The 71,494-nt window shown below is 43.1% G+C and overlaps 4 protein-coding genes across 6 annotated transcripts in view; 2 read left to right on the top strand and 2 right to left on the bottom strand.

Annotated features, from left to right (window-relative positions):
* Nucleotides 1–9,205, top strand: part of ero1b (endoplasmic reticulum oxidoreductase 1 beta) — a 21,962-nt gene extending 12,757 nt beyond the window's left edge. Inside the window, exons 6-16 of the mRNA XM_083971454.1 lie at nt 1,137–1,210; nt 1,979–2,099; nt 2,413–2,459; nt 2,965–2,976; nt 3,060–3,086; nt 3,708–3,800; nt 5,320–5,566; nt 5,673–5,742; nt 7,174–7,260; nt 7,349–7,482; nt 8,929–9,205. Coding sequence (XP_083827580.1) covers nt 1,137–1,210; nt 1,979–2,099; nt 2,413–2,459; nt 2,965–2,976; nt 3,060–3,086; nt 3,708–3,800; nt 5,320–5,566; nt 5,673–5,742; nt 7,174–7,260; nt 7,349–7,482; nt 8,929–8,989 — 973 coding nt within the window. The 3' untranslated portion in view covers nt 8,990–9,205. The remainder of the gene's footprint in view (nt 1–1,136; nt 1,211–1,978; nt 2,100–2,412; nt 2,460–2,964; nt 2,977–3,059; nt 3,087–3,707; nt 3,801–5,319; nt 5,567–5,672; nt 5,743–7,173; nt 7,261–7,348; nt 7,483–8,928) is intronic.
* Nucleotides 9,206–15,661: 6,456 nt separating this feature from the next.
* gpr137bb (G protein-coupled receptor 137Bb) lies at nt 15,662–22,531 on the bottom strand (the record flags this gene model as incomplete). The annotated part of the gene is made up of 7 exons (XM_083977066.1): nt 15,662–15,809; nt 16,474–16,595; nt 17,489–17,617; nt 17,709–17,858; nt 18,767–18,989; nt 19,436–19,485; nt 22,106–22,531. 7 exons carry the CDS (start codon nt 22,529–22,531, stop codon nt 15,662–15,664), a joined length of 1,248 nt encoding a protein of 415 aa, XP_083833192.1.
* Nucleotides 22,532–28,457: 5,926 nt separating this feature from the next.
* Nucleotides 28,458–66,475, top strand: LOC310989805 (nidogen-1-like; the record flags this gene model as incomplete). The annotated part of the gene is made up of 20 exons (XM_083976954.1): nt 28,458–28,667; nt 40,100–40,402; nt 41,434–41,663; nt 42,115–42,770; nt 42,880–43,020; nt 43,120–43,371; nt 43,493–43,693; nt 43,776–44,009; nt 45,454–45,591; nt 46,792–46,920; nt 48,710–48,856; nt 51,289–51,417; nt 56,087–56,335; nt 57,321–57,496; nt 58,969–59,095; nt 60,367–60,538; nt 61,133–61,290; nt 62,302–62,425; nt 63,524–63,636; nt 66,321–66,475. 20 exons carry the CDS (start codon nt 28,458–28,460, stop codon nt 66,473–66,475), a joined length of 4,044 nt encoding a protein of 1,347 aa, XP_083833080.1.
* Nucleotides 66,476–70,881: 4,406 nt separating this feature from the next.
* tbce (tubulin folding cofactor E) overlaps nt 70,882–71,494 on the bottom strand; it is a 15,561-nt gene continuing 14,948 nt past the window's right edge. For all 3 annotated transcript variants that reach the window (XM_083970703.1, XM_083970704.1, XM_083970705.1), the window contains exons 17-18: nt 71,053–71,151; nt 70,882–70,966 (exon numbers count right to left, since the gene is read on the bottom strand). In XM_083970703.1, the coding sequence (XP_083826829.1) occupies nt 71,056–71,151 (96 nt within the window). In that variant the 3' untranslated portion in view covers nt 70,882–70,966; nt 71,053–71,055. The remainder of the gene's footprint in view (nt 70,967–71,052; nt 71,152–71,494) is intronic.

The following is a 71,494-nucleotide window of genomic DNA, read 5'->3' as shown; positions in this document are numbered from 1 at the left end:
AAAAGCTCATGCTTACATCATGCATGTAAAGAGTTATAATAAAACATTTCAAAATGCATGTGCAACTCGGTTAAATAAAAGTCTGTCGGTCCAGTCTTATGTTTTGTCATTGTAGTTTTCTTAAAATCTCGTCTCGTTCTCGTGAGCTGAGTGCATCGTCACACCCCTAATCCCTTTGCAAAATCTACAGTAAAACAAAACTGTCAAATTACATCATGAGACTAAAACTAAAACTGATTTCCACAGACTAAATTTGAACTAAAACAAAACAAAAATAAAAGACTAAAATGTGACTTTAACTAAGACTAAAATGAAATTAAAAATTCTTGTCAAAATTAACACTGGTGTTTAACTACTACTAACAGTAGATGTTAAATCTTCAGTTGTTTTCACACTGTTTGTCATAACAGAAAAGCTCATGAACCTAAAGGCTGCAGCAAAGAACAGTTCACTTTGTAGATTTAAACTAATTTATGACATGTATTTTGTTTCATTGCTTTAGAAAAACAGTTGATTGAGGTCATGTAAATCCATCAGTCAGAGCTGATTCCATCTATATTTACTGTAACATGTAGGAAACATGCGGCTCTTTCAGTCATATGGAAATAAAAGAGCACTGACTTTGTATTTTTCATTTTTTTTGTATTTCTACTGTTTGTAAACTGCATTTTCACATCTATGAATGACCAGCAGCTCTGATGCTGATGTTTCATTCTCTGCAGTAACTTTCAGCTGCTTTACTTTCGACATTTTGTTAATTTTTCTCCTCTTTTTTTGTAAAGTATCATTCTGCAAAGCTGCTCTGAGATAGGTCGATAATTTTTTGTAGAGTTTGCAAAAAAAGAAACAAAATTCCTGTATTTACTGAACCCAACAAAAGCAAAATGTAGAGAGGATTAAAGGAAACTGCAGCACAAAAGTAAATGACACATGTGAAGTGATTCAGTTTGTGTTGTTGCATCAGTCGTCTGTGTTTTTATGACTAAATGTGTTGTTTGTGTTTAGTTGCACTGTCGGATGTTGAGCAAGAAATTAACTGATGTGCGTTAACAGTTTTTTTAAAGTGTTGACAAACGATTGTAAACAACAAACCAACTGTAACGTATCTGTGTCTAATTGTCGACTTCCTGTCTCAGCTACCAGAGCAAAGAGGCGTTCGCTGATTGGGCGAGACACGACGACGCTCAGGATCATTTCTGTGAGCTGGATGGTGAGGATCCAACCGCTTTAATTCAAAAGAGTTAAAGGGATAGTTCAACATTTTTGGCAAATTGGCCCATTGCCATAATCCCTATAGTCATAGCAGTAGGTTCGTTACCTTTAATTGTCGGTGCAAGCTATTTTTAGAACGGCGGAGCAGAGCCGTGAGCTGCTCAGAGCTACGCTACAGAGGCTCATGGGATTTCTTGGTTTCCCATCATCATCAAACTCATCAAATACACAATCCAACAACTCCACAACGCTCTGGTGGACAAGTTGTGACCTGCACATTCACCACGCTATGAGATAATAACACAACGTTACCAGACAGAGTTGTTGTAGAGGGAAATTCATACAAAACCACTGATGAGCGTTGCCTTCAGGGACAGTTTTTCATCAAGCAGTCTCTGTATTTCCCTCTAAAACAACTCTGTGTGGTAACGTTGTGTTATTATCTCATAGCGTGGTGAATGTGCAGGTCACAACTTGTCCACCAGAGCGTTGTGGAGTTGTTGGATTGTGTATTTGATGAGTTTGATGAGGGAAAAACAAGAAATCCCATGAGCCTCCGTAGCGTAGCTCTGAGCAGCTCACGGCTCTGCTCCGCCGTTCTAAAAACAGCTTGCACCGACAATTAAAGGTAACAAACCTACTGCTATGACTATAAGGACTATGGCAATGGGCCAATTTGACAAAATGTTGAACTATCCCTTTAACTAACCTCACTTATAAACATGTGGCTGTACATATCTAAACCGTGTGTGTGTGTGTGTGTCAGATGAAACGTCCCCAGATGCCGAGTACGTCGACCTGCTGCTGAACCCGGAGCGCTACACGGGTTATAAAGGACCGTCGGCCTGGAGAGTGTGGAACAGCATCTACGAGGAAAACTGCTTCAAGTGAGACACACACACACACACACACACACACACACACACACACACACACACACACACACACACACACACACACACACACACACACACACAGTCACACACAGTGTAGACACGTTGGTTATTGATTAACCAACATTTTCCATGTGTCGATCGGATTCTGTTTGACCTCCATGTTGTTTATGTGACGTTAGAAAAAGTGTTTTTTTTTGTTCCTCAACAGTGAATTGTTTCCTTTTATTCTGTTTAATGGATCAATAATCTTTGGATCTTTTTAATTATTGATTAATTGATTGACTGTGTGTGTGTGTGTGTGCAGGCCCAGATCAGTGTATCGACCTCTGAACCCTCTGGCTCCGAGCAGAGGTGAGTCAACCTCCTCTTCATCCTGTTTTTATTCACTTTTCATTCATTTAATGATGCTTCATGTGTGTTTTAGTCTTTATTTTATTCATTATATAACTGATTATTGGTAATAATCAGTCAAAGTTATTGATTGTTTAGGATTAAAATGATTAAAGTCTCTATTAAAGTCATAACAGAAAGAGAACAGAAGGTGAAGGAGGAGTGGGCTCCAGCAGGGGGCAGCGTCACCACACATCTCATTAATAAACTTTAAATCCACTCAATTAATAGAAATATAAATGCAATGATGTTGATCTTTGATAAAATATTTACATTATTGAATATAAAAGAGAGTTTTAGTTTGTAAATAAGATGTTTGAGGTGAAAGAAACAGGAAAATAGATCACTCCACATTTGTCCTATTTTAATCTTATTCATTGTGTTTATTAATAGCTCAGATCTAACAGACCTTTGTCCTCTCTCTCTCTCTCTCTCTCTCTCTCTGTCTTTCTCTCTGTCTGTTCAGGCGATGACGATGGTGAGTAAAACTTCTCCTGCGTTTATTTTTAGTTTCAGTTTCTACAGTTGAAGTTTTTGTTCTGACGTCGCTTCTCATTGCAGGTGAAGGTTTCTACACGTGGCTCGAAGGTACGGTTTTATTTTATTTATCTCTCTCTATTCTGTGTTTCCAGGTTCATTTGTTCATTGTTTTGGTTCTTTTTTCTTTTTTTTTTCCTTTGCTTTGAGTACTCAGAGGTTGAATTTTATTTTGAAATCTCTGAGTTTGTGTTTTATTCTGAAAAAAAATGTTATTTTGAAAACGATTGAATTATGTTTTATTTTGAAAACTTTGGTGTTCTCTTTTATTTTGAAAACGCTTGAATCATGTTTTATTTTGAAAACTTTGGTGTTCTCTTTTATTTTGAAAACACTGAAGTTGTGTTTTATTTTGAAAAATTGGGTTTGGTCTCATTTTGAAAACTCTGGGGTTATATTTTATTTTGAAAACTTTGGTGTTTTTCTTTTATTCTGAAAAATGGGGTTTTGTCCTATTTTGAAAACTCTGGGGTTATGTTTTATTTTGAAAACCCTGAGATTGTGTCATAGTCTGGACAGAAACTGAGATCTTTAGGGACATCGATGTTGACGCCCACGCTGGCACCTGATTGGCTCTGACACTGCGCTGCTCTTACTGTCTGATCAGTCTACTTCCTGTTTACACCGGTGGTCATGTGACGTGTGTGTGTGCGTGCGTGTGTGTGTGTGCAGGGCTGTGTCTGGAGAAGAGAGTGTTTTACCGCCTCATCTCCGGCCTCCACAGCAGCATCAACATCCACCTGTGTGCCAGTTACCTGCTGGACGGTAACCAATCAGAATCATCTATCACACCGTATCAATCGATATGTTATTATTGATCTGTTCAGATATGGACCAGTTGCACAATGTAGGGTGACGTACTTCGCTTTAAGAAGTTATGGTCGGCTCACTTCCGGCGGTCATCTTTACCATAGCGCTGCTTTATTTAGATTAGCCTACATCTAACACTTTACACCTAACTCTTTCATTCTACATTCATTTATGTTTGTACATGTTGTTAATAGTATAGTCGGTTCAGTTTGTATTTTTGTTTATATTGGTCGAAGCATTTGTGATTAGTTTAGTTTAGTTTAGTTTTTTATTTGCACATTATATAACCCGCATAAAACAATGAAAATAGTCAAATTAAACATTGTGCAGGAGAGGTAGAAGCCAAAAAAGGCTTATAAAAATACCTCTCCTATGTAAAAAAAAAAAAAAAAAAACAACAACAGTGGTGGTCTTCAGAGTAAGAAGACAACACAGAAATTCACAACATAAAAAAACAGAAAAGAAAGAAAGACAAATAAAAAAAGAAAGACAAATTAACATAGAAAAATGAAAGATACTGAATTAATAAAAAAGCAGTTTACATAATGAAAAAGGAAAAAAAAAAATTAAATTACAAATTGACAGATTCCAGAAATGCTACAAATCTTAACAAAAAAATTATCATTTAATCATTGATCGCATTTTGCCGTTAGCCGCCCAGCTAACTTAGCATACTTGCTAAATGAAAATTAGAGGCTAAATAAAATTACATACAACACTTTCATTATTTTTGTACATGTTGTTATAGTTTCAGTTAGTGTTCAGTGTGTAGGCCTATATATAGTGTTCCGATGTTTTATCATTTTTAATCATCGATCTACTAGTAGTTTGTAGCGTTAGCTTAACCTACCGCTAAGCTAACAGCTGAGAATCAGCTGATAATGAGTGAAAAGTCACGGAGATACTAAGACATGAGGAGCAAAGAGAGGCTGAAAAAAGTCCTTCTAAACTCCGTAGAGCAGTGGTTGCCCTCTTCATAAACATTACGGCTAACTAGCTAACTAGCCGAGCGGCCAACGGCAAAATGTGATCAATTATTAATGATCACAAATGCTTCGACCACTATAAAAATGCAAACGAAACCGACTATACTAGTAACAATATGTTCAAACATGAATGAAGAATGAAAGTGTTGTTTGTAATTTTATTTAGCCTCTAATTTTCATTTAGCCAGTATGCTAAGTTAGCTGGGCGGCTAATACGGCAAAATGCAATCAATGATTAAATGGTAAAAAAATGCTTTGACTACTATATATAAAAATACAAACTGAACCGACTATACGAGTAACAACATTTAAAAACATAACTATGAATGTAGTGTAAAGTGCTATATGTAGGCTACTCTAAATACAGCAGCGCTATGGTAACGATGACAACCGGAAGTGAGCGGAGCGTAACTTCTTAAAGCGGAAGTACGTCACACTACATTTTGCAACTGGTCCATAAAGTGTGTGTGTGTGTGTTTGCTCCTCAGAGAGTTGGGGTCGGCCCGTGTGGGGTCCCAACATCCAGGAGTTCCGCCAGCGCTTCGACACGGCGGAGACGAAGGGCGAGGGCACGCGGCGGCTGAAGAACCTCTACTTCCTGTACCTGATCGAGCTGCGGGCGCTCTACAAGGTGGCGCCGTACTTCGAACGCGCCTTCGTCAACCTGTACACGGGCAACTCGCAGGAGGACGGAGCCACCAAAGAACTGCTGCTGGCCGTCTTCAACGAGATCAGGTAGGAGGACGAAGAAGGAGAAACAGAAAGATCGTCCCTGGTTTCTGACCTGGACTCGGCGTCTCTTCAGTTTTACTGAGTCTTTATTGGTTGGTTTCGTCCTCAGAGCTTTCCCGATGCACTTTGACGAGAAGTCCATGTTCGCCGGACACAAGTTGGAGGCCAAGATACTGAAGGTGAAGTATCTGTTCAGTACTTCATGTCTTTACCTGGTTCCACCTGACACCTGATTCCAATCGGGGCAAACCTTTTTACTAAACTTAAAGGGATAGTTCAACATTTTGTCAAATTGGCCCATTGCTATAATCCCTATAGTCATAGCAGTAGGTTCGTTACCTTTAATTGTCGGTGCAAGCTATTTTTAGAACGGCGGAGCAGAGCCGTGAGCTGCTCAGAGCTACGCTACGGAGGCTCATGGGATTTCTTGGTTTCCCTCATCAAACTCATCAAATACACATTCCAACAACTCCAAAACGCTCTGGAGGACAAGTTGTGACCTGCACATTCACCACGCGTTCAATTTACAATTGAACCAGTCCAAGTTCAACAGAGAGTCCACAGCTGTTAGGTGTAATGTTTCTATTAGGGCTGCCCCTAAATATTTGACCAAAAAGTCATTAGTCGACCAAAATTTCATAGGTCGATTGGGTTTTTTGTCCTCCGACCAAACATTTGGAGCCGTGTCTCGTCAAATTAAGTCAAAATCAATATGACTGAATGACTATATGAAAGGCTATAGGGCTTTTAATTTGAAGGGCCAGATACAGGAAGTTGTGACACTCACTTGCTGTCAGCTTCTTCTTTTTTTTTTTTGTCAAAAGCGACTTTTTCCGATGTTGATACAAACGTTTCTGGTTTGGAGACGTCCCAAAGCACTCGCTGGCGGTCAGTCTCGCAGTCGTGTCACGGAACAGTCCCATAGATCCATTAGTTGACCAATCGCCATTAATGACGACTATTGGTCGACCAAGAAAGTCTTCGGTCGGGGGCAGCCCTAGTTTCTATTAGAGCACTGGAAAAGAGAGTAACGACAGCATTGGTCCAATGGAAGCGCCTCCTGGTGGAGGAATATGGGTTTCGCAAAAGCGCCCAAGAACTGACATCTCTGCATTGTTGGTGAATGAGCAAGTGTGGTATTTTCAATAATTTAAGGACATTTATAGATCACCCACGTTAATAGCATCATTGAGGACCCTTTACAGATAAACATTAACACATAGGCGAGTAAAAAAAAAACAGTTGTCTACATTAATGTTTCAATCTACATTTTGTAATAAACAAATTATAAGTATAACTTGATATGACCAAGACACCTAAAAAAAAAACACGGCCGTTTTCATCAATTTACAAGCAAGTGGGCAACACACATACATTGGAGTGAATGGGTTTTCTGGGCGCTTTTGCAATACCCATATCCTGCCACTCGGGGTGCAAAACCCTTAAACCCTTAAACCCTTACCACGGGAGTCAATGGTGGTGTCGTTACTCTCTTTTCCAGTGCTCTAGTTTCTATATATTCAATTAAAGGTTGCCAGATCTTTAAAAAGGTGTCGTATCTAGTTTACGACCAGACCCTGAAGGCCTCGTCTCCCTGTCGCCCCCTGCAGGAGGAGTTCCGCCTGCACTTCAAGAACATCTCCAGGATCATGGACTGCGTCGGCTGCAGCAAGTGTCGGCTGTGGGGGAAGCTGCAGGTGAGTCGCTCTGCTCTGCTCTGCTCTGGTGTTTCCTCTCCTCCTCCTCCGCCACCGTCACTCACTCACCCTGTGGTTCGGTTTTCAGACTCAGGGTCTCGGCACGGCGCTGAAGATCCTCTTCTCCGAGAAAGAGATCAAGAACCTCCCGGAGCACAGTCCGTCTAAAGGCTTCCAGCTCACCAGGCAGGAGATCGTGGGTCTGGTGAACGCCTTCGGCAGGTAACGTCCTCCGCAAAGAAGAGGTCGCTCGGTCCACCGTGGGTTTTTAAGATTCACTCGCTGACTTCCTGGTTGATTAACATAGATCAGGCCTTAAGCTCCGCCCACCTCCACCTGCTGGCTTCAGGTGAAAGAGCAGTGTGCTGTTAGCAAAGACACCATAGTCCAAAACAGTTAGCCGAGTCATTTACTGTTCAGAATGGTTAGCGTCTTCTATCATAGTATAATTAGCATCTTTCAGCTATTAGCTATTAGCAATTAGCACAGTCCTGCTGGCTCGGAAAAAGGAAACGGGAACCACAGATATTTCAATATGACAGTAAAGATATTACTTTCCTTACTGAGGAGTTGGCAACACTGGTCCAGCCAGACATTTCCTCTCTGGAGAAAGGTCTGGTGACTTCTGGAGACTTCTGTTAGCACAGTTTGATTTGATTTGATTGATTTATTTGTCAGTAGAAAAGAAATACAAAAAAAAAAAAACTGACGAGGATAACACAGAAAAGTTCAGGACTTATTTCCACTGTGGTCCTCTAAGACAATCCGAACTAGGTGATAAAGCATTAACATTGAAATAATTACTACTAAACAGTCATTTACAATACAGTTAAATACAGCTTTGAAATACACAATACACAAAACGAGGATTATGTGCATTTGCAATACACCTTAAGGAAAAAGTGCACACCTAAATTACTCGGAAGCACGTTGCAGGATGATGGAGGAAATACTCTACTGCTTTAAGCAGTCCATCCACCACCTCTTCACTGCTACTTTAAACCTGTGTTTCGAGCTGATTAATTGAATTGAAGCAGGGAGACTGTTCCACGCTAAAGCCCCTCTATAGGCAAAGGTGCTTCAACACCTCTCTTTTAGAATGGTTAGTGTAGTTAGCATATTTTAAGTAAAGGAAGCAGATTTCGGCATCTGTTCAAAATACTTCATACATGTTTTGTTTTTTTAGAATGGATAGCTTGGTTAGCATGTCTATAAAACAGTTGCCACTGTTAGCATCTTTTCAGAATGGTTAGCGTAGTTAGCATGACTATAGATCTGTAAGCAGATAGATCCCATAGTTCAAAACAGTTAGCAGACTAATTTTCTGTTCAGAAGGGCTAGCACAGTGAGCTAACCCTTCTGAACAGATGCTTACTTTACATTATATATAAAAGATGCTCACTAGCAATGGTTAGCTCACTATGCTAAACATTGCTAGTGAGCATCTTCTATATATCGTATAATTAGCATCTTTCAGAGCAGTTAGCACAGTTAGCATCTGTTTGTTTATGTTTGTTAGCTCTGTTTGTCAGTGTCCAGTTGTTCATGTCAAATGTTCAGTGATGCTCTCAACACATCTCACATTTTTCACAATAAAAGCCCCATCATTACCATAATAAGACTCTTATTGTGAAAGTTGAGGAAGTGTGTGTGTGTTTTGTCCCTCAGGTTGTCCACCAGTATCCACCAGCTGCACGACTTCCGCCACATGATGAACGAGAACAGGTAACAGGAAGTGACGCTGCCTCGCCGGGCGGGCGGAGCCGACGCTCAGAGAACTGCAATAGCCTCGTCACCGTCACCGTGGAGACGGCCTTTTTATAACGGACACCGGGATCAGCAGTGACACGAACTAAACGAACCTCCCAGTTTTCTATCCCGCAAATCTGAATCCTCCTCCTCCTTTTCTCTCCTCCTCCTCCTTCTTTTTCCTCCTCCTCTTCTCTCCTCCTCCTCCTTCCTCCTTTTCTCTTCTCTCCTCTTCCTGTTTCCTCCTCCTCTTCTCTCCTCCTCCTTTTCTCTCCTCTTCCTCCTCCTCCTCCTCCTCCTGTTTCCTCTTCCTCCTCCCCCTTTCACTCTTCCTTCCTCCTCTTCTCTCCTCCTGTTTCCTCCTCCTCTTCTTCCTATTCCTCCTCCTGCTCCCCCTCTTCTTCCTCCTCCTCTTCTTCTCTTCCTTCCTCCTCTTCTCTCCTCTTTTTCCTCCTCCTCTTCTCTTCTTTCCTCCTCTTCTCTCCTCTTTTTCCTCCTCCTCTTCTCTTCTTTCCTCCTTTTCTCTCCTCTTCTTCCTCCTCCTCCTCTTCTCTCCTCCGTCATGAATGTTAACTCCTCTGCCTCCTCTTGCCTTCATCACCTGAGCTCCTTCCGTCTGATTGGTTGCCGTGGTGAAGCTGCTGCGAGGTCATAAAGAAAGCGACCACACAGGAAGTGACAGAGACAGGAGGGGGAGGGGCTTCTTCCTGTGTTGACCCCGCCCCCTGATGACATCACATTCGGTCGAATTTTCACGGACGCTGCTTCCTGTTTCCTCCTCCTCCTCCTCCTCCTCCTCCTCCTCCTCTTCCTCAGCGTTTCCTGTTGCTCGTAGTCAGATGATCTGGACCAATCAGCTTATGTTCGTTGAATGAGGCTCGTTAGGTGTGTGTGTGTGTGTGTATGCGTGCGTGCGTGTGTGTGTGTGGATCATCAACAGTTGCAGCTATAAATTTAATTTAACTTGATTCTGATGTTAAAGGGATAGTTCACCAAAAATTCAAATTTCATTTCATTATCTACTCCCCCTCATGTGGACTAAGAGCTGGGAGAAGTTTCAGAGTTATCCGGTAGCGAACGGAGCTCACTTTTCTTTGTCCAAAAAGACACACCAAAAAACATCCAAATACCTCCATAGTGCTCGTGTGTAATGTCCCTCTTGTATTGAAGCCTCAACATGAGAAAGACGCCGGCGCAAATCGCGCGAGATTTGGACGGACCAGGAAGAGCAACACTGGGAGCTTCCGCTACAAAAAAGCTTAAAATACAGATTTATTTAATTTTTCTCGGAACAATTTCTCATGTCGGGGCTTCAATACAAGAGGGACATTACAGACGAGCACTATGAAGGTATTTGGATGTTTTTTGGTGTGTCTTTTTGGACGAAGAAAAGTGAGCCCCGCTGTAACTCAGAGAAGGCACGGAGGACTCTGAAAATTCTCCCAGCCCTTAGTCGACAGTAGAAAATGAGTGAAATTTGAATTTTGGGTGAACTATCCCTTTAAACGACCGAACTGGCGAGTTTTTCAGTTTCGGTCGAGCGAGACAAAACTTTTTTTTTTGCTGCCTCGTCTCTTAAAGCACAAAACCTTTATCTAGTTAAGTATTTAAATTCGTTGCTTCAGTGTTTTTACGTCACACTGACGAGGTCTGTCAGACGTGAAACGGTTAATCCATGTTCCTCCTCTGAAGATTTTGCTGGGACTATTTTCAGCGGTGGATGGATCATAATTAATTAATGAAATCAGTTTTTTTTAAAGTCTCAGGTGAAGATTGATCACCTGCATGTGAGCAACGTCAAACAAGCAAACGGCCAATCACAGGCAGGCAAGCGTGCTGCGACGACGTGATTGGCCAATGAGACGCCTGCCTGTCAGTCAGTCAGTCAAGGGTAAAAAGTTAATTTCAAGAAAACGACGATGATTTTATTTGTTTCTTTGTTTTTTTCAGGAAAAAAAAAAGTTTTGATTTGAGTTGGACAGCTGTGAATATTTGTGTCCAGTCGACGCCTGGTGGTCGTCATGGCAACTGCAGCTTCGCTTTAAAAAAAACAAAACTAAAAAAAACACACACAAAAACAGCGACTGGTTCATGAGGCTTTTTTTTTTTCTGGTTTGTTTGACTCAAAGTAGAAAAAGGACCAAAGAATTTTAAGTTGCCTCCATTTTATTATTGTTATGTTTTTTTTTTTTTCTTTTTGGTTGTTTTGATCCATTGATCAGCTTCAGCTCTCTATTGATCAGAGTCAGTCACAATGTCACACACACAATCTTATTTTGTAGTTTCAACATTAAAAACAGGTTAAAAATAAAAATAAACTATAAAATCACAACATTTAAGATGATTAAATGTTGATTGGATTTATATATTTTTTACCCAATTAGTTGCTAACAGGAAGTTCTGTGCAGGCCCTTTCACAGTAAAAGCCTCCCAGTGTGTCTGCTCCGGTTTCATTGGTTTCATATTGATCAATATTATTATTATTATTTTACTTTTCATGTAAAGGTTCGTACCGGCCGTTTAAAAAGAGGCGTGGCCACTGGATGCGGTTTGTTTATGTTTATTGTTCCGTTGATTCTAAAATATCTCACAACGTCTCCGTCTTTAAACTTCTGATCTGAAATCGGTTAACTCTGCTGATTCAGTGTGTGTGTGTGTGTGTGTGTGTGTGTGTTCATATAGACCAAATGATGGTGGGAGGGGTCTGACCCTCTGTGTGTGCGGAGGCATGTCATGGCTGAATATAAGTTATATATATTTAATATAAGTTTTTTCATGTGTATTATTGATAATTAAACATAAAAGAATAAGAGCAGACTTTGTCTTATTATGATGAAATAATCATTAAATGTGTTAATTGATAATGAAACTGGAATATTCTGCATTAGGATGAAACATTTTCTTCATAAATTCAGTTTTCTCTTTGGTTTCATTCAATTTCTGTGATTAAAACAGAAGTTTTAAAGTAAAATAGTGACAGAATTTAAAGTTGTGTTAGATAAATTCATTTATTTATCATTAAATACATTGATAACCTATCAATTGATACATTTGATGATTATTGTGTGTGTTTTTCAGGACCGTTCATTCACAATAGCCTTATACATATTAATATCTGTTTAAATATTAAGCAGCTGAAAAACCTAAACGTAAACTGGACCTGAAAACTAACATGGAACATCTTATTTTGAAAATCTTCTATCTGAAGTTATATGGTTTAAATTTCACTTCCTCTTTACCAGAAAATATATATATATATATATTAAAAAAACAGTTTTTATTCAGTTCTTTATGTTTGTGTTTGTGGCCTTTCTCTGCTTCCATAGAAAGAGTTCATGAATGAGGACAGTTTATTATTATTTCAGTGTCGAGTCTGTGTGAAGGACAAAGTTTGTTTTCATTTGTTTGTGAGACGGAAATTATACGAGGCACAAAGCGTGTGTGCGTGTGCGTGTGTGTGTGTGTGTGAGACACTCGTCAGCCTTAAAACTAAATGGCCACTTTAGATAAAACAAGCAAACGGATTTCTTCTCTCTTCACGTTGAGTTTGTAAAACAAGGTTTTTGTTGTTTATTTTTCGCTCTCAGATCTGCGATTATTAACTGTGTATATAGTTGCACCATGTTGATGTGTATGTTGAGTATATTTATTTGAAAAGAGGAATAAATATTTCTGGACATCATCAAGTCTGTTGCTTCATTAATTCACTTTAAATTTTTCAGTCAAAAACAAAAACATTAAGTGTTTATATTAAAGCTCCATACAGTATAAAGGTAGATGTTTGTGTTAAAGCTCCATACAGTATAAAGGTAGATGTTTGTGTTAAAGCTCCATACAGTATAAAGGTAGATGTTTGTGTTAAAGCTCCATACAGTATAAAGGTAGATGTTTGTGTTAATGCTCCATACAGTATAAAGGTAGATGTCCATGTGTAGTGTGATTATAAATCAGCTCTAGGTTCTATATTAATACTGTGAAAGTATCAAAGCCTCAGTCCACAGAGAAATGCACACAGCCTGTATTCAGAAACTGAGCCTTAAAACCAGCCGTCAGGACTTCCTGTCACTTTGTGATGTCACAACAAAGCCCTGCCCCATCACCACCTGGACAACACCATCCATCCAACAACTTTGCAGGATTTGGTTTCTCTGAGTGTTTTATTCTGAAATCTGCTCTATTTTTTTTTGTTATTGGATCAGTCAGAAAATATTCAGTTTTTTAAGTTTTCGTAACCGAGAGGGGGGGAAAAAAACACACAACACAAGTCTGTTGTCATGACAACCAGAGGAACTTGTCATTTTATTGTGAAGAGTTTTTTTTTTGCGGTGACACGTCACAAACACACGACCACAAGAAAAAGCTCGACAACTGAACAACAACAACAACAACGCGTGGTCTCAGTGAGACTCTGTACAAACAACTTACAAAACCTGATTCTGTTAGAAATATAAACTTTTTTATTTTTCTGAGCGTCGTCACGCCAACGGTCTGAACCACAACTTAATGATGGACGGAGCCTGTAAATCACTTTATGATGTTACCTGTGATTTTTAATTGTGGACAGTTGGGTGGTTTCTTGACATCCCAGAATAAAATTCAAAAAATAAAAGTAATATTTTGTAATTTGTACATTTTGATATAATTCTGGAAATGCTAAATGAGTCAACCTCGGATTATTAGAAAGACTCGGCCCAGGATTAATTGATTTTTTGATGTGAATAGTTTTGAGGCGAACAGCTGTTGGGTTATTGATATATACAGGATATTGATTAAGTTGCAGGCTGTGATGTGATTATTAGTTTTGTCTCTCACAGTCAAGAACCGTTAAAAAAAACAGACTTGAGGAGTTTTTCAAGTGTCTTTCAGGACAGGAAGTGAAACTGTTTGATCACTGGCCTCCAGAGTTTAATGTCAAATAAATAAATAAATAAAAATAAATGTAAACATCACAGTCACATCTGAATCAGCTGTGGATCCAGTTCGATGTTTATTTTTTAAATTTATTTTCAAGCAGAATAAATGAGTCAGATTTATTCGACTACTTGAGAAACACTAAGTGAAATATTCTTCGCATGATCGCCTCGTAAAGAAACATTCACCACAACATCGTTAAGTTAACTAACGTGGTTCTAATAAACATGGACGCTCGGTGCAGCAGGGTTCCCACACGGCGTCGCCATGGAAATGTTTAAATGGTTTTCTTGGCTTCTCATTGGCAGCAGCAGTGTGAACTGGCCTCGAACAACCAACCACAATGTTTCAGCGTCTAAAACGTCAACGTCTTCCAATCGTCTCTTTAGCCGCAAGCTAAATCTGCGATGTTTTTTTGTCCGATTTTGACGTCGCCAACAAACCTGTCCCTGATCAGAGGCAAATCAATAGTCGATCGGTGAAAACCAGTCACTATGTTTGAACTCTACAAAGACGTGGTCATCGACGCTCGTCCACCTGTTGCCTTCTAGCTAAATGCTAACTGGCATGAGCTCATCTCCCTCTAGGTGGCGCCACAGACGTCCTGACTAGAGGTCTTCACGGGTCCAATTTGACGGACCCGAACCCAAATGGACCCGTGAAAATTGGACCCGGAGCCAACTGGCCCCGAGCTATTATTGTAAATATGAGTTCCGAACCCGAGCGGCTCCCTAAAAAACCCGTGGACCCGAAATGCCCGAGTTGCTTTATGATTTAATACAAGTTGTCTAGCGTTAAATAAGACTTGTTTTTACTACTTTCTGTTTCTTACCTAAACGTATTCTTCTTCCGCTGCCAGCCCCCCCGGCCATACCGTGATGTAAACAGAAATAAATCCACGTCGTCATTTTCTTGTTTAGATGGTCATGTACTGTAATCCTTCTTGTTAGCCATTGCTAACGCCAATCCACGGTCATTTCCTCTTGTTTAATTAACGTTATAATTTGGGAGTTTCCATGTGCTTTGCGGAGCGTAACGTTACCACGGTAACAACACACTACGGCAACTCGATTGTTTAACTATTTTGAACCATTAACCATGACTTTCGTTAATAAACAAACTTTTTAACTGCCCCGAGTCCTGACCTAGGCTCTAACTTTTGCTTGAACTGTCACCTTTGACGTCATCATAAGAGTTGTGTAGTTGTTTTGATCACGTGACATAAGTCACTCAGGCAGCTCGCAGCCTCGCATTGGACGGAAGGGGGAGGGCAGGGGTGATTGACAGCTGTGACCGCCAATCGCCGGGTCCTCTCGGTACCGTAGGACCCGGCCTTTCACAATAAGAGCCCCGAGACAAACTCTACCGGTTCCGACCCGGCCCCGGCATCACTTCTTGTGAATGGACCCAAGACCCGAGCCGGGTCGGGTTGGAACCTCGGGTTTTCGGGTTGTCGGGTTTTTCCGAAGACCTCTAGTCCTGACATCCAGCTGCCAATCAGCGCAACTGCCAGTTTTCTAATTTTGGTTTATGATCCCGTTAAATATTCATGGATCTATCGTGGGATTTTTCTTCTGGCCTGAGGGGGGCGCTGCAGTGTCCGCCTCGGGTTTGAAAACCCGGACCGTGACCCTGTGTAGGAACCCTGGTTAACATTCCTCTGACTCAGTGATAATTATAATAAACACAATAACTGATCGGTGTCAAAGTGCAGAGTGAAGCTGTACAGTGGAGTGAGGGCTCATGGGTAATGGTGGAGCTCTCCACCGGCGGCGGCGGTTGCAGCGGCAGCGGCGGCGTTGGTGGTGGTCAGACGTTGCTCATCGCTGTTGGTGTGGACGGTGAAGCTGCTGTGGCGGCTGCCCCAGTCATAGCAGTCGGACGAGAGACTGTAGAAGAGAGAGTTTAGTTTTTTTATTTGCACATAACCTGCATAAACAATGAAAATAGTCAAATTAAACATTGTGCAGGAGAGGTAGAAGCCAAAAAAGACTTATAAAAATACCTCCCCTATGAAAAAACAACAACAACAACAGTGGTGGTCTTCAGAGTAGGAAGACAACACAGAAATTCACAACATAAAAAACAAGGAAAAAAGAAAGACAAGTTAACATAGAAAAATGAAAGATACTGAATCAATAAAAAAAAAAAAAAAACAGTTTACGTAATGAAAAAGGAAAAAAATGAATTAAATTACAAATTGACAGATCCAGAAATGCTACAAATCTTAACTAAAAAATGATTTTTTTCAGTTGTTTTTTGAACAAAGCCAGTGTGGATATTGATTTCAGTGATGTAGGTAGATTGTTCCATAAGGATGGTCCTCTGTATTTTAAAGTGCGTTGATTGCATGAAGTCCGACAAAAGGGAAGGTGGAAGTCCTTTGAGTGTCTTGTCTGATATAGATGAATATGTGAATAAATGAGAGAGAGACAGGCTAGCAGTTTCCCTCCGTTTCCAGTCTTTGTGCTAAGCTAAGCGAAGCTAAGGTGGGTAATAAGTTTGTTGTTTCACATTTCATTGAGTCAACAAGAACAATTATTATGTTCATACCTGGCCGATGCATTCTGGGGAGGGATGCTCCACGCCAGGTCGTCGTCACTGTCGTACCGACGAGGGTTGTCGAAGAAGTAACCTCTGGAGGAGAGGATGTGGTTCGGTAAACCCACGGTGCTCTGAGGACAGACGACCAGAGAAGACACGTTAAAATGTTGCTGAGGTTTTTACAGTTCAACGTCTGACATCGTCCTCATGGTGAGTAAAAATAACAGAGGTTTTTACAGTGCAGTTGTCGAGACGTTCAAAGTAATGAGCAAAAATCCGACCTCAAACATTAATCACTAACAAAAACTTCAGCAAAAACCTAAAACAGTTAAATCTCCATGTTTCTTCTTCTGTTTCACAGTGCTCATGGTGCGTTCCATTTGTTGAAACTTCAGATTTGAGACGTGTATATGGAAATCGTCCATCGTCCAATCGTGTAATTTACATTTTCATGTGGGTATGTGCGAACTACAACGCAGGCTGTGCTAACAGTGGCTAACAGTAATAATAGCTTTCATAGACGCGGCCATCTCCTTTCCCGACTTTGTAACTGGAGCGCTGATAAATCGGCTGTGACGTCATTCCCAGCTCCGACTTCCAAGGCAAATGGGTACGAGGTCATGGGGGGGCGACCCCCAATCCGAAGGACCGCCATTCTGAATGTGTTTTATTTTTTTTCTTTGGTTGGGTTTAGGCAATGTAGAAAGGAGTTGGTTAAGTTTAGTGAAAAGATCAGGTAGAGGCCAAGAAAGTCTCTGCTAATATGCAGCTCCTCCGAGAGTCAAACCCTGATCTCCCACACCGGAGACAGATACTCTAACCACTGTGCTACCATAGCTTTTGCTGTATTAGGTGCCAGGTGCCTTAATCCTTTCGATGGTGGACATTTTTTCAGGTTCGGAATGGCACTCCTTTTCAACAATAGTCAAGGGCCGGCATTCTGAAACATGAAAGTAAACGTTCGGAATGTCGGCCCCCTGGCACCCTGGACCCGAGGTCATGTGGCCCTGTCTAGAGGACTGACCCTGTCCTGAGGCGGTCGTCGGACCCTGAAGAAGAAGACGACCAGCGAGGTGGGCAGCAGCTCCCAGACAAACAGAATCACCCCGAACACGACGTAACCGGCGTCTCCCAGCGACGATCGCAGGTCGGCCTGAAGGACACACGGAGAGGGCAAAGGTCAGGAGCGAGGAAAGTTGTTTGTTTTTTTGGACATTTGTCAATCCAGTTACCAGACCCCTCACCTGGTCCGAGACGTTGTACCAGTCGTAGTCAAAGGAGTTGATGGTCTCGATGTCGGCGAGGGCGAGAACCACCAGGTTGTAGCAGGCTCGAGAGGCGTAGAGCAGCACCACCGTGACGCCGATCAGAGTCACCTGACACACCGACGTCCCCTGAACACAGAGTTGGGTTTGTTAATGATCTGTCCCAATGACGGGGTCAGTCCTATGTTCCCACAGCCCAATGACCCCACAGCCCTATGTTCCCTCAATTCTAAGATATTTTTTTTCACTGAAAATTTTGAAAATTAGGCCCTATGTTCCCACAGGTTTATGCTGCCTCATTTCTAAGATTTTTCTTATTTCTAAGAATTTTCTCAAAATGAAACTCTAAGTCAAGTCATTTTTATTTTAAAGAGATGATTCAGAGTAATTTCAACCTAGGGTCCTTTGCACCATGACCTTGAGCCAAACGCCCCCCCCCCCCCAGAAGCTTGTTTTCCCTTGCTCGAACAGTGGTCGAATTACCGCTATTAACCGAATGGCGCTAACGTTACCAAGCGGCTATCTTAAATTACCCCACTAATAATGTCCGGAATTCCTGGTGTACTTACTGTACAAACTTTCTAATGCTTCGTTTACTACTACTAACGCTATTTGTACTACTGTAGAAGTTTGTTGTTTAAATTGCATCTCATTTCGGTAAAAGGGTTCATCACTCAACCCTATGTTGGAGTAGCAGTGTTGGAAGGGGTCAGCCCTGTGTTCCCAGGGCCCTATGTTCCCAGATTTAGCTAAAAGCTACATTACATCTGTAGTCAACTGCTACTGGATAATAGGTTGGGTGTAACTGACTACCAACTTGGGGGAAATGGGGATAAAATCTGATGCAAATTGATCATAAAGGAAATGTGGGAACATAGGGCCTAATTTTGGAAAGAAAAAAAAAACTTTAGAAATGAGGGAACATAGGGCTGTGGGAACAAAGGGCTGTGGGAACATAGGCATGCTCCCGACATGACGATGGATGCATGGTCGGTCGGTCGCTCAGGGGGAAACAACGTGCAGCGGCGCAGCTTTACCTTCGACTCCAGGTAGATGTTGGCCAGCGACATCTTGGCGACCTTGTAGAGGCAGACGGACAGCGAGATGGCGCAGAGGACGAACAGGCTGTCGTTGATGGTGACCCTCACCAGGACGATGGTCTTCACGTCGGCGGTGGTTGTCTTGACCAGCAGGGCGCAGACCAGGTTCACCACCAGGAAGAGGAGACTGACGCCCAGGAAGACCAGGTACAGGGGGAGTCTAGGAGGCGAGAGGAATACCTCCATGAGAACTCTGTCATGTTGTAGTATACTATCTACACTATGTTCTTACTTCTGTAGTGCGCGAATTGTTGTGCACTTACTGGAGCTAACAATCGCAAGTTGTGATCGTTAGTTCCAGTATTCAATGGCAGTCCAAAAGAGAAGAAGACGTTGGCAACCGTATTCACAACGGTTACCAAAGTCTTCCTCTTTTTTGGACGCTACTGTTACCTATCAACACATCTACTGGCTTGTTTCAAATAGCGATAATGAATGCCTTACTGTACTTTTTTTTTTGCTTGTGTGGACCACCTGTTTAATGTGTGGTCAAGATTACACTGCTGCTGTGTCAGTCGGCTCTTCTTACTAGTGGGAAACATCGTCCACTAACTTTAACTCTTTATACAAGTTGGTTTGATTTATGGGGATCTGCTGAAGACGTACCTGTACTTGAGCAGCGCAGGCGTGTACTTTGACTTGGCCTTGAAGTAAACCTGTGAGAAAGAAACAAAGAGACACATCAGACACACAAAGAGACAGACAGGTTGTCACATCGACCCACAATCCGACCACAACACAACACTCGAAGGTGTTCAATGTCCAACTGCTCCATCTACAAACAGGGTTCACCACCGTGACTTGTCAAGGCCAGAACCTTTGGTCCAAAGCAGGACAGTCCTACATCTGACCCGGGCCGTGCGTCCTCATGGTTTTGGCGAAGCCCAAGTCTCAAGGTTTGAGTACGATCACAGTCTTGAATTATTTTGGAGAGACAGACTCTTGATTGGTTCTGGTCCCAATCGTTGCAGGTACCAACAGTTTAGATGGTGAGAAACACGTTTGGTTGAGTCACCAAGTCCAGAACCAGGACCAGGACCTTTACCAGTCTTAGCTGCACTAGTGCCAGAACCAGTCTCTTCTCCAGTGGAAACTCCACCAGCACCAGGACCAGTATAATCTCTAACTGGACTAGTATTAGTACCACTCACCGGCACCAACACAGGAAGTAGCAGAACTAGTACCCTGCAGCAGAACCAGCACTAGTACCGGTACCATAACTAGCACCAGAATCGGAACCAGTACCAGAACTAGTACCCAAACCGACAGTGGCGAAAGTTGTCTGCTACGGGCCCTAATGCAAAAAAAAAATTTGCGGGCCCTATAATAATAAGGGGGGGGGGGGGGGTTGGACTGTAGTATAGGCTACTCCAGGCGTGTGTGGCGCTATAGCGCTGCCACACATACATAAAACATAAACACTAAAGACAGAGAAGAAGATGGAAAGTCCCCCGCTGTATTCAAACTCAGACATGGGATTAAATGTTGACAGGGAGTTGTGTCAGATTAAATATCACTGATGATTAAACAGGTGTGATTCAGCCGCAGCGTCTGAGCGACCCGACGGCAGTCGGCCGCTGTTGTTACGTCCAATGTGTCGCCTGCTGCAGCGGAGTGTGTGTGTCTCAGGTTACAGGTAGGCTACAGTGGTGGGGGGCATGACATTATCGTTTTAGAAAAAATCTGTTTTGGCCGTCCAGACGGATACGCTGGGGCGGCGTTTTCAGATTTTCCCACTCTGGGACACGTTTTAAAAAATACCGTTTTCACCCCCCCCCCCCCGAAAACGCCGTCCGCCTGACGCGATGCCGATCTGATAAAGTATTTATCCAGATTCAAAAAAGCCGTTTCCATCTGGACCGGGGCCCTGAGTGAGTGACGGCGCTGTCCGCTGTCTCGGTGCTGAACGTGTCACTGCTCGTGAGAGACACAGAGAGAAAGAGTCAGGGAGAGACGGTCAGGGACGGCGCTGCGCTGCCAAACTGCCGACAACAGGAGAACTGTCACCTGGCTATGCCCGCGCGCATGTTCATAATCCAGAATAACGTTAATGAATTACAGTAATGATGTAAAAGCCAAGATGATTTAATACAGTAGCCTATACCACCAATTGATACTTTATTTTATGTTTTATTATTTATTTATTTTTTTTTACCGTTCACCGCGGGCCTTTTTTGGCCACGGGCCCTAATGCAACGGCATTACTTGCATTAATGGTACTTTCGCCACTGCAAACCGACACCAGAACCAGAACCCATACCAGAACTGGTACCAAAACCAGTACCATTACCAAAGTGGGTACCAGAACAAGTACCAGAACCAGCACAAGAACCAACACCAGTACCAGTTTCAGTCCCACGACCAGGACCAGTACTACAAGTCAAAGCTTCTGGTAGATGGATCTAGTATCGGTACTAGTCAGTAGTTCACCAGGACCAGTACCAGTACCAGTACCAGGACCAGGACCAGCCTCTGTTTCACCATCAGCAGCACCAGGTCTGGCACCAGCACCAGTCAAAGCTCAGTCAAAAAGAACCTGGTGCTGGTACCAGTTCTGAACTGGTCCAACTCTGTTGCCTTTTCTTTCCCACTGGTAACGAGCCAATCAGAGCTCAGAGCTCCGAGCTCCGCCTCCAGGCCGGAGCTGCTCCTGTCTTTGGAGCCGACTTTAGAAGGACACAGTCCTTCTAAAGGCGGATGCTCTAACCACTGGACTACCAAAGCATTCGCTGCAATGTGTGTACCCAGTGCCTTAAACCTTTTAATGGCGGACTTTTTTCAGGTTCGGAATGGCACCCCTTTTCCATAAATAATTAAAGCAGAAGTAAGCGATATTTTTGTGTTAATATAAGTCTTAAATAGTTATATCTTCCGACAGCAATCACTTACATAGAGTGTTTGGACCGAAACACGGGTCTGTCAGTCACTCTGAGCCGAGGAAAAAACTTTTCTTGTATCCTACAAGCTTTATCCCATGAGGAGAGAGAACGGCATGAAGGGCTGTGTGTGCAGCCAAGGGATGCACGAGTGGCCGTTATAGTGACTTTCACAGGTAAAACAGGTCGGAAAAACGCGAGTTGCGGGTTGCCTGGAACGCTACAAAGTCGTAAGTCGTGACTTCAGGCCGTAACTTACGGTTTCAAAAGCCTGCCTGGAACGCAGCATTAGCCAAAACGACCGGATCGCTTACTTCTGCTTTAAGGGCCGGCATTCCGACACATGAAAGTAAACGTTTCGGTATGGCGGCCCTGGAACCAGTGGCCCCGCCCCCCTCACCTGGGCACAATAGAGGTTCATGAGGCTGAGGGTGAAGAACTGCAGGCAGACGGGGAAGCAGTAGAGCAGCCAGAAGGCGAAGGGTCTGAGGGCGTTGGCGGTGACACAGTCCCTGAAGTAGAAGGAGAAGAGCAGCGCCCGGAGCGCCGCCCACAGCAGGCACAGGAACAGGAACGCCGTCTGGTAGCTGAACCTCTTGTGCCGGTAGCGCAGCACGAGCCACAGCTGGGCGTAGATGAAGGCGAACAGCAGCGAGTAGAAGATGGTGTAGGCGATGGTCAGGCCCAGCTTCACGTAGGGGGGGATGGCCGGCGTGATGGTGGGAGGGGAAGGGGGGAGGAGGAGGAGGTGGGAGTCGTTACCGGCATGATGCTGCTGCTGCTGCTGCTGCTGAGCCGGGCTTCCCTCCATCGCCTCCCCATTCATCCCCCCTGTGAGGGAGGAGGGAAGGAAGACAGAGGAGAAGAATAAGAAGAGGAATAAGAGGAACAAGAAGAAGAAGCGTGTCTGAGCTCGTTACGCGGGTCCTTCACGTCCATCAGAGCTTCTTCCAGACCAGACACACCGTCTGAGCAGCAGCAGGAGGAGGAGGAGGAGAGGGAGAGGGAGAGGCACCGGTGCCTAGTGCAGCTCTATTGGTGGCTGCTGGTCACATGACCCCGATCCCCGGCAGCTGATTGGCTGAGCAGGAGGAGGAGGAGAAGGAGGAAGGGAGGAGGGGTTGATGATGCTGCTGCAGAGAGGAGAGGAGAGAGAGGAGGAGGAGGAGGAGGAGGGATGGATCTGGAAGGAGAGAGAGGTGAACTGGGAGCTGTGGAGCTTTTTTTTTTTTTCTTTTTTTTTGATTTTATATATTTGCACAGTTAAAAATTACACAAGTAAAAGTAACAATTTAACAATTTAAAGTGCAGGAAGAGGTGAAAACTCAAAGAGCTTATCAGGTGCCTCCACCTATAGTTAACAATAAAATATAATATCAAACGAAAGAAAACAAAATATACAGTACAAATGAGCAATCAGAAATATATAGATGATAGAAATAAATGAAATTTTACAAGGAAATTACACAAAAAGAATAATGATCGAAATATATGAATAACAATTAAGAGTACAATTTTTAAAAAATTAAGAAACAAAGAAACAAAATACAATGACTGAAGAACAAACCAAATAAAACAAACAAAAAATAATTTCAAGGAGATCACACAAGAAGATAAAATATGTGTCTTGTCAGTACATCCATTACTTATGCCAGAGCAGTTCCATTTACAAAACAAAAATTAAATGGTGTTTTGCTAAGTGGGAATATGTATTCCATAGTTTGACCTACAGTCGTTCAATGAATCAATGAATCAAATTTTATATATATAGCACCTTTCAAAGCTAATAAATGCCGTTCAAAGTGCTTTACATTTTGATTGAAAAACTATATATAAGAGGTGAAACAAGAAGAATGTCATGGAGACTAATGCACAAATATTAAAAACAATAAGAAAATATAGCAATAGTAAAAAAAACAAAAACAATATTTAACAACACTAAAATGCAGGATAGAAATATAGGACAAAATATAAAAAACACTCAAAAGAAAGATAACAATAAGAGAAAAGAAAGTAATAAATAGAAGCATGTAAAACTGTAAAATAGAATAAAATAACTAGTTCTCTCATTAAACCTGATATTGACCTTTAGACGCTTCGATTAGTTTTTTTTTTTTTTTTTTTTTTTTGCAGTGTAGTAAAAATAGTACAAAGTAACGCACACTGGATGAGTTTATTCTGTCATTGATAAACTTATGAATGAATGAATGAGTCGGTGAATAAATGGATGAATGACGCCTTTAAATAAAGAAAGTGAAAGTAAACAAAGATAGTTAAGAGATTAGATAAGAGTGGATGAAGTGGTGAACAGATGAACAGGTGACCTGCAGGTCAGGGAGATGAGTGACACACGGTTCCACCTTAAATATTCTTTAAGGCGGTACTGAAGCATTTTAAATACAGAGCTTCAGAGTTGAGCTCGTTAAGTGGAAGGTGATTATCGCCCCTCGTATCAGTGCAGCTATTATACAGACCCCTAAACCCCCCCCATTCCCACCCCCCACACCTCCTCCTCCTCCTCCTCCTCTCTGCAGCGCCTCTTTGCCGTTACATAAGAGGAGGTGTTAGATAACAGAGGATGCTGAGCTACTCGTCTCCTCTCACCATGCTGACGACACACGCACACACACACACACACACACACACTCCTGCAGCTCCATTTTTATCTCCATGCTCCCTCCTGCTGTGACGATGACGTTGATGTGAACAAAGACGTTTGATCCGGTCGTTTTTTTTTTTAACTCTGTGTCTTTTAAACAGTCACACATTATATTTCATATGATACAGTGACGACAGTTTGAAATGAATAAGAAACACACGAATAAATAAATAGATAAATAAATAATGTTTTAATAAAGTTGGATATTTGAAATGAATGAATAAATGTCTAATAATCGTATCTAAATTCAGCTGCACAGTTACAGTCGGTGTTCACTAGGTGGCGCTGCTCTCCTGCTTTAGAAACACTGATGATGAACAACTTCCACGGAAGCTTTTACTGGTTCACAATTTGGACTAAATAGTTTCCTGTTTAATCAGGGAGTTAGTTTTTAGTTTTAATTATTGATGATACATTAGATAGATAGGTACTTTAATAATCTTTCACAGGAAATTATGGTCGACTCGCCACAGCAGCATTCACATGTCATTCATTGCAACAATAAAAAACAAGAAACAGATAAAGAATTGCAGACCTAAATATAAAATTAAGCTGTAAACACCCAATAACTAATAAACCTACAAATATAAATGCAAAAATACATATAAATAAATATAAATAAATAAATACATCAGAGGTGTTGTCTCAAATTTGTCAACAAATCTTCCTGGGGTCCAGCACATTAAAATGGAAAACAAACATTTTTAACGTAAAAAGATTATAGGCTACACAGAAGTTGCAAAGACAGAAAGAAGAAACTGCTAGTTTGCAAGCACATAGGCTACAGGCCACATTATAATTATTGACTGCACTGGTGTCAGAGCACCAAACCTATTCACATATGATTACAAGCTATAAATGGAGGTTAAGTAAAACAACTTGAGCTTCACTAACTTATTTGGCGATATAAAGTTGATTCTATCTTACACTTAAAGCAGAAGTAAGTGATATATTTGTGTTAATATAAGTCTTAAATAGTTATATCTTCCGACAGCAATCACTTACATAGAGTGTTTGGACTGAAACACGGGTCTCTCAGTCCCTCTGCTCTGCTCTGAGCCGAAGAGAAAACATTTATCGTATCCTACAGTTTTTATCCAATGAGGAGAGAGAACGGCATGCAGGGCTGTGTGTGCAGCCAAGGAACGCCGTGAATGTGGTGACGTAGGGACGAGGACTGTTATGGTGCGTTCAAGGAAACTCGTATTTTTCCGACCGTGAAGTGGTACCAGTTCGATCTGGTACAAGTTCACCGGTCGGAAGTTACGAGTGGCCGTTACAGTGACTTTCACCGGTAAAACAGGTCGGAAAAACACGAGTGGGTTGCCTGGAACGCTACAAAGTCGTAAGTTGTGACTTGAAGCTGTAATTTACGATTTCAAAAGCCTGCCTGGAACGCAGCATTAGCGAAAACGACCGGACCACTTACTTCTGCTTTAAACAAAGCTCTGCCAACTAACTCCTATGTATTCCTATTAAAACTTAAAAAAAAAACATTTACCCCCCCCCCCCCCCCCCCCCCCCCCCCCCAAAAAAAAAAACCAATATATTCACATAATGTAAAACACATTTTAAAAAAAATACACTTTTTATTGAGTATTTTAGTTTTTACAGTGTAGGTACTCACTTACAACTTTCTTTCTGAATTCACTGCAAAAACTCAAAATCTCACCAAGAATATTTGTCTTATTTCCAGTCAAAACAAATCTCATTATACTTAAAATAAGACTCATCACATTAAAAGTAGCTTGTTTTTAGACACGTTTTACTTCTTTCAAGCAGATTTTCACTTGAAATAATCTGATAGTGGAGCAAGTTTTTCTTTCTTATTACAAGCACACAAAAAAACTTGCTTACACTTTTTCTACTTATTTCAGGTGAAAATTAGTTTGAAACAAGTGAAAATGATCTAAAAACAAGTTAATTTATAGGTGATGAGTCTTATTTTAAAGCTGAAGTAAGCGATCCGGTGGTTTTGGCTCTAACTTCCTGTCAGCAGATGGAGTTAGCAGTCCCCGCCCTCGTCATGGATCTATTGGCCCTCGTCCCTACGTCACCACATTCACGCACATCCCTTGGCTGCACACACAGAGAGGACTGCCCCTTTATGCCGTTCTCTCTCCTCATTGGATAAAGGTTGTAGGATACAAGGAAAGTTTTCTCCTCGGCTCAGAGCAGAGCAGAGTGACTGACAGACCCGTGTTTCAGACCAAACACTCTATGTAAGTGATTGCTGTCGGAAGATATAACTATTTAAGACTTATATTAACACAAACATTCCGCTTACTTCTGCTTTAAAATAAGACTCATCACATTAAAAGTAGCTTGTTTTTAGACACTTTTTACTTCTTTAAAGCATATTTTCACTTAAAATAATCTGATAGTGGAGCATGAATGAATGAATGAATTTATATTTATTTACGTTTCGTGCACCAATTAAGGCGCCCAGCCTATAAGGGCTTACAAGACACATTATCATCATATTTAGACACCAAACAAAATCATCAGAGCACAGACAAAACCAAACAAAAACAAAAACCACATGGAATTCACATAAATAATTCACTTTTTCTTTTTGACCAGGCACTTTTTATGAAAGTAGCTAGCCTATAGTAAAGACTTCTTTTCTGAAGAACCATTCCAACTTTACCTCATCATTAACCCAAAACAACTCAGGTTTCACATTTTGCATTTTCTGAAACAAAAACTGCCTGGCTTCATCATATAACGGACATTATACAACAGTTAGTTCCGACCGGTCCCAACCGAGCAATTTGATTGGACAACGAGACATTCCATAGTGCTGATATACACTGGGACTTTTCACAGACATAATCACTCCGCTGTTCAGCTGGACAGGAGCTAAGTCAGAGCCACGCTCCCCATACAGGAGCTGCCCCATCTCTCTGCTGCTGCTGCTGCTGCTGCTGCTGCTGCTGCTGCTGCTACAGTTAGAAACGGACCTGAACATTAAAACCTGGACCTGACCTGGTCCGTCTAATTGGCGATAAATCTCTACTAAACCCGGCTGGAAAAAAAATCGCCGCGGGGGCAACTACGTTTTGACGGTGATGTGTTTTGATATTAGCATTAGCTGTTGTTAGCCACGTAGCTCAGCTACTAGCTTCAACTGTGTTTATATTGATTACATAGATGATAAACAAATGTAATACGGTATCGATAACGTCTATGTCTTCACGCTGGTCCTGTTGCTGCGGTGCTAATCAGACACGGGCTCAGAACCAGAACCAGCACTGGAAGCAGCTCGGTGGAGAAGCTAGTAGCTAGTAGCAAGCTAGTATGAAATGTTTATGTGTTGCCTGGCAACAGCCTTGTCTCCCTTCCAGTTGCGGAACTATTTCTGTTGGCGGAGCTAAATAAATGATTGAATAAACAAACAAATCATAATCTCTTGTAGTTTATTACTGTTCTAAAATGCGCTCGTAGCACTGTTGTATAAAAGCAATATCACACGAGAGGGAGTGCTGTTGTACTGTATATCAGCACGGCTGTGATTCGGTCGTAGGCACGAGGCCGCAGGCCGAGTGCCGCAGATAATCACACCGTTCACACCGTTCACACCGTGCTGAACACAAAATGCAGTTCAAAATGCAGTTCATCCTCAATTACATTTAAATTACATAATGTGCTTGATTGTGATACATAATGTGCATAGTCCTTCAGTTGAACCTACCAACTTCAGCAAGTTTTTCTTACTTATTACAAGCACACACAAAAACTTGCTTTCACTGGCAGATTTTTCTACTTATTTCAAGTGAAAATTTGTTTGAAACAAGTGAAAATGATGTAAAAACAAGTAATTAGGTGATTTTGACAAGAAAGAAGACACAATTTTTAAGTTTTTGTAGTGTTCGGCTTTTATTTTTGCGATCCACAGGAAGTGGTGGTGGTTACTTCAGCCCCCCCGAGGTGTCTCTGCCCCCCCATCATCCTGATCCTCCCCGCTCCTCCTGCTCCTTCAGTCCGCAGCTGCTCTCTGGCTGCTCGTGTCGCCGCTCTCCTCGCTCCCTCCCCGGCCTGCCCTCCCCGGTGCTCCCGCTGCGTCCCACACAGTCAGTCACCTGGAAGAAAGATGAAGTCCCGGTCCTGGTCCTGGTCCCGGTCCTGGTTCCTGCTGAGCCTCATCCCGGTCCTCCTGACCCGGGCTCTGGAGCTCAGCGACCTGTTCCCGTTCGGAGAGGAAGCCGGAGACCTGCAGCTGCTGCCCGGACCGGACAACACCGCCGCGCTGCCGCTCAACCGCTCCATGATCTTCTTCAGCGGCTCCGTGGACACTGTGCATGTGAGTAGAAGAACCGACCCATCAGAATCAGATCGATCAGAGAGATGATCAGCTGTCGATCCGAGGTAAAAACATAAGAAACTTAGTGAAACATGTTAAACAGAACAAATAAAAGTGTCAAACTTTGATTGAAACTTCTTTTCTTCTATTTAATTTGTACAAAATGAGTTTAAACACTGCAAAAACTCAAAATCTTATCAAGAATATTTGTCTTATGTCTAGTCAAAACTAATCTCTTTTCACTTAAAATAAGAATCATCACCTAAAAATTAACTTTTCATTAGTTTCAAACACATTTTCACTTGAAATAAGTAGAAAAATCTGCCGGTTTTTTGTGCTTGTAATAAGAAAGAAAAACTTGCTCCACTATCAGATTTTTCTACTTATTCCAAGTGAAAATCTGCTTGAAAGAAGTAAAAAGTGTCTAAAAACAAGTTACTTTTTAATGTGATGAGTCTTATTTTAAGTAGAATGAGATTAGTTTTGACTAGAAAGAAGACAAATAGCCTATTCTTGGTAAGATTTTGAGTTTTTGCAGTGAAAACTTGACAACATGAACTAGAAATGCAACTTTAATCTGAGGATCTGAATCTGATCATTGAACTGTAAAAAAAAAAAAAAAAAGTTTGAATCTGTAACTTTTAATGTTAAAACATCTACAAAAAACTTTACTCAGGATGTGGTTGTTATATGATCACATGTTGTGGTTATTGATCCTCTGGACCTGATGACGTTTGTTGGTCTTGAACCAATCAATCGCGTCTCTTTACGTCTTTATGAAATGATCTGTACTGTATGGCGTCTCCATAGCAACCACAACGATGTTCAGACACATTTTTTTCAGTTTCATCACAAAGAAAAACATTAACTATGGTTTTAATGATTATTTTGATGATGATGTTGGTATTAATTATAGTCAAAACGTACACACTATTAAGCATTAGTTAAGTTAGTTAAGCATTAAATACTGAATTCATCATTTATAACACATGGATACTCATTAGTATGTAGTTTATAAACACAGTTAAAATGTTTTACTCATCATTGATAAACACTAACTGTATTTATAAACTACATAGTATTATGTTATAAATGAAGAATTCAGTGTTTATTAGTGCTTAACTAATGCTTAATAGTGTGTACCTACTTATTATAAAGTGTTGCCCCAACAACCTGAACCTGAAAGACAACAATTCCCATGATGCCACAGTGCCACCAACACCAACAGTTTGTTGTTTGTTTTTTTGTTTTTTTTTTGATGCACTGCTCCTTTAAAGATGATTTAATGAAGATAATTAACCATGATCAAGTTTACAAGGATCAGACTGAAGCAGATAATCAACTGAGTTAATCAATAAGTGAATTTGTCTGTGTGTGTGTGTGTGTGTGTGTTCACAGCAATCACCTCATCACCATTTAAAGCTGTTTACAAAATAAGAGTGTGTGTGTTTGAGGTGTTAAATGTGTGAACAGAGGCTGGAATGCGAGTCAATTAAAAGCCAACACAGATAAGCCTTTTATCAGCACACACACACACACACACACACACACACACACACACACACACACACACACACACACACACACACACACACACACACACACGCTCTGAATGCATTCCTGAGGTCATGTGACAGCCTAATCCTGATTGGAGCATCTACACTCGGTGCTGGACTCAGACCTGCTGCTGGTTCTGCAGCTCAGACGTTTCTCAGCTTGTTCTCGTCCGACGGTTGATGAAACAACTTCAGCAGAAAAGTTCTGGTCCGACTCCAAACTAAAACAGCAGGAGGATCGTTTCGTTTCCTCCTGTAGAAGGACTGTTGTTGTTGTTGTTGTCGTCTGAGTTTCCACCTCGTGTTAAAGGTGTTCAGAAACGGCCGTTTGTCCTGTTTGTCGCGCCTCCTTCTACGAGTTTTCACGAGTTGCTGCACGAGTTTACCCGAGTAAGGAAAACGAATGTGATTGGTCTTTAGCGAGCAGGCGGGATAGTCAATGTTTGGGACGGGACCGAGCTCCGTGTGTGTGTGTCTCAGACGTTTGATTGACGGATGAGGGATCCAATATCAGTGGCTGATGAATCGTGAGCAACGTGACGTATAATCCGTGCGCCTGCATTATCCAATGCGGGAAAAAAACTGCCCCACTTTCACCCCAGATTTACTCGAAAATAGAATTGCACAAAGTTTGGGCTCCATCGTCTGATATATGAGTTATTAGACTAATGTTAAGACCCATAGTGGGCTCAAATTCTATTTTCTTTTCTGAACACCTTTAAAGTGAGTCAGGACGACCTCGCCCTCCAGTCCAGCAGGTGGCAGCAACACGAGGACGGAGGTCTCTGCTTCTGCTGATGATTTGAAAAGTAAAAACGGATGTTGATGGGGTTTTTTTTAAATTAATTTTTGGGTGTGGCAGCAAGACACCTCCATGAACCAGAACCTGAACCTGAACCAGAGTTGAGTTGTCCACGGATCACGGTGTGGACATAGAGTCAGAGCAGATTGTTTGACTTGGTTGAGTCCATATCGCTGCAGGAGCTGGACTGGTGCAGGAAGAAATCTCCACCCTCGGCCCGGTTCTGTTGGAAGTTGGTTCCTGTGGGTCTCAAACGCAACCTGTTTAGAGTTCAGGAGAAAGTGTACTATTGCTGACGTAGAGTTAAAACGGAAATTTTATTGATGTTATTTTTAGGGCTGACCCAAAAAAATCGAAGCTTCAAAGCTTCGTTCGTTGCCATGGTAATCGATCATGAAGTCCGTGATCGATTTTTTTTCCTTTTTGACACCGGTTCTCATCGGTAATTGTTACATTAAAATGAGTACTACTTGGCACAATGGGGGCGGGACTAGATAAGCTTTTGCTTCTCCCGCTTTCCCTTTCGGCCATGTGTAAAATTGACATGCCCGAAATAAACAAATTGATTGATTGATCCTGGAAACCTGCCATATTTTGGAGATATGCAGTGTTAGTTTGCCATTACTTTCATTATTTCTGCAACGATCGCGCACCCCCCCCCCCGGTCAGACGTTACGGTTGCCGCCTCTCCCCTCCCCCACCCCCCCGTTACGATTGCGCACCCCCGCAGCCGTCGAAGCTTCGATTTTGATCGATTTTATGTCTGCGAAGCTTCGGTGATCAAAATATGATCAATCGGGACAGCCCTTGTTATTTTTGATGGTTTGTTTTTATTTCTAATCCCAAAGTTTTGCGTCGTCCTTAAAAAAGCTTAAAATCCCTGAATGGGATCAAACTGGACGACCTCAGATCCTGTAGTAGATCCCAGCAGGGGCAGTTTGCACAGTGATAAAGAAGGTGAAGCATGAGTGAACTGTTTGTGTGGCGTTCAGAGATGATCCAAGGACCGTCTAGTTCTGGTTCTGGTTCTGGTTCTGGTCCTGGTCCTGGTCTGGTCTGGTTCCATCTGGACCAGGAGGAAACTTCAGGTGGGATCGTTCTGAATGAACTCGTTGAAGCTGCTGTGATGAAACCAGCGCTGAAGCTCTCACCTGTTGGACCTGAGGAGCTGCTGAAGCTTCTCAACACCGACTGTTGTCCCCCCCCCCCTCCCCCTCCACCATGTGTCTCCCACCCCCCAGTTAGATCAACAGGGTTCTTCAGACCACACAGGCCTCGGCGGCGTCTCTACAGGAAGCGGACGGGACTCGTGGTGAAGGTCTCGCTCCGGTCGCCTTCATGTTTCGCGTTATTTCAGGCGCCGGAGGCCAGAAGTGGTTAATCCCTCACAGAGCGTCGCTGAAGGACGGACGAGACGAGTCGGCGGAGCGTCCTTCACCCCGGGACAGGAAGTGTCTGGACGGGTTCTGTTGGTTTTACCCCCCACACTCACTCGGATGGAGGGAAGGGAGGGAGGGAGGGAGGTCTCGGTGACTGGGTCACTCTGCTCCTGCAGCGATGTGTCTCTGTTGTTCTTCAGATTCCAGTTTGTTGACTGATGAAACTCTGAGAGAGGCCAGTTTTTCAAAATAAAATACAGGAGAAGAAAATTTTTAATCGGGAACCGTTTTATTCGCTCTGCAAGTCAGCCTGGAAACCATGGACCCAATTTTCCCCTCAACGAGGCAGCCAATCACAGAACGGGGGAGGGGGCAGGAAGACGATGACGACACACCAAAGCGACTTTGTTGATGGCTTGTCAATCCAACATGGCGGCAGACGCTTTACCTTTCGATGCCGCGTTAGAAAGTGTTTGATTGATTGATTGATTGAAAACTTTATTGAACAATATAGCAAGTGTTCAAAAGGATTAAAAACACAATAAAGCCCAAAGGCTTATTTCCATTGTGGTCCTATTTGATGGTAGACTATTTGATGGAGTTTCAAGTAGTTTAGACTGCAATTATTTTGAAAAATTAGCAACGTTTAGCGTTTTTTGCATCATCGGATTTCTGTCGCTCTACATACGTCATTGGGTATGATTGATACGATTGGCTATAAGCTACTGTACGTACAGACGCATGTGATAGACATCCGTAGCGCCCAATAAACAGCTCTGGGCTTTCGTAAACCACCGCCTCAGATACGAAAAAATGAACGGGTGGTTCCCAGACCGAATCTCAATCTACACTGAGATGAGGTCTGGTGTTAGCCAGGCTACCACGGACCCCCATTGGACAAAATTTTGAAGCAAACACAAATACACAAATATTTGTTCAGAGACTGAATAACGTTACATTTTTAGTCAATGTATACGTTCAACTTAGGGCCAATGGGGTGAATTTTGGAAATATTCCTGGAAAAAAGTGGTACACTTTCTCCAAAAATGAATGTCGGAGGTTTAAAGACGATCAGATACCGCCGTAGTTCCGACCATAAAACGATCCGGTGGCGTTATTCCCATGACCCGCCAGGCAGCGTCGAACTAGGAAATGCTGGGCGAGTCAACCACTAAATAAAAACAAAACCATATATTTATCTAAATGGACCCATTAACAAGTGGTAACGTAGATTCATCCACATTAATATGAGACTCTTTTAGAACCAAATACAAACTCCTCGTTGTCCGTTTAAAGTTTTCTAGAAAAAAGTGGTAAAATTTTGAGAAAAAGTCTCTTGTGCGAGTGTCTCTTGGCGACCCAAAGTGCCTTGTTGCTGTTGAGGGCCGTCGTCAGGTTGTTGTTTGTCGTTTGCATCGACTGTTAAAAAAAAAAAAGATTGTTGAATTCCTTCACATCTGGATCTGTGGGTTCTTCTCCTGTCGACCTTAAATTATGATGTTTGTCCCGAGAACCTTTAATTAAACTTCAGAGCCACATCTTCTCACTTTTATTCGCCTTTTCACTTCACTTTTGTTTCTCTGTCTTCTGTCGAAAATCTTCTTCTTCTCCTTCTCCATGTTATATGATGACGATGGGGATTTTTTCAGAGTCAAACAGCTGTCGGTGTCTGTCAGCCTCTGCTGCGTTTTCTCACAGTGTGAAGCTCTAATTGGTTGCTGTGGATCTGGGCTCTATAAAGGACCCTCCCCCTCTTTTAAGTGTCTCTAACTACACTACCCCCCAACCCGGCCCCCACCCCCCTCCAGAATGAATGACATCCTGTTGGTCTGTGCCTCCCCAGTAATTACCAGTCCTGCATTGACACCCCTCACGTTTTCTTTACATTCAGGCACAGTGGGGAGGATGAGGTGAGGTGAGGGGGGGTGAAACCTGCAAAAACTCAAAATCTTACCAAGAATATTTGTCTTATTTCTAGTCAAAATGTCATTTCTAGTCAAAACAAATCTCATTCTACTTAAAATAAGACTCATCACATAAAATGTAGCTTGATTTTAGACACTTTTTACTTATTTCAAGCAGATTTTCACTTGAAATAGGTAGAAAAATCTGATAGTGGAGCAAGTTTTTCTTTCTTATTACAAGCACAAAAAACTTGCTTTCACTGGCAGATTTTTCTACTTATTTCAATTGAAAATTTGTTTGAAACAAATGAAAATGATCTAAAAACAAGTTAACTTTTAGGTGATGAGTCTTGTTTTAAGTGAAAAGAGATTAGTTTTGACTAGAAATTAGACATTTTGACAAGAAATAAGACAAATATTCTTGGAAAGATTTAAAGTTTTTGCAGTGGAGGACTCTGGCTCCTCCTGGCTCGGTTCCAGCTCTGGCTCCTCCGAGGTTTTTTCCGGTCGTACACCGCTCCGGCGCTCCGTCTCTGACAGGAAGTGGAGCGTCCCCGTGGAGCTGGCACATCTTGAACGTATAGACACGAGACATCTGTCCTGTCGAACCAGATGGCAGCGCTCACACGGTTCCCTCCTTCCCTCCCTCCCTCCCTCTCTCCGCTGTTCTCACACTCGTCGGGATGATCTCAGGGGTCGGACATGTGTGATGATGTCAGTCAACGGCGTCCTGGCGCGTCTCCCCCGACAACCACGTACTGTAGGGAGTTCACTGTTACACTGTTACTGTGTTGTTACACGTTGTAACAGGCCAAGGTTACACAACTTTACCTTTTACTGCAGGTTCAACACTGTAAATACAAATAACATCTGCAAGGTCCATTCAGATGTTTGTGTTAAAGCTCCATACAGTATAAAGGTAGATGTTTGTATTAAAGCTCCATACAGTATAAAGGTAGATGTTTGTGTTAAAGCTCCATACAGTATAAAGGTAGATGTTTGTGTTAAAGCTCCATACAGTATAAAGGTAGATGTCCATGTGTAGTATGATTATAAAGCAGCTCTAGGTTCTATATTAATACTGTGAAAGTATCAAAGCCTCAGTCCACAGAGAAATGCACACAGCCTGTATTCAGAAACTGAGCCTTAAAACCAGCCGTCAGGACCTCCTGTCACTTTGTGATGTCACAACTAAGCCCCGCCCCCTCACCACCTGGACCCACCATCCAACAACAACTTTGCAGGATTTGGTTTCTCTGAATTTTTATTCTGAAAATTGCTCAATTTTTTTATTGAATCACTCAGAAAACAGCAAATCAGAAGAGAAGCTCAGAGCCTCCTCCTCTCTTCTGATTGGCTCAGGGCCTCACAGTGCAGCTCTTTACTGTTTTTACATCTTATTAACAAAGTTTCTGTTCACGTTCACAGTCTGGTTTGTTGTAAATGAGCTAAAACAAACATCAAACTGTTGTGAATCATTTTAACTGTCCGTGACTGAACATCTGAACATCAGGACTCCTTTGGGCTCCATGAAACTCTTCTGTATGAAACGATGATAAACACAAAGGAGAAATGTTTATGTTCGGTGTGGACAAAGATAAGCTCTTCCCCCCCGACAGACCGACCCGATCGCCCGGCCGTCGGAGCTCTGGGAATGTGTTTATCTTGAGATCTGTCTCCGGCTCTGAAGTCGGATACCTGCTGCTGGTCGACCTCGGGTGGAGGTGGAGGTGGTGGGGGGGGGGCTTCAGTCTTTATAGAGTCACTCAACCATAAAGCTTTTCCTCTTGGTCTCTGGTTTCCTCACCTCCGACTCACAGCATCATGTCAGAGTCACAGAGGAGTTCCTATTGTCTGGTGTCAGGCTCTGACCTCTGACCTCCGACCTCTGCTGCTTGTAAACGCTTGTTCCTGCTTCTTCAGAGGTGGATTACTCTGTTTATTCAATGGACACACACTCACGTTCACTGTTGTCGATCATTATGGGACTAAACCAAGGGGGCAGTTGTGGGTCTGAGAAGTGAAGCTCACTTGCACGTTCAACAAACTGCAATCCCCTCTTCTTCCTCTGGGGGCTGGTGTCAGAGAGCAGCATTCTCCATAGACCCCCATGTTAAAATCGCAGTTTTTACATCCTCAATAAACATGATCAAAGCCTGGTGTCAGAACGTTTTTTGGTCTCAATCGATAGTTTCTACCCCCGCACACACTCTGAGGGGGGTGAATTTTTTTTTAACTCTACCGTTTTACTGTTATTAGGTTAAAACTCTGGCCAATTAGGGCGAAACGTTGAGTGACAGGTCCGAGCAGCTCCGTGGACAGCTGCTTCGAGGCCAGTGGGCGGGTTCTCGGCCGGCCAATCCAACATGGCGCTGTTCAGGCCGCCATATTTGAGTCACAAAAACGACTCCCCAAAACCAATGGGTGACGTCACGGATGCTACGTCCATTCTTTTTACAGTCTATGGACTAAACCCAAACGTTTAATTTCGACGATCTATAAAATACCGACATCCTGTCCGCCACCTGAACGCCTCGTTCGGTGTCCATTTGGTTTTGACCTGTCCAGTTAAACTCTGTCAGTACATTTTCATACGCTATGCTCACAGCTCGATCTGAGCGTCTCCTCAGGCTTCTGTCCTTGTCTCAGTTTACATGCAACAGGGAAAATCGAATAACTGATGGTTCCCTCTTCCTCAACGCTAGGTGGTGATATGCGTTGTTTCAGCTGGTTGGAAATGCAAAACGGAAATAAAAAGGCCTAACTTAGAGTTCTCAACTACAGTCCCCGATCCGGACACACTGGTCCGGGCTGAAAATAGGCTGTAGCCTATACAAATGACTCGTGCCGGGTCGGTCCACGGGCCAATTCCTTTTGTTTTGTTGTTTTGTTTTATAAAATACTGAATAACTGGCTGGTTGCACTGTGTGAAATGCACTCAATCGGCGCTGACACCGCTTTTTTAAATGTTCTTTGCCGGGTTCGGGCCAACTTCTGTGCCACAGTTTGTGTCATCTCAACTGTTGTGAAGCAGCTCACATCCATTGTCCAGTTTCAGTCAGATTAAGGTGAATGCATGCAGAAGAAAATCTGTTTCCAAATCGTTTCCAATTGCGTCATCTGGGTGTCTTAGTCAGATTTGGAGAGGTCCAGTATCAGTCGGACTAACGCGTTTACAAGAACTTCAGTTGTCCAGTTATAGTCGGATTAAGGCAATCATTTCATGTAAACGTACTGTGTGTTTCCACTTCCTGTTTCCACCAGCTCACACATGCTCAGTGCAGGTGATGGCTCAGGTGTGTGTGTGTGTGTGTTTCAGGTGTGTTCAGAATCAGAACAGACGTTATTGGCCCAGTGCATGCTGGGAAGGAGAATGGGTTCTCCTCTGCCGCTTTTACGATGATTAACTTAACCTGAGCTGGTTCAGTGCAGCTGCAGCTCCACTCAGCGTCTGAGCTCAGTCGAACATTAACCATACAAATATGCGTGGCATTCTGGGAAACGCGGTCCTGTAATCCTTCAGTAAATAATAACAGGAGCAGCAGAGGCTGATGGGATATCAACAACACTCTGGTTTGGTGTGAAGTTCACCCAGTGACCTGTTATGAAGTTTGACAGAAACAACGTGCTCTTAGCCCCCCTCCCTCCCCTCAGGTGGAAGCAGTACGACGGGTCTCATTAACCAGCAGCCATTTTGAAGCCATTAGCATGTCGCTAACTGTGTCATTTACACAAACACAGAGCAGGCTGAGGTTCACTAAGTGCAGGCTTCGTCGTCTGTCGTTTGAACTCAGGGGACAGTGAACGCACCACGTGGAGCCACGGATCCAGAACCAGAGTTAAACATTTAGAGCTGTGGTTATAAATCACAGACTAATTAGTATCAGAGTAGGAATAATGATTTATACCATATTTTATTCAAGAAAATGCAGCAGAGTAGTGAACAATACAAAGGCATGGGACATAAGGCATTTTCAGTTTTTTTCCCCATTTTTCTCTCCCAGCTCAGCGACCCTCATGGTCCTTCTGTCAAACCTCCCACGGACCCTTCAACAAAGGACAACCTATAGTTGCTATGAGTAGCAGAGGAAAAAGGGGGAAATAAATGCATATATGAAAATAAATTTAAATAAATAAAAGACAGACAGACAGCAATACATCAAATAGTCGGTAAAACAGCAGACGGGATCAGAACATAGCAGAACAGAAAAATCGGATGACTCTCTATCTCTATTTTTTTTCCAATTTTTGGAAGGACATAACATCACTTATACAGGGTCTAAAAGATGGGGGTAGGGATGATTTCCACTGCAAAAGAATTCTCCTGCGTGATTAAAGATTTAAAGCAGATGTAAGCGATCCGGTGGTTTTGGCTAACTTCTTGTCAGCCGATGGAGTTAGCAGCCCCCGCCCTCATCATGGATCTATTGGTCCTCGTCCCTACGTCACAACATTCACGCGCATCCCTTGGCTGCACACACGGAGAGGACCGCCCCTTTATGCCGTTCTCTCTCTTCATTGGATAAAGGTTGTAGGATACAAGGAAAGTTTTCTCCTCGGCTTACAGCAGAGCAGAGTGACTGACAGACCCGTGTTTCAGACCAAACACTCTATGTAAGTGATTGCCGTCGGAAGATACAACTATTTAAGACTTTAACACAAACATTCTGCTTACTTCTGCTTTAAGGATTTAATAATCACGATGTAAATATATCACATGTTAAATCAGCTCTGTTTCCTGGTCGTTGATTCGGCCTCGGCCTCAACACTGACCCGACCGCTGACCCCTGAACCAGAAACCTGGTTCTTTATCACACGGGTGTTAGCAGGCGGCTATCACCGGCACCTCTAACCCTTCTTATTCAACTCATTTAACAAGGACAGAGGCAGAAGGTCAGAGGTTAAACTTCAGCGAAAGCAGAAATAATATAATGTAAATTCATGTAATTAAAATGTACAGTACAAGATGTTTCAGTCTGAATGAATCAGAGTTTCATAGCAGAATCTGAGAGCAGCTGTTGTTGTGGCTGCTGCTCTTCTCTCCACTTCACTGTAACTTGTGGTATTTGCTGCGTTCACTTCGAGGCGGATTTGAGTTAATGGGGTTAAAGATCTTTTCTTCTGGGTGAATGAGGAGTCGTTGTGCAGAATTCCTGTGGGCTGACAAAGCGAGTGGAGCTGCAGACCGAGATCTGGACCTTCACTGCAGCTTTAATTGGAGGCTCCTGCTGAACTCTGTGTGATCCTGTCTGAACCAGCAGCCGACCTTCAGCCGGCGCTCAGACCTCCACCATTTTAATACAAGGTCACATCCACGGCCTTCTTCATCTTGTTCTTCTGTTTGTGTTGAATGTGTTTACTGGAGTTGCAATGTTTTGGCCGCTCGGGGCCACCGTACATAAGCATTAGATCCAACCTCATCATTAGACCTCGTAATTATATGACTTTTATTTTGAAGCTCTCTCATTGTGAGACAATACGAAGTCAAGTGGTAAGTGAGAATCTGCCTTGTAATTTCCTCATAACTGAAATATTTTCACGTTACTGTGAGAGGGAGCGATTCTGTCCGAACAACAAATTCAGAGTTGAGACGTAAACACAGAAATTATTATTTGTTTCCTGTTTGAATAAGAGTAAAAAAAAATCCTCATTGTCAGTTGTAAGATACTAAGTTATAACTTTTAGATCCATCCATAAAAGAAATAAGTGGTATATTTATTTTTGGCAAAACAAGAACCAGATCCACAGGAATGTTTCTTCATTAACAAACCTTCTCCACTTCCTGTTCCAGATTAACACCAATGGATTTGTGGCCGTGGTCGACCCCCCCGCGGAGAACGAGTACCTGGGGAAGATGCCGGCTAATTTTAAAATGATGGCTGCCCTGCTGGGAGACCTGGACAACAGCGACGGCCGGGGGAAGGTCTTCTTCAGGGAGGACAGCAGCCCAGACGTCCTGAGACGAGCCCGTCAACACGTCAGACGAGCTTTCCCCAGAGACGAGGAGGTGGAGCCTCACAGCGCCCTCATCGTCACCTGGCTGAACATGGCCGCCCAGGGGACGTTCGGACGAGGAGATGGAGTGGACGTCAAGGTGAGGGGTGTTCCTGTCCAGTACACGTTTCCACGTTGAAGGATAATTTCCGTTTTTTACAACCTGGACCTTATTTCTAGCATAAAATACGATCATTTTACTCACCCAGACAACTTTGGTGTCATTTGGAGTCGTTTTGACGAAATTAGCCCCAGTGGAGCGGCGCGTATCCATATAATGTGAGAACACGGGGCACGAAATGCAGCCTCTAAATAACACATTATCCACCGCAAAACTCGTTCATTTTGCCAATATTTTGTTATGATACACTAGTGCTATTCCCCTCCGAGCCCGTGGTGGCATGTTATCAACATCCTGCGCCTGTAGGTTGACTACTAACCTCTTATCTGGATGATGTCATCTGAGACCGCTGCCCGGCGCAGCTAACTTGCTACCGCTAATGCTACGGTTCGTTTCTGCGTGTTTCCGACTTGTCAGAACAAAATGAGCAGCTGGATGAAGTTCAGCTTCCACAGGCTTCCTCTCCTCAACCTGGACTCACTAAAGCTCCGGCTAGTTGCGCTAAAAATGGACCCGAATGCCGAAGCGGAATGATTATTATCAGAATGAGCCGGGCAGCGGTCGGAGATGACATCATCCAGATCAGAGGTTAGTAGTCAACCTACAGGCGCAGGATGTTGATAACATGCCACCACGGGCTCGGAGGGGAATAGCACTAATGTATCATAACAAAATATTGGCGAAATGAACGAGTTTTACAGCGGATAATGTCTTATTTAGAGGCTGCATTGCGTGCCCCGTGTTCTCGCATTATACGGATATACGCGCTGCTCCACTGGGGCTAATTTCGTCAAAACGACTCCAAATGACACCAAAGTTGTCTGGGTGAGTAAAATGGTCGTATTTTATGCCAGAAATAAGGTTGTAAAAAACGGAAATGATCCTTTAATAAACTACTTCTCAGAGTCACGTTTTGATCAAGGTTCAGTAAGGTTCAGCAGTGGCGACCCAGAACCACAAGGACCAGAACTAAGACCTGTTCCTCAACAACATCTGATTTGTTGTTTCAGAGAAACACCTTCCAGCTGGTCGTGGCCTTCATGCCGTCCTCCACCTGCGCCATCCTCTTGTACCCCATAGACGGTCTGCAGTTCCTCTCCACGTCAGTGGGCGGTGAGCAGAAGCTGCTGGAGGCCGGCTTCAATGAAGGCGAGGTGCAGGGCTGGTGGTGGAATACCCAACAGGGGACGTACTTCAAAACCACCACCGATGACGAGGCCTCCATCCAGGAACTTACTGAGTAGGAATCTTTATTTACGATGGTTTACAGAATACTGGCTTTTGTTGGTTGTAGTTTGAACTAGTGATATTTCAATGCTAATGTCAAATTAGACATTGGATGAATGGTGTATAACTAATACACAAGATTTCCACAACATTACAATTACACTTTATGGGGTGAAATTGCCTCGAATTGGTTAGAAATGAACGTTCAAGTCTCCACACAGCTCTGTCACAGTCTGATATTGACAGTTACTGTTGTTACCGAAGGTGTTGAAACTTGTGTGGACCCACGTTTTGCTCTATTTATCTTTGAACCCCTTTCAAAAGGTCTTACATTCCTTGGAGAGAGCCTAAAGTCAAGTATACCGCTGCTGTTTCACAGTTTTTTCACTGTATAGAACAAACTGTAGAGGCGATGTGTGTTTTGTCCCTGAAACTGATTCTTCTTCTTTCTTGTCTCCAACCAGAAAGACGAACTGTGGACAAAAAGGAGTTTGGGTGTATGAGATCGGTGCCTCGCCCGTCTTCCTCGCCATCACACCTGGAATGACCCCTAACCCATCTGAAGGAGAGATCAATCCCACCGAACCACCTGTGTCCATGTTGCCAAGGCAACCTGACGAGGAGCAGGAGGTGGATTACTCAATCTTTGACACCCCGATGACGACGACAGCTGAAGCTGCACCAGAGGGGAAGGAGGTGTTTCCGACAGAGGCTCCCATCAAGTACAGACCAGGTTACCCAGAGGATGACACCACCACACCTGGGCATGTCGAACCAGAGGATAAAGAGCCGGATTATGAAGAACCAGACGAGTTTGAGCCGGAATACCCTGAATCTGAGATTGTCACACCAACATATACCAGTCCTGAAACAGTTCCACCAAGATCCCCAGTCCAGCCTGAGCCAAGATACCCCATCACTGAGCCTTTTCAACCGAGATACACCATCCCTGAACCCGAGGAACCTAGATACTCTCCAGTCCAGCCAAGTTACCCCAACCCCGATCCAGTCCAACCTCGATACACCAACCTTCAGCCTGTCCAACCAGTGCCGCCCCATTCCCAACCCCAGCACCCCCAGATCGTTGTGGTGGATGAAGACGAAGAGCTGAATGTGAATGGTAAGTGACCAACACTCGACCGCTGAACAAAGGGTTGAAGTCTTTTAAATCTCTTTTGATCCCGTCCAGAGCTTCTGTTGGACTCCTTTGTTCTTTGGTTCTTTTCCAGTGTTTGCGTACAATTTGGAGACGTGCGCCCACAACAGGCACAAATGCTCCGCTTTCGCCGACTGCCGCGATTACAGCGACGGGTACTGCTGCCACTGTAAACCTGGTTTCTACGGTAACGGGAAGGACTGTGTTGCGGAAGGTGGGAAGCATTTTCGGTGTTTCTTGTTATCACTACATCGCAGCATCAACACGACGTCTAACTAACTTCTCTCCTCATCAAATCTCCGTCGCTGTCCAGGTAAACCACAGAGGATGAATGGAAAGGTGAACGGTCGAGTGTTCGTGGGGAACTCTCCTTCACCCATAGAGCTGGTTAACAACGACTTGCACTCGTACGTGGTGGCCAATGACGGACGGGCGTACGTGGCCATCAGCAGCATCCCCAAAGGTATCGGCCCCTCCCTGCAGCCGTTGTCCTCCCTGGGCGGCGTCATCGGCTGGGCCTTCGCCCTGGAGCAGCCGGGCTATGAGAACGGCTTCAGTCTGATCGGTGAGGAAGTGTGTACTGGCTCAATGCTGTCAGGTTCTAGACAGCTGATTCTTAGCCATTAGCAATGCTTCCTTAAGAGGTCAGTGATGAACTGCTCGTGTTTCCTCTCATGTCCATGCAGGAGGTGTGTTTTCCCGGCAGGCTGAGGTGATCTTCCAGCCTGGAAACGAGCGCCTGAGCATCAAGCAGCAGTTCAAAGGAATCGACGAGCATGACCACCTGGTGGTGAGCACCGAGCTGGAGGGACAAGTTCCCTCCATCCAGCATGGATCCTCGGTCCAGATCAACCCGTACAAAGAGATCTACCAGTACGACCGAAACTGTGAGTGAAACTGTGAGTAAACGGGTGTAGAAGGAATCTGTCGAGCCGAGACATTGTTCATCGTTTCTATTTCTGCTTTCAGTGATCACGTCCTCCTCCAACCGCGACTACACCGTCACCTCCGCCGACGGCACCGTAGAGACCAGGAGCTACCAGTGGCGTCAGACCATCACCTTCCAGAGCTGCCCTCAGGACGAGGCCAACAGGGTGGCGCCGTCCACCCAGCAGCTCAGCGTGGACCAGATCTTCGTGATGTTCGACTCCGACAACCTTCTGATCCGCTACGCCATGAGCAACAAGATCGGCTCCGTCCACAGTGAGTTTGAAAACCGACACAGACACTGACTGAAGGAAAAAGAACGTAGAGAGGGACAACGTTGGTTCATAACAAGGTTTTTGCATTGTGTTCCCATTTTTTACTTGAACTTGTGTTAGTAGAAAGGAGGCCAATGTGGAGGCCAATCCCTTTACACAATGTCCTTTACACAATAAGAAAGAATTGGAAATGCGGGAAAAAAAACATACATTTTTAAAAATTAAAATAAAACACAAAATAGTACAAATTTGGACCATTAAACATACAATTTAAAGCAAAAAAAAAGAATAAAAGAAAGTACAGGAAAAAGAGGGAGAGTGAAAATATACAGTGTATATAAAAAATATAATAAAGCAAATATTTGACTAAAATAGAGCATAAAATATGAGTTTGCAATTAAGAGGACCTACAGTACAAATCCAAGTTAGTTGGACAAAACAAGACATTTGGGCACTTTGGATGTATTTTGACAAAAAATGTAATCAAGAATCTATGGACAGTCTAATTGTCAATAATAATCAACAGTTCTAATTACTCACATCCATTTTGAGCTTCCAAACGTTTCTGATCAAGCCTCAGACAGAAGTTCAACCAGGAGCTGCAGGTTTGAAGTCCTTCGAGCAGAGACATCAGTCGTCTGTGAGGCCACTCAGAGTCAGAGTGAAGCCATTTGTTGTTGCTCAGAGGAATGCACTGAAACGAGCCTCCTTCAGAGCCACGCTGGTGTTTGCAGTGCAGCATCAAAGGAAGATCAACAGCGATCTGTTGGTAGCGGCTGTATTTCCTCAGCTGCAGGCTGCAGAGGCTCGGAGAGCGTTGGCAGGGGGTAAAGGTGACGGGGGGAGGTTGTGGAGATACCAACCTCCAGTCCACAGCAGGGCATCAGGATGACCCTTTTTTTTTCTTGATTAAAAGACGGGTTAAAGGTAAACGAGCAGGTGGGGCAGTGGACGAGACGCCCGGGGCTCAGAGTCACACAAACAAACAGGACTCAGCTGGAGGCAGCTGCTAGAAACATCTGGCTCGTGTTTCCTGTAAGGAAACTTCAAACATGGAGCTCCAACATTCAGCTGCATGATGGGAACAAGAGGACGCTTTGGTTTCTCCCTGATGAGTCACTTTACTCCTCAGAGTCACTAGTGCTGTGGAGCAACTGATCAATGAACCGAAGCTGCAGCCGACGATCAGATTAATTATCTAAATATGAATTATCTGTTCTATAAAACAATAGAAAACATTGAAGACATGTTGGTCTGCAGGAGTTGGACATTCACCCCAACCCACCAGGGGAGGATCTGAAGAACTATTAAACACTGATTCATGTGAAGCTACGAGAGTAGAGACCTGAGACGATTTGTCCCGGTTCAGACCTGGGAACAGTTTTAATGTGCGTGTGAATTTCTGAAGATGAGGAAGTGACGTGTTTTTCTATCTGTTGTGACAGGTACTCTACCGGAGCAGAACCCGTGTTTCACCGGCCGACACGGCTGTGACATCAACGCCATGTGCAGATCAGGGGAAGGCCTCCAGTTCACCTGTGAATGTGCCTCTGGTTTCTACGGAGACGGACGCTACTGCCACGGTAACACAACCTCATATCAGAGTTTTGAACACTGTCGGAAATGAATACAGTAAAATAATTATGTATACTCTGAATCATGTCTGTTTTAGTCACGATGTGGAAAATTGTTCAGATGATGGTTTTTGTTCTAGAGTTGAAATTGTTTTATTCTAAAGTCAGACAGCGCCAGTTAAAGGTTACAGAGCAAATAATGCTTGAATGGTTTAAAAGAACAACAAAAGAAAAAAAAGGTGAATAAAAAACAAACCTTCACAAATCAGAAAAAGGTTTTTTCTTTATGAGCAATTATAGTGACTTAAGTCAGATAATATTAATATGATTTTTTAAAATAGCTTGTTGTAGGTTCTGCTAATGCTACATAACAAAAGTTAGCATTAAAAGCTGTTTACGTACCAAAGATAGAGAAAAACACACATTCTAACTCTTGTTTCTGTCACATCTCTACTATTAATGTAGTTAGCAAGCTAACCAGCTGGTTCTGTTTGGTTTTCTGAAGTTAACTAGCTAACTAGTTCCAGCACAGCCCCTCGTTAGCATTCTGACCAGCTAGCCCCAGCTAGCCCCAGCTAGCCCAGTTAGCACACTAACTACCCAGCCCTAGCACATGTACTGAGGTTGAACCAGCTAGCACTGACTAGTCTATGATGTTAGCATTTTAAACAGCTAGCCGCAGCCCTGGTGTTAGCACGCCACCCAGTTATGGTGCGTTCCATTTACCTCGGAAGTTGGAAGTCGGAGCTGGGAATGACGTCAAAGCCGAGCTATCAGCGTTCCAGTTACAAAGTCGGGAAACAAGAAACCGATCCAGGCTATTGTTAGCATGCATTAGTAGCATTTACATACGCCAAACAATACCATACGACTGATTTAGTGCGACAAAAACTTGTCAGAAGTGCTTAGAAATGGAATATTACAGGAGCTTCTACTACTGTTTACACACGGGGCAGCCATCTTGGAAAGTCAACTCAGGGGTTTCGAGGCAATTCTCCGACTTTCTGAGTAGGAAATCCGACCTCGAGGGGTGTTCCAGTTGAAATGTACAGCTCGGAACTCAGAAATTCCAACTTCAGAATACAAATGGAGCGCACCATTAGCCCCCGGCCTGTCTTGTCACTGTTAGCTAACATGCTACTGCGAGTCGCTATCTAGATATCTCATCAGATCAAAACATTCACTTGCATGTCGTTGTCGTGGCGACAGATGTGGACGAGTGCAGGGAGACGCCTGGTGTCTGTGGAGCCAACGCCGAGTGCACGAACCTGCCGGGAACTTTCCGCTGCGAGTGTTTGACCGGCTTCGTGTTCGCCAGCGACGGAAAGACCTGCATCGGTACGTTCAAGAGAGTGTGTGTGTGTGTGTGTGTGTGTGTGTGTGTGTGTGTGTGTGTGTGTGTGTGTGTGTGTGTGTGTGTGTGTGTGTGTGTGTGTGTGTGGACAGCTGTGTGGGTGGGTGGAGTGGTGTATAGTTCCTGTGTGTGAGTCTTTGTCTGAGGAAGCCTCTTGTTGTACAGATGTTGTTGTAAAAGTCCCAGAGAGACTTCAACAATCAGGGCTTTTGTCCGACGGAGATGGAGACTGGATCAGTGGAGAGACTCAGGACAGGAAGCTAAGGACACAGCAGAACCAGAACCAGAACCAGAACCACTGTTTGTAGAGCTCAGAGGTCTCATTGATGTTGGCTGGCTGTCATGTGTACACTGCAAAAACTCGAAATCTTTCCAAGAATATTTGCCATATTTCTTGTCAAAATGTCTCATTTCTAGTCAAAATCTCTTTCCACTTTAAAATAAGACTTATCACCTAAATATTTACTTGTTTTTAGATAATTTTCACTTGTTTTAAACAAAATTTCACTTGAAATAAGTAGAGAAAAAATAAGAAAAAAATTACAAAAGCTTGTAATAAGAAAGACAAACGTCCTCCACCATCAGATTTTTCTACTTATTTCAAGTGAAAATATGCTTGAAAGAAGTTTTTTTTTAAAGTGTCTACTCTAAAAACAAACTACTTTTTAATGTGATGAGTCTTATTTTAAGTATAGGTAGATTTGTTTTGACTAGAAATGACATTTTGACTAGAAATAAGACAAATATTCTTGGTAAGATTTTTTGCAGTGTATGGTGGCCCAGAAGTGCACAAGACAACATTTGACTTGGCTTGTTCCAGCGATTTTTGGGCTTTTTCGCCTTTAATGGATAATATAGTTGGGAGAGAAACAGCAAATGGGAGGCAGAGAGAGGGGGAATGACATGCAGCAAAGGGCCGCCTGAGTCGGGATTCAATACCAGCTGCAGCAAGGACTATAACCTACCAACTGAGCTAAACGACGCCCCGATTTTTGTCCTTTTTGTAGGCTATTATGTATTTTGAAACCAAAGCAGCTTTCACTTGTTTGTGTTTTTGTGGTAGATTAAACATTTTATTTTGAAAGGACACATTGCAACCACAAAGCATTATGGGAAAGATATGTCAGCTCTGAGTGAGTCCTAACATATTAAACTCTAATATCTGTTAGTCAGAACGGTTGTGGTTCTGAAGGGTTCTGTTGGATTTAACCATGATGCTCTGCTTAAAGGGATAGTTCAACATTTAGTCAAATTGGCCCATTGCCATAATCGCTATAGTCATAGCAGTAGGTTCGTTACCTTTAATTGTCGGTGCAAGCTATTTTTAGAACGGCGGAGCAGAGCCGTGAGCTGCTCAGAGCTACGCTACGGAACGGAGGCTCATGGGATTTCTTGGTTTCCCTCATCAAACTCATCAAATACACAATCCAACAACTCCACAACGCTCTGGTGGACAAGTTGTGACCTGCACATTCACCAAGCTATGAGATAATAACACAACGTTACCAGACAGAGTTGTTTTAGAGGGAAATACAGAGACTGTTGATGAAAAACTGTCCCTGAAGGCAACGTGCATCAGAGGTTTTGCATGAATTTCCCTACGAACCTACTGCTATGACTATAGGGATTATGGCAATAGGCCAATTTGACTAAATGTTGAACTATTCCTTTAACAACTGTTTTGTTTCGGCACCAAAACAAACCGATTTATGAGTTTAATGTGACTAAATAAATAAATGAATGAACCTGGACTGTGTTTCTGTGTTTCTGCAGCAGAGAACCGGCCCGTGGTGGATCACTGCCAGAGAGGAAGTCACGACTGCGACGTGGCTGAGCGGGCGCTGTGCAGCTACACCGGAGGCTCCGCCTACCTCTGCTCCTGCCGGCCCGGTTTCCAGGGCGACGGCCGGGTGTGTCGGGGTGAGTGTGTCTGTCTGTGTGTGTGTGTCTGTCTGTGTGTGTGTGTGTGTGTGTGTGTGTGTGTGTGTGTGTGTGTGTGTGTGTGTGTGTGTGTGTGTGTGTGTGTGTGTGTGTGTGTGTGTGTGTGTGTGTGTGTGTGTGTGTGTGTGTGTGTGTGTGGACCTTGGGTGGATCTCTGGTGTTATGACTCTTCGGTAAAGTCACAGACTCAACATGAAGCAGCTGAGGATCCTCCGTCCTGCTGCTCTAAAGTAGAACCTCCTCCTCCTCTTTTTTCTCCTCCTCCTCTTCGTCCTATTCATCTTCCTCCTCCTCCTCCTTTTCATCCTCCTTCTCCTCCTCCTCTTCTTCTCTCACCACCTCCTCTTCCTCTTCCTCCTCCCTCTACTCCTCTTTTTTCTCCTTCTCCTCTTCGTCCTATTCATCCTCCTCCTCCTCCTCCTCTTCTTCTCCCTCCACCTCCTCCTTCCCTTCCTCCTCTCCTCCTCCTCTTCCTCCTTCCTCTCCTCCTCCTCTTTTTTTCTCCTCCTCCTCTTCGTAGTATTCATCCTCCTCCTCCTCTTTTTTCTCCTCCTCCTCTTCATCCTCCTTCTCTTCCTCTTCCTCTTCCTCCTCCTCTTCTTCTTCCTCCTCTTCCTCCTTCCTCTCCTCCTCCTTCTCATCCTCCTCTTCTTCTTCCTCTTCCTCCTCCTCCTCTTCCTCCTTCTCCTCCTCCACTTCTTCTTCTTCCTCCTCTTCCTCCTTCCTCTTCCTCCTCCTCCTCTTCCTCCTTCTCCTCCTCCACTTCTTCTTCTTCCTCCTCTTCCTCCTTCCTCTCCTCGTCCTCCTCCTCTTTTTTCTCCTCCACCTTGTTCCTATTCATCCTCCTTCTCCTCCTCCTCCTCCTCCATCACATCACTGACACTAACAGTTGCAGGTGAATAAAGGTGTAGTTCAGCCAAACTGAGACTGTGTGGATGAAAACACCTATAGCAGCCCCGTTTCTATAGAAACCTGTTGACTTCACCTGTACCTGCTGTGTCTGTGTTGCTGTTGATCCTGGGCCGTCTCCATGGCGACGTCATACGTATGGTGTGATGTTAAACTGGTGTTTTTACTGATGAGGACGAGTTACCTGAAGGACGTCCATTAAAACACAACACATTCATACAACACTTGATATGTTTATACATATATATCCATTTAGGCTACTTATAAATATACTATAAAGTGTAGCTATGTGGTTTGAATCTGAGTGAGAGAACATGTGCGCTCTCTAAACCGTTCCCCAGAGAAACGCTGAGCTCTCAGGTGTCGCTCACAGATTTACCTTCGTAGCCTCTGTAGCTGTGACTGTCTGCCGGTCATAAACACTGACACAGACCAGAGGAGCCACAGACAGACACACAGTCGGTCGGTCGGTCAGTAACTCAGCTCCGTCAGGAAACGCTTCCACCTGGACAGGAAGTGCAGAAGATCCCTGTCCGTCGACAGCTGTGTAGCTCATCTCTTGTATATACATCGTCCTCCTCCTCCTCCTGGTCCGGGCGCGGCTCCAGACTGCGGACGGTGAGGAATGTTCCTGCAGCTGGACCCGAGCCTCCGTCCACGGCGCTCGGCCACGAAGCCTCTGATTTAAAACCGTGACCGGTCTCCAGAGAAAACGCACAGAGAGGTTTCACTGAAGCTGCTGAGAACGAGACGGTCGATCGGCTCCACTGTGGACACCTGATACACACAACTGTCATGGAAACAACATATAAGTTCATTTCAAGACTTTTTCTCAGGCCGTAAAATAAGTTCACTGATGGGAAAGTGCTGCAGCTTTAGCTTTAGCTTCAGCTGCTGAAGCTAAACTCACAGAATCAGGAGGTTTGTGGACTGTGACGAATCCAACAGTACAATAGAAAGAAATTAATTCATAAAATCCTTCCTTTACTTTTATGACCAATAACCGGTAACAGCGATATAACGGGGGAAACAGTAACTTTTTTGATTACTGTTACTGAAAAAAAGTAGTGCCGTCAGTAACGCCATTATTTCATAACGCTGTTATTCCCATCATCACTGTGATCAAAAGACAAAGACGAATCCCAGAAGTTGTTTGAACAATGAAACAGTGGAACGTACGGTCCTGAAGAAGCTAACGGTTAGCAAATGCGTGATGACAAAACTCCAAATGCTAAAAATAGACCAAAAAAAATCAGTATGCTAACATTTTCGTATTGTCATGGTGAGAATGTTAGCACACTTATGTTAGCCTGTACTGACGTTTCTGTTTGTTTGTTTGTTTGTTTGTGAGCTGTGAGCGGGGAAACTACACAATTAAATCTGAGACAGGGTAGACAGGTGCTGAACTGAAGAAGCTAACGATTAGCCGCTAGCTCCGGCAGTTGATGTTGAAGTTGGTTTCTATGGTGATTAATTGTATCTCTCTCTCTCTCTGTGTCCAGATGTGGACGAGTGTCAACAGGATCCATGTCACCGCGACGCTCTCTGCTCCAACACTCAGGGCTCCTACAGCTGCCGGTGTCATCCTGGTTTCCACGGCGACGGTTTCCAGTGCAACCCCGTGTCCACAGGTAGGTCGGATGACGCCTAGCATAACCTGGAAGTTGGTAAAAGTACGGTGGCTCAGAGGGGTCAAAACACCGACGCTGACGACTTCATCGGTTTGACAGAAACTCCCCAGCAACAAACAGGAAGTGTTTCTGAAGGACACAATAAAGGGAGGGACCAGAAGGCTAAAGGCTAATGCTAAGCTAACTGGTCCCTCAATTTATTAACTGGTCCCTCACTTTATTGTGTCCCTCACTTTATTGACTGGTCCCTCACTTTATTGACTGGTCCCTCGCTTTATCGTGTCCCCAGACCGGTCTCTTGCTTTATTGACTGGTCCCTCACTTTATTGTCTGGTCCCTCACTTTATTGTGTCCCTCACTTTATTGACTGGTCCCTCACTTTATTGTGTCCCTCACTTTATTGACTGGTCCCTCACTTTATTGACTGGTCCCTCGCTTTATCGTGTCCCCAGACCGGTCCCTCGCTTTATTGACTGGTCCCTAGCTTTATTGACTGGTCCCTCGCTTTATTGACCGGTCCCTCACTTTATTGACTGGTCCCTCAATTTATTGACTAGTCCCTCACTTTATTGACCGGTCCCTCGCTTTATTGACTAGTCCCTCACTTTATTGACTGGTCCCTCGCTTTATTGACCGGTCCCTCACTTTATTGACCGGTCCCTCGCTTTATTGTCTAGTCCCTCACTTTATTGACTGGTCCCTCACTTTATTGACTGGTCCCTCGCTTTATTGTGTCCCTCAGTTTATTGACTGGTCCCTAGCTTTATTGACTGGTCCCTCGCTTTATTGACCGGTCCCTCACTTTATTGACCGGTCCCTCACTTTATTGACTGGTCCCTCAATTTATTGACTGGTCCCTCACTTTATTGACTGGTCCCTCACTTTATTGTGTCCCCAGACCGGTCCCTCGCTTTATTGACTGGTCCCTAGCTTTATTGACTGGTCCCTCGCTTTATTGACCGGTCCCTCACTTTATTGACCGGTCCCTCGCTTTATTGACTAGTCCCTCACTTTATTGACTGGTCCCTCACTTTATTGACTGGTCCCTCGCTTTATTGTGTCCCTCAGTTTATTGACTGGTCCCTAGCTTTATTGACTGGTCCCTCGCTTTATTGACCGGTCCCTCACTTTATTGACCGGTCCCTCACTTTATTGACCGGTCCCTCACTTTATTGACCGGTCCCTCACTTTATTGACTGGTCCCTCAATTTATTGACTGGTCCCTCACTTTATTGACTGGTCCCTCACTTTATTGTGTCCCCAGACCGGTCCCTCGCTTTATTGACTGGTCCCTCGCTTTATTGACCGGTCCCTCACTTTATTGACCGGTCCCTCACTTTATTGACTAGTCCCTCACTTTATTGACTGGTCCCTCACTTTATTGACTGGTCCCTCGCTTTATTGACTGGTCCCTCGCTTTATTGTGTCCCTCAGTTTATTGACTGGTCCCTCGCTTTAATGTGTCCCTCTATTTATTGACTGGTCCCTCACTTTATTGACTGGTCCCTCGCTTTATTAACCGGTCCCTCACTTTATTGACTGGTCCCTCACTTTATTGTGTCCCTCACTTTGTTGACCAGTCCCTCGGTTTATTGACTGGTCCCTCACTTTATTGACTGGTCCCTCACTTTATTGTGTCCCTTGCTTTATTGACCGGTCCCTCGCTTTATTGTGACTGGTCCCTCATTTTATTGACTGGTCCCTCATTTTATTGACTGGTCCCTCATTTTATTGACTGGTCCCTCGCTTTATTGACTGGTCCCTCACTTTATTGACTGGTCCCTCACTTTATTGACCGGTCCCTCACTTTATTGACTGGTCCCTCAATTTATTGTGTCCCTCACTTTAATGTGTCCCTAGACTGGTCCCTCAATATTTTGACTGGTCCCTCGCTTTATTGTGTCCCTCAATTTATTGTGTCCCCAGAAACACTTCCTGTTGAGTTGTGAGGTTCTGTCTCTGCATGCAGTGTGTTTTCTCAGCCTGCTCTGTGTTGAGCCCTCAGGGCCACCGTACCGTACCGTAGCACAGCGCCGAGCTGAAGGATGTTTGAGTGTCAACAGCTTCATGTGAGACTCAACAAACATCTGAGGCTGCGTTCACTGACAGACAGAATAATTAAAGACCAATTATCTGTCTGGTCCTGAAGAGGCGATGAAATGTGTTTAAACAATCACACACGTTCTTTCATTCTTAGATAAAATAAACTGATATCATCATCATATTTCAACACAAAATGATAAAAATCTGTTGAAATAGTAAAAACAAAACAATAACAAAGGTTTAGTGACGTCACAAAGCAGCATGGGATCATGGGAGTTGTTGTCTTCAGCTTCTTGTTTCTATTTCAACCATCAGAGACAAACACAACAGGATGTGATGTCATCAACAGGCGACCAATGAAACGATTTCTCTGTTTTAAGAACTAATGGACCAGACTTCAAAATAACTGACTCATGTGCAAAGAAAATACAATTACAAAGGGGAACAATACCTAAGAATAAGACAGAAATATATAATAAAATATATCCTACAATGTCCAAAACAATAAAAAATATACACACTGCAAAAACTCAACATCTTTCCAAGAATATTTGTCTTATTTCTTGTCAAAATGTCTCATTTCTAGTCAAAACGAATCTCTTTCCACTTTAAATATGACTCATCACCTTAAAAATTAACTTGTTTTTAGATCATTTTCACTTGTTTCAAACAAATTTTCACTTGAAATAAGTAGAAAAATCTGCCAGTAAAAGCAAGTTTTTTTGTGCTTGTAATAAGAAAGAAAAACTTGCTCCACTGTCAGATTTTTCTACTTATTCCATGTAAAAAATATGCTTGAAAGAAGTAAAAGGTGTCTGAAAAACAAGCTACTTTTAATGTGATGAGTCTTATTTACAAAGGCAAATTTCCACTGTGTTTTTAAAACCACTGGACAATAAAGTCTTCTTATCTTATCTTATCTTATCTTATTTTAAGTAGAATGAGATTTGTTTTGACTAGAAATAAGACAAATATTCTTGGTAAGATTTTGAGTTTTTGCAGTGCAGAACTAGTGTAAAAAGGAACGGCCTAAACGGTATAGAGGTATATGGTTGTATTATTGTACACGGGTGATATATTGTTCTATTTATAGATGGTTACACACTGAAGTCTTCTCCCTGCTTTTTGTTGTTGTTGTTGTGCTGCTGTGTGTGTCAGCCTCCTCCTCCTCCTCCTCCTCCTCCTCCTCCTCCTCCTCCTCCTCCTCTCTGACTCCAGGTGTTGGCAGCTGGAGTTAATCACACACTTCGCTGCTCCAAACCAAAGTTTTGTCATATTTTCATGCTTCTCTCTTCTTTTATGACGGCGCCTCTGGAAACCATCATTTTCTTCTGTCCCCTGTCAAAACTTGTCGCAGCTCGGTCTCCTTTTGTCTCCGGCCTTTGATCCGGACCCTTCTCTCTCTCTCTGTCTCTCTGTATCTCTGGTGGGGGTCGTCCTCCTCCCCCCTCCTCCCCCCTGCTGCTCCTTGTGGTTTAGTCTGTGGCTGATGGGCCAGACTGCGGTGTTGTGGCTGCTCCGCGGTCGCACATCGACGCCCTTGGGGATAAGAGAGTGTGAGGGAGCGGCGGCGGCGGCTCCAGATGTGGCCGTGACCACCGTCTGTGTCTCCTCAGCAGCTGCCACGTACTGTACTGAGCCCTGTCTGTCTGTCTGCTCACAGCACTGTCAATAAAGTTCAGTCAAACCAGCAGCAGCTCACCAGAACGGATGTAGACAGAAAAATTAGCTAGTGATCATTTATTATTCATCGTCAGGGATTCATGTTTCCTGTTCAAAAGTGATAAGATGAGATAATAGATTGGATCAAATCTTGAAAATCGGTCGTTCAAAGCTGAAAAAAGATTCTGAGTTCATTCACAGTGGATTTTGAAGGACAAATAAACAACATTTATAATGTATATTTGCTTTTTTTCTATGTATTTATTGTGGATCAGATTAGGTCTGGCTGTTTAAAAAAACCCATTTTCAACTCAACACAACAGGGCCGGTCCAAGACTCCACAGGGCCCTGAGCAAGATTTTATTTTGGGGCCCTTTATTACTGCCAATAATACTGATTATTGATCTTTTACACACCTATAAACTTATTTATAAGCTATTTTTAGAACGGCGGAGCAGAGCCGTGAGCTGCTCAGAGCTACGCTACAGAAGCTCATGGGATTTCTTGGTTTCCCTCATCAAACTCATCAAATACACAATCCAACAACTCCACAACGCTCTGATGGACAAGTTGTGACCTGCACATTCACCACACTATGAGATAATAACACAACGTTACCACACAGAGTTGTTTTAGAGGGAAATTCATGCAAAACCACTGATGCGCGTTGCCTTCAGGGACAGTTTTTCATCAAGCAGTCTCTGTATTCGGAGCGTTGTGGAGTTGTTGGATTGTGTATTTGATGAGTTTGATGATGATGGGAAACCAAGAAATCCCATGAGCCTCCGTAGCGGCTCGCTGCTCTGCTCCGCCGTTCTAAAAACAGCTTGCACAAACCTACTGCTATGACTATAGGGATTATGGCAATGGGCCAGTTTGACAAAATGTTGAACTGTCCCTTTGTGATGGAATATTGATTATTGATCCTGGATGTCTCACTCTGACTGTTATTCTGTGTCCTCAGAGCGGGAGAAGACGCCATGTGAGCGCCAGAGAGAGAGCGCTCAGGCCGCCGCCGCCGCCGCCGGCTCCGGCTTCTTCTCTTTCTTCCGTCCTCGTCCGGCCGTCGGCGGTCAGTTCGTCCCTCAGTGCGACGAGCACGGAGCCTTCGAGCCGACACAGTGTCACGTCAGCATCGGTCAGTGCTGGTGCGTGGACGCCGCCGGGCAGGAGATCCCCAACACCCGCACCGGGCCGGGCAGCACGCCGCTCTGTGAGTGAACGCAGCTTTAAAGGGATACGCCAACATTTTTTTTTTTCCCCGTGTCTTGCCTCACTCCCGAGTCCATGACCAGCAGATAGACACCATCCTTTCCACTGTGCGTGCAGTAACAAGGGAGAGCCGTATTAGCTAAACGTAATTAGCTTAGCTCAAACACTGGAAGTGTATGGGTAGTGTTAGCCTGCCTCCTACCCGAGCTGAAATCAGCAGTCAGAAGCTGATTTCATTTTAGCTCTAAACTCTGTAAATATATCACTTTATCCACATTTCAAACATTTTTAGGCGAGAAAGTAGCCGTTTAGATCAGCAGTGTGTCGTTAATTTGTCTAAATACCAGCTGTTTACAATTTTGTTCGGACGAATTCAGCGCTACTCAAGCTAGCTGTTGTGACCAACGCACTTCCGGTTACTTTCACAAAATAAAACACCCGTTGCCCTTTGCAAACAGAAAACCATGACGATAGAATTTGTGCTTTTACTTTGAAACAGGAAGCTAACCTACCCTCGATGTAGCTAGCTTGAACCGAAATAAAGCGTCTTTGCTTGAACCCTCCGTTTTGACCGATCTCGTCCCGTTAGCGGCATTTGACCGCTCAAGATGCCTTACCGGAGAGTTTTGTCAGCTCTGAGACGAAGATCGGCCCGCCGGTTTCCGTTTAGAGTTGCTGAAGAGTTTCTCTGATGACTTTAAGTGGAGGCAGGCTAACACTACCCATACACTTCCAGTGTTTGAGCTAAGCTAATTAGTGACTTTAGGTGGAGGCAGGCTAACACTACCCATACACTTGCTAATTACGGGCGATACGGCTCTATCTCCCTTGTTACTGCACGCACAGTCGAAAGGATGGTGTCTATCTGCTGGTCATGGACTCGGGAGTGAGGCAAGACACGGAAAAAAAATGTTGGCGTATCCCTTTAACCTCAAACATTGACTCACACGACAAACAGCCAGTCACTGACTTCCCTCCCTGTGCAGGTATCAACCAGGCGGTGACTCCGCCCCCTGCCGTCGGCCCGACGCCGCGGCCTGACGTTCACCCCGTCGCCGCGGGAACGCACCTGCTGTTCGCTCAGAGCGGGAAAATCGAGCAGGTTCCTCTGGACGGATACAACATCAAGACGGACGAGGCCAAACCTCTGCTGCACATCCCAGTAAGACCTGACACAGCTGGACACAGCTGGAACCTGGTGTTTAACTTTGGGTTAAACACATAAGGACTTTTAAAATCAAAACAAGTCGGCATGTGTCGATGCAGAAATCATTCACTTTGATAAAAGGCTAATTTACCTCTTTATTTTGGCTTTCCCATTATCATTACAATAGTAAAAGGCTATTTTAGTCATTTCCCACCATTATTCTTAAAGGAATAGTTCACTAAAAAATGAAATTCAGTCATTATTGACTCCCCCTCATGCTGATGAATACTCTGGAATAGTTTTTTATTCCTCAAAGTGCATCTGGAGACCCGGGAGGCCGGTTCGTAGTCCAACCAAAACTTTATATGAGAGTCAATAGGGACCGACACAAAAACGTCCATAAAACTACACAACAACCATTTAATATTCCTCCACACTGCTCGTCCACTGCAATCCAAGTGTCCTGAAGGGAGATAGTCCAGAGTTTACTGGAAACTACCTCATTTAGGACATTTTTACAGCCTAACGAAGTCCGGACTTTGGCAGCAACCGATCTGCAGAGCTGGTCGGCCGGCCAACCGTCGTCGTCATCCCGGGGGGAGAAAACAATCGCTACAATCGTTTACTGGAAACAATGTCATTTAGGACATTTTTACAGCCTAAACAGTCCTGTATTGAATTTACCTGGCGTTCATGCGATGTACTCTGGACTATCTCCCTTCAGGACACTTGGATTGCAGTGGACGAGCAGTGTGGAGGAATATTAAATGGTTTTTGTGTAGTTTTATGGACGTTTTTGTGTCGGGCCCTATTGACTCTCATATAAAGTTTTGGTTGGACTAGGAACCGGCCTCCCGGGTCTCCAGATGCACTTTGAGGAATAAAAAACTACTACGGAGTATTCACGGCTCATTCACGTGAAAGAAAACACCTGATTTAAACCATCTGTTTCCTGTCTTTGTGCTGCGTACGGCTACGTCTGATGCTACCTAGCTTCGCCATAATGTGGTGAAAAGCACCTTCAGCTTCACCTTTAGCGGCTGCAGTTGCTTTTGTTATAGAAGCAGTTTGTTTTACTGACATCATCCTACATCTGTATTGATTAGCTCAGAGTGTGAACTGATCACTAGAGAAATCTTTCTGGAGCTCCAGATGTGAATATGTTGAGTTGTTGAGTTGTTGGGACGTTGTCAAGAAGATGATTCTTGGCTCCTTCCTGTCCGTATGTAAAGACGTCGGCGAACATACAGAGTCGCACACTGTCGCTGTTCATCGTGAGTCGAGCGTTGGCGCCTGAAACAATCCTCCGTTTGTTCTGCAGCACATTTCAGCGTCAGAACTCTTTTCTCCTCTGACATGAAGTTCATAAATCTGCAGCCTCTTCAGCCGAACGTCACACAAAAGACTCTTTGAAAACGTCTCACAGAAGAATGAATGAATGAATGAATGAAAGTCTGTTTCCCCGTGTGTCTCTCCTCTCCTCTCAGGACCGCGTGGTGATCGCCGTGGCCTACGACTGCGTGGAGAAGACGGTTTACTGGACGGACATCACCGGGCCGGCCATCAGCAAGGCCAGTCTGAGCGGAGGAGACGTCGTCCCGGTCGTCACTCAAGGTACAACGGACGTCACCGTGATGTAGCAACGAGGAAAGAGTTAAAGGGATATCAATCAATCAATCAATCAACTTTATTTATAAAGCACATTTAAAAAACCACAGGGGAAGCCAAAGTGCTTTACATTGAGACATAAAATAGGTTTAAGATTAAGATAAAAGGAATAAAGACACAAAATCACTTCAAAAAACATAAAAAACAAGTCTGAGTGAAGCGCTGGAGCCGCGGACCGATTCCCGACCGTCACAGACAACTAAAGCCTCGACTGGTAACAAGTATTAGGGCCGTTGTCGTGAGCTAGCTCAAGTAGCAGTTAGCATCCGCCGCTAACACCGTCTTCCCAGTTCACCACAACGGCATAACAACATACACGGAGGCGAATGGTCGGCTATCGGCCCACAGCTCCTGCGCTTCTTTTGGACTGTATTTCCTTTCCTTTGCGGTCCTGACAACTGCTGCTGTCTGGGGCAGGAGGCTACACAGCTTAGCCCGAGAGGAGGAGCCCAGTTTCAATGTTTTGTTTACAAACTGCAACGAACAAAACTCCAGACCCTACCTTTAAAGGCGAGGGAGTAGAAGTGGGTTTTTAAAAGAAATTTAAAAACAGGAAGCGAGGAGGCCTGTCTAACATTCAAAGGCAGCTCATTCCGAAGCTTGGGTGCAGCAGCGGAAAATGCTCTGTCACCTCTGAGCTTCAGCCTTGTTTCAGGGACTGTCAGCAGCAGCTGGTCGGCTGATCTTAGGGATTGGGGTGGGCAGTAAGGCTGAAGCAGATCGGATAGATAAGGTGGAGCAAGGTTGTTCAGGCATTTAAAAACAAATAACAAAAGCTTAAAATTGATTCTGCGTTACACTGATGCTGCATTCACCTGCAGTCGGGCAGACGGCCGTCTGTAACAAACCAGATCACAGAAGTCCAGAGAAAGCCGGTAAAACGTGGGTCAGGTAAACAATACGACATCGCCATGACAACATATTGTCACGTGTATTGTTTTGCCTCGTGCTGACCACTTGTTTACATAGAGGCTTGTTTATGCCGTTACGTGCAGCGGCTGTCGTCCGTCTGCCCAATTTCACGTGAATGCAGCATGAAAAATACGATTGAGTTGCTTGTGATATACAACCGCAAAAACAGGTAAACAGGTAACACAATAGTTACTTTGCTGGTAATTAGTAGTTTTATAATGTAGTGACTCAGTTACTTTTTGGGAAAAGTAATGTGTAACTGATTACTTGTCAAAAGTAACATGCCCAACACCTTCTGTGTCCAGAGCTGCAGAGTCCTGAAGGCGTCGCCATCGACCACGTGTCGCGCCTCCTCTTCTGGACCGACTCCATGAAGGACACGGTGGAGGTGTCCAAGCTGGACGGCAGCCAGCGCCGCGTCCTGTTCGATACCGACCTGGTGAACCCGCGGCCCATCGTCGCCAACCCGTCGTACGGGTGAGTGAGTGAACGGAGCGGCGTCACGTGATCAGGTTTAAAGGGATAGTTCCAACATTTTGGGCAAATTGGCCCATTGCCATAATCCCTATAGTCATAGCAGTAGGTTCGTTACCTTTAATTGTCGGTGCAAGCTGTTTTTTAGAACGGCGGAGCAGAGCCGTGAGCTGCTCAGAGCTACGCTACGGAGGCTCATGGGATTTCTTGGTTTCCCTCATATACACAATCCAACAACTCCACAACGCTCTGGTGGACAAGTTGTGACCTGCACATTCACCACGCTATGAGATAATAACACAACGTTACCACACAGAGTTGTTTTAGAGGGAAATACAGAGACTGCTTGATGAAAGACTGTCCCTGAAGGCAACGTGCATCAGTGGTTTTACATGAATTTACCTCTAAAACAACTCTGTCTGGTAACGTTCTGTTATTATTATAGCCGTTCTAAAAATAGCTTGCACCGACAATTAAAGGTAACAAACTCTGCTGCTGTGACTATAGGGATTATGGCAATGGGCCAATCTGACAAAATGTTCTAAACTAACCCTTTATTAATAATGTTCTAACTGGTTTTGGTTGTGTTGGCGTCAGGCGTCTGTACTGGGCTGACTGGAACAGAGACGGGCCCAAGATCGAGATGTCCAACATGGACGGGACAGACCGCAGCGTCCTGGTGAAGGACGACCTGGGGCTCCCCAACGGTTTGACCTTCGACACCGACAACCAGCAGCTGTGTTGGGCCGACGCAGGTCAGAGAGAGTAGAGACCTGCACTGCAAACTTTTACCTGAGCACTGTAGCACCTTATTACATTGTATGTTGTTGTTTGTGTTCTTGCATTGCTGCACCCCCATTTCATCTATCTATCCATCCCTGACAGTTTTTTTTTATTGCGCACTGTAGCACTTTATTACACTGTACTACACTATATTTTGGTTTTGTTGTGTTCCCAATCCATCCATCCTAGCACAACTCCATCAAGAAACCCTGTCCTGGTCTTGCATTGTTGCATCTTCATCCATTTTATCCATCCATAAACAGTCTTTTTTTTGTTTTTTCTTTTGTCATAGTAGCGTCATGTTAATTGTCTCTCTTTGTAGTTTTTTTGTCTGTTGGTTTCTGTTGGATACATGTGTGTTTTTCCTGTTTTATGAATTCTGTTGTTATGTCCTTGTGTTTATTTTAATGGCTTTTAACACCTTGCCAGGAGGACTACAGTCGGAAACACTGGCACTTTTACATTTTATTATGTCCATTAATGTGCATTGTCCTCCTTAAAGGGACAACGAGGAGTTTTGGAAAAGCGAAGTGTTTTCACACTACATTTATGAACCTCCGCACCGTGAAATTCTTTGACCGGCGCAAGACAGACTCATGTTTTCATTCATCAAGAATTAAAGTCAGAGGTTGGAAGACGATCACATACCGTCGTAGTTCCCACCATAAACGGTGATTCGGCGGCGTTATTCTCATGACTCACCACGAAACCGAAAGTAAAGAAACGCTGGTCGGCTCGCCCAGCATTTCCACCACCACTAATAATAACAAAATAACCATAGAGACAAAATGATATCTTTATCGAAAATGGGCCCATTAACAAGTGTGGGTAACGCAGATTCATCCACATTAATATGAGACTTTTTTATAACCAAATAGAAACTCCTCGTTGTCCCTTTACAGTAAATAAATTAATAAATGAGGTGAGAGCTGCAGCAGCTGACGAGTCACTGACCCGGTTTCTCCTCCTTCATGGCTCTGCAGGAACCCGAGTGCTGGAGTGTATGGACCCTCACCGCCGGCTGAGGAGACGCATCGTGGAGGGCGTTCACTATCCCTTCGCTCTGGTGGCGTTCGGACGGAACCTGTACTACACCGACTGGAGGAGGTTCGACTTTCTCACTTTCTCACTTCTTTCAACGTTTATTTTTGCATTTTTATTTTGCAAATCAAAGTCAATGAAGCTACCGTATACGGTTCCTCGCCTGTCTATCCACAAGTTTCCGAATGTCGATCATCTATGGTCCAAACCCGGAAGCAGGTTTTGCCAGTTTGGTGGAATTGTACGTTTACGTTTCCATGGTTTTCAGTCGTTGTCATAGTTGCGGTAAACACATGGATCTATTAACGCTGGCTTTTAACACGGATGTCAATTTGTGTGATAATATCCACTGTTACGTAAAAGCTGGTGTGATGATCCATGCGTTTTACAGATTTTCATTGAAAAAAATAAAAAATAAAATCCATGCATTTACCGCGACTACCGAAACCATGGAAACGTAAACATAAAATTCCACCGGAAGAGCAAAACTGGCAAAACAGGCTACGTTTTTGACGTTCGGAAAAAGTTGGATAGAGTCAAACATGTTCAGTATTTTTATAGAATGTTGATAGATAGATGCTTTTCATGCTTTTTTTCTCCACCGAGTCCTTGAAGTTGACCGATATTTCTACTATATTTCTACGCAATCAATCGTTATTTCTTGGCGATATTTCTCGACATTACTATGAAATTAATTGTTATTTATAGACATAATGACGCAATTAATTGTTATTTATAGGCTATTTCTTGACATTATCACGTAATTAGCGGCCTGTAAATTAAAGGGTTCAGTGACAGTATTACTGTATTTTCATTTTCAGTATTAGTATTGTTGTTCAATCATAGTATTGCTGCAGTATAAGTGCTTTTTTTCTATTCGTTTAGCTTCATTTACACTTCACTGTAAATGGGTTTACAGTGGGGAAGAATTACGGACAAATATTTTGCCACAATCCTTTGCTATTTACAAATATATAGTATCTTACAGTCAAATACTGTTCAAATGTTGACCAATATTAGGCATAAAATGTTTAGGTGAACAAGTTGTACGATCAAATATGGAGCCACGATTTAACCAAAATGTCCAACTATATAATGCGTAACGAGTTAAACATGTGACGTGACCTCGTGTGTGTGTGTGTGTGTGTGTGTGGTCGTCGACAGGGAGGCCGTGGTCGCTGTGGATCGTCACGCTGAGAAAGAGACGGAAGAGTTCCTGCCTCAGAAACGCTCTCGGCTGTACGGCATCACCACGGCAACCACGCAGTGTCCGCAAGGTAAGAGGAGTGTACGCTTAGTCTAGTTTAGCATAAAGACCGGAGGCAGATGGGAACATTCCTACTAGTATCAGGACAGAATAATGGGAAAACTGTCTTTCAATTCTTTGCTTCTCTAGACAGCTCTATTACTATTAAAGGGATAGTTCAACATTTTGGCAAATTGGCCCATTGCCATAATCCCTATAGTCATAGCAGTAGGTTTGTTACCTTTAATTGTCGGTGCAAGCTATTTTTAGAACGGCGGAGCAGAGCCGTGAGCTGCTCAGAGCTACGCTACGGAGGCTCATTATGGGATTTCTTGGTTTCCCTCATCATCAAACTCATCAAATACACAATCCAACAAGTCCACAACGCTCTGGTGGACAAGTTGTGACCTGCACATTCACCACGCTATGAGATAATAACACAACGTTACCAATTTGACAAATTGTTGAACTATCCCTTTAAAATTAAAAAGAAAAAAAAGAGTTAAAAAGTCATTATCATTATTAAGTCAAGGCAAAAAAGAAAAAGAAAACATCCATAAATAACAGATAAATAATTAAAGAATAGATTAACTGGTCAATGTTCCTACTTTATTTTACTATTATTTATTCATTTATTGTTAAATCCAGATGTGGAATATAAAAAAAAGACAAAAAATCTATCGATAAATAATCAAACCAAGTCATATTTTGATTCTTGAAAGTCGACTTGAACGTTTTTTGATCGTCTGTAGAAGATAATCGATCAAACTGAGAGAGCAGCGTGGTAGAAACAGACAGAACAGTTGAATGCAGTTTGTTCAGTGGTGAAAGTGAGGTAGTGAGTCTGGCGGCCTGGTGGCGCAGTGGGCGGACGGACGGCATGTTCTCCCTGAGTGTGGTGGTGATTGATTCCAGATGTGTGTAACATGATGTGGGTGATATAAGCGTGGGAACTGTGTGGTGAGAACGAAGCAGCAGCTGTGACTCAACATCTGGCCCTGAGCCCTGGACCTACAGCCTCTACAGCATGATCTGATCCTCTGCTTCCTGTGGCGGTCCGGACTCGAACTCCGATCCTGCTGCAGATGTTCACCAGTGACAGACAGAGAGCGAAGGGGGCGTGGCCTAACGTCATTTGTTTTACCTGTGTTTCTGTAAACTAGAGCACTGGAAAAGAGAGTAACGACACCACCATTGACTCCCGTGGTAATAAGGGTTTTGCACCCCTAGTGGCAGGATATGGGTATTGCAAAAGTGAAGCCCAGAAAACTCATTCACTCCAATGTATGTGTGTTGCCCACTTGCTTGTAAATTGATTAAAAAAAAGGCCATGTTTTTGTTTTTAGGTGTCTTGCTCATATCAAATTATACTTATAATTTGTTTATTACAAAATGTAGATTGAAACATTAATGTAGACAACTGTTTTTTTTTTAATCGCCTATGTTTTAATGTTTATCTGTAAAGGATCCTCAATGATGCTATTAACGTGGGTGATCTATAAATGTCCTTAAATTATAGAAAACACCACACTTGCTCATTCACCAACAATGCAGAGTTGTCAGTTCTTGGGCGCTTTTGCAAAACCCATATTCCTCCATCAGGAGGCGCTTCCATTGGACCAATGCTGTCGTTACTCTCTTTTCCACTGCAGTGCTCTACTGTAAACACGCTGAGCTGGGCGGAGCTTCAGTGGAGTGGGCGGGGCTACAGAGGCTCACTGAGCTCTGATTGGTCGGCATCAGAGCCTGAGACTCAGGAAGATGATCAATGACAACAGATCAATGGTTTTAATTGATTCTTCTCTTCTCTCCTCTCCTCTCATCTTCTTCTTTTCCCTTCTCCTGTCCTCTCTGTATCTCTCTTTCTTTCTCTTCTCTTCCCTTCATCTCTTTTCTCTTCCACTCTTCTCTTACTTTCTTTTCTTTTCTCTTCTCCCCTCTTCTCTTCTTTTCTCCTCTCTTCCCTTCCTCTTTTCTTTTCTCTCCTTTTCTCTTCCATTCTTCTCTTCTCTTACCATCTTTTCTCTTCTCTCCTCTTCCCTTCTTCTCTTCTTTTTTCCTCTCTTCCCTTCTTATTTTATTTTTTCTCCTCTTCTTCTCTTCTCTCTTTTTCTCTTCCATTCTTCTCTTACCTTCTTCTCTTCTCTTACCTTCTTTTCTTCTCTTACCTTCTTTTCTTTTCTCTTCTCTCCTCTTTCCTTCTTCTCTTCTCTTACCTTCTTTTCTTCTCTTACCTTCTTTTCTCTTCGCCCCTCTTCTTTTCTTTTCTCTCCTCTTCTCTTACCTTCTTTTCTTCTCTTACCTTCTTTTCTCTTCTCTTCTCTTACCTTCTTTTCTTTTCTCTTCTCTTCTCTTACCTTCTTTTCTTTTTCTTCGCCCCTCTTCTTTTCTTTTCTCTTCTCTCCTCTTCTCTTACCTTCTTTTCTTCTCTTACCTTCTTTTCTTTTCTCTTCTCTCCTCTTTCCTTCTTCTCTTCTCTTACCTTATTTTCTTCTTACCTTCTTTTCTCCTCTCTTCCCTTCTTCTTTTCTCTTCTCTTCATCTTTCCTCTTCTCCTCCTCTCCTCCTCTTCTTCTCCTCCTCCTCTCCTCCTCTCTTCTTTCCTCCTACTCTTCTCTCCTCCTCCTCTCCTCCTCTCCTCTCCTCCTCCTCTTCTCCTCTCCTCCTCTTCTCCTCCTTCTCCTCCTCTCCTCCTCCTCTCCTCCTCCTCTCCAGCCTATAACTACTGCGCCAACAACGGCGGCTGCTCTCACCTGTGTCTCCCGCGGCTCGGTGGCTTCACCTGCCGTTGCCCGGACAACGCCGCGGACCGCTGCGTGGAGCAGGAGGAGGAGAGGAGAGGAGGAGGAGAGGAGAGGAGGAGCCAGTGATTGGACGACGGCCGCGACGCCGTCAAAAGACAAAACACACTTAACAGAGTTTTTTTTTTTTTTTTTTTTTGTACGTTTGTTACTTGAACTGAACGTTGATCTGATGTTTCGCCGCCGCCGTTGCCTTGACGACGTCTCTGCAGGTGAAACGATGAACTGGTTTCTGATTTGACGCCTGTTTGATTTTGTTTTTTTTAGTTTAAAGGGACAGTAGCATTTTTTTAAGTGGGGTTGTATGATCTACAAATAGCCCCTAAGTACTTTAATTGCAGTAGCAGACTCTCTGCACTCCTCCTGTTAGCAACGCCAGCCCATAATAGCCCTGCCCAGAGATTTACAACATACAGTGTTGTGAACAGACCCAAAGAAACGGCCTATTTTCACGGCCTAAAAGAGGTTTTACCTGAAAAAAAATACACAGTTCTGTTGTTCACTATAATATAATTTTTTCCAGCCCTTCAAAGTGCAGGAAAAACACAGTTTTTATTTGGACCGAACCAACTCAAGTATCCCTCCGCCCAGGGTTAGCGCCCGCCGATCAGCAGTTGGTTAGGTTCAAATAAAAACTGTTTTTTTCTTGCACTTTGAGGGGCTGGAAAAAATTATATTATAGCGAACAATGGAACTGTGTATTTTTTTTTCAGGTAAAACCTCTTTTAGGCCGCGAAAATAGGCCGTTTCTTTGGGTCTGTTCACAACACTGTATGTTGTAAATCTCTGGGCAGGGCTATTATGGGCTGGCGTTGCTAACGGGAGGAGTGCAGAGAGTCTTCTACTGCAATTAAAGTACTTAGGGGCTATTTGTAGATCATACAACCCCACTTTAAAAAAATGCTACTATCCTTTTAATTCCAAAACGATAAAAACGTGACTAAACTCACAAACAGGGATTTTTATTTTTTATTTTATTTTTTTGTTTTTTTACTCAACAGACGGCAGGAAGTGAAAACTCAGAGAAAAACTTCAAAAAAGCTTCAGTTTGTTTACAGCGACTTTACATAACGTCCGACTCTTATCGAGACAATCAGTTCATGGTGAAGACAATCAATCAATGTGAAGAGCGTTATTGATCGCATTGATCGGGTTTCAGTCCAACGAGACTGAACTTGATGTAAAGAAACGGCCACAGCTAGAGCTGCAACTAACGATTATTTCCATTATCGATTAATCCGTTGACTATTTAAACGATTAATCGATTAGTTGTTTGGTTTAACAAAATGTTAAAAAACGTTGAAAAACATCAATCAATGGGGGTGTGACGATGCACTCAGCTCACGAGAACGAGACGAGACGAGATTTTAAGAAAACTACAATGACAAAATATAAGACTGGACCAAAAGACTTTTATTTAACCGAGCTGCACATGCATTTTGAAATGTTTTATTATAACTCTTTACATGCATGATGTAAGCATGAGCTTTTACTGTAATAAACTTCTTCTTCCATGAATTGAAGCTAAAACTAAAACTTATAAAAGTTAAAATAAAATAAATTTAATTAAATTTTTTTTTTTTTTTTTCAAGTGCAAACAATATTATGTGCAGTATGTTTCCCGTTAGTATGTTTTTTGTGCCATTGCACTACTCGGATACTCGAAAAGAACCTAAACCGAGTTGAGTAGAGTTATAACTGTGTAGTGGAAAGGGGTGCAAAGTAATGGTAACTGGTGGAAACCCTGCTTTACATTGTTTTAATATTTAAAAAAATCTAATCAAATCTTGCAAGACAGATTTTTAACGAGTTTAACCACCAGACGACGTCCTCAAATGTCTTGTTTTGTCCACAAACCAAAGAGAGACTCAGTTTATTCTCATAAAGGAACAAAGAAACCAGAAATATTCACATTGAAGAAGCTGAAATCAGAGAATTTTGACTTTTTTTCTCAAAAAATGACCCAAATCAATAATTTGATTATCAAAATAGTTGACGAATAATTTAATAATGGATTATTGGTCGGTTAATTGGTTAATTGTTGCAGCTCTAGTCAGAGCACAATGTCTCGTTGTTCCTCCGATTAAATAACTGTAATAACACTTTATACATTTCCTTCCTGTTTGGTGAATCACTGATCATTTAAGTGCTGCCGTCCTAAATTATTCAGTTTTAGCCTCGTATATTCATTAATTAGAGTTAATTAGTGTTTGTTTATTATTTTAAACGTTTTTTTTTTTTTTTTTTTTATCCCCTGAACTGAACTGAGGCGTTTGTTCAGTGAACGTCTCACTGTGACTTCATCAAGGGCTGAAAAACATTTTAATACTTTAATACAAAAGTTTTTATTCTGTTTAATCTGTTTAAAACTCAAACTGTATTTTTATATGAACGTGTAAATAATGAATAATAATAATAATGACATGATGCCGATGATGTTCTGGTTTCTGTTCGTGGTGCTGGTGTCCACCTGAGATCTACCTGAGGATGAGGAGGATGAGGATGAAGGTGTTCGGTTGTCTGGTCCAGTTTCTGATGTAAAGTTTGTGTTTTCATTAAAAATGAAAAGTTTAAAGGGATAGTTCACCCAAAATTGAAATTTCACTCATTTTCATGTCTCATTTCACTGCTTTGCAGAGCAACACTGGGAGCTTCCGCTACAAACAAGCTTAAAATATAGACTTATTTAATTTTTTTTCGGACCAATTTCTCATGTAGGGGCTTCAATACAAGAGGGACATTACAGACGAGCACTATGGAGGTATTTGGATGTTTTTTGGTGTGTCTTTTTGGACGGAGGACTCTGAAACTTCTCCCAGCCCTTAGTCCACATGAGGGTGAGTAGATAATGAGTGGAATTTGAATTTTGGGTGAACTATCCCTTTAAAGAAACATCAATAATGAATGAAATATGGAAGTTCATCACTGACGATATTAACAAGGTGTGATTTGGAACTTTTTATTCAAAGTGACGATTTTTCATCCAAATTAACATTAAAATGTAGTGAACAGTGATGTCATCAGGTTAAATACTGTTTTAATGATGATGGCGAGCTGTCGCCGTGGTGACGCACGCCACGCAGTGTTGAAGGTGAAGGTGATGATGAGGGTGAAACAGAAACTCAGCTCAGGTTTAGATCTTTTTATAGTTTTTCAGGGAGGATCAGGACACACACACACACACACACACACACAGTGTTGAAGTGGGTCAGTGTCAGTGATGAACAGGAAGTACTGACGGGACGTGTCTGTGCTGAGCATCAACCAGAGGAAACAGTAACAGCCTCAATAAACCTTTTCTACATAACAACAGTCTGCTGGGTTTCATTGGATAATATATATGTGAATGTGTGTGTGTATGTGTGTGTGTGTGTGTGTACAGCAATGGTTGTCAAACTGCTTTACATCAAGGACCCTAAATTGAAACAAATTAGCCCACATTGGATAAAATCTTTAAGCAGACACCAGAAATATACAAATATATGTTCTGAGACCAAAGAACGTTTTTTTTTTGTTTTGTCTGATATTAGGGCCAATATTTTCAGATTTCTGGAAGTAACTGGTACAAATTTAATAAAAAACGTTTAGCTAATAATTTATAGAAAAAAATAGGTAAAAATTCTCAAAACAAAAAAAGGTAAATATTTTTCCCCAAAAAATTAAAAAATTATAGAAAAAGGAGGTAAAATGTATCCAAAAAGTGGTAACATTTCTCAAAAAAAAAATCATTAAAATGTACAGAGACCACTTCAAAATGATTCGTTTTACTATTTATAGGTGTGTGTGTGAGTAAAATTAACATTTTTGTTATCCCAAATTTGAAAAAATATATAGATATTGTCATTCAGAGCTTTTATTTGCAGAAAGGGGCAACTGGTCAAAACAACAAAAAAGATGCAAAGAAAACAAGTTCATATTGCTGTGCTTGTTTGAGACAAATACAAATCAAATCAAATCAAATATTTTTAACCAACACACTACAAATGTTTTCAATTTAAGAAGAGTTCAGAAATCAACATTGGGGGAATAACCCCAACTTTTTTTAATCCTTCTTTATAAATACAACTTGGTTGTGCGTATATACATATATCTATCTATCTATATTATGTGTGTTGTGTGTATAGAAGACAAAGTAAAAGTTCCACACAGTAGTAAGGCAGTCATGTCATTTTTAATACATACAATAATAATTACAGACTAACAACAGTCTTTACTGAAGCCAGGATGTGTGTGTGTGTCCTTTCAAAGTAAAGTTAACTCAGGTGTGTGTGTGTGTGTGTGTGTGTGTGTGTGTGTGTGTGTGTGCTGCCCTCTGCTGGACTCAGATTCACCTGCAGCTTCAGATCAGATCAGATCAGACTGTTTCCATGTTTCATCTCTCAAATAAACTCAGTTCAAACTGGAGGAAGTTCATATAAGGAATATTGATGATGATGGTGATGATGATGATGATGATAGTAGTTGGTCATGTGACCTTTGAACGTCTTTTGTTGACTTGATTTAAGCGTCGCCATGGTAACTGAGCGGACAGATCCATTCAGTCAGTGTGAGAGCAGCTTCAGCTCGTCTCCTGGACCGGGTCGGGACCGGGTCTGGTCTGGGTCAGGACCAGCGGACCAGGACCGGGTCTGGACCGGGTCGGGACCGGGTCAGGACCAGCGGACCAGGACCTGGTCTCCGTCGGCGATGGAGTAGAACTGCAGCGTCTTCAAGTCGCCGTCGATGTCGAACTCCGTCCCGACTTTCTGCTCAGAGAGGAAACAGGAAACAGGAAACTGGTAACATGGTCGACTGGATTTTCAGAATAAAGTGTCTCTTGTCTTGACTGAAGCAGCTGTGGTTCTCAAACGTTAGACCACGGACGCCCAGTGGACACAGTTTTGTATGTATGTTGAAATGAAAGCGCCAATATTTCCATATTCCTGGAAATAACTGGTACAATTTCTCCAAAAATGTTTAATTATTTCTAGAAAAAAAGTGGTTAAGATTCTCAAAAATAATTAAGAAAAGGGTGGTAAAATTTTTTTGTTAAAGTGGTAAAATTAGTGAGTGTTTTGTTCTTTTTGAAAATTAGAGATTTTACCACTT

Source organism: Trachurus trachurus (assembly GCF_905171665.1).
Source record: "Trachurus trachurus genome assembly, chromosome: 1".
NCBI lineage: Eukaryota > Metazoa > Chordata > Actinopteri > Carangiformes > Carangidae > Trachurus > Trachurus trachurus.
The sequence above is the reverse complement of the archived record's forward strand: the minus strand, read 5'-3'. Positions and strand labels throughout refer to the sequence as shown.